General features: G+C 46.5%; 1 protein-coding gene across 1 annotated transcript; it reads left to right on the forward strand.

Annotated features, from left to right (window-relative positions):
* The first annotated feature begins 21,998 nt into the window (after positions 1-21,998).
* GABRA3 (gamma-aminobutyric acid type A receptor subunit alpha3) lies at positions 21,999-45,979 on the forward strand. The gene is made up of 9 exons (XM_035112062.2): positions 21,999-22,118; positions 27,919-27,986; positions 38,569-38,789; positions 39,662-39,744; positions 41,481-41,615; positions 42,687-42,839; positions 43,745-43,956; positions 45,632-45,769; positions 45,821-45,979. Exons 2-9 carry the CDS (start codon positions 27,984-27,986, stop codon positions 45,977-45,979), a joined length of 1,104 nt encoding a protein of 367 aa, XP_034967953.1. The 5' UTR covers positions 21,999-22,118; positions 27,919-27,983.
* Positions 45,980-71,764: the final 25,785 nt, after the last annotated feature.

Below are 71,764 nucleotides of genomic sequence, written 5' to 3' on the forward strand. Positions count from 1 at the left end.
CTCCCCCCCCAAAAGCTCAACAACTCTGGGCACTTTGTGATAAATAAGGGTTTTTTGGTTTGGTTAAATAATTAGTTTTTGGTTTATTAAATACAGTTATATATTACAATTATACATTTTTGTTATTTAAACTATAAATATCGCAAAATTATGGTTTTTTCCCTCAAAGTGACACACCACCCGAGTTATGCTCGGTTTTTTTGAGAACTTCAACACACCAAGCTCAAAAGGGTGCCCATCACTGTTTTATGCACTTCTACCAAGTTGACGTATAAAACTCTAAAACTGATTAAGATTGTGCCAGATTCCTCCATAGACTCCTGGCAGGTGTTTAAGCAACACAATCATGCCTATGATGCCAGGCACCTTTATCACTGTGGCTGCTGGTGGGGAAATGGAGCAGTCATGGAAATGTCTCTGGACTCCCTTCTTTCCGACAGCCCCTCTATACACAGTTACTTGTTTGGCCACATGTACGAACATGTGAAGAAATTTGTCAGGGTGACCTGGCTCTGAGAGAGCAAGCAGTTCAAGCTGTTTTCAAAAGGAATCCATACAAATAAGAAGGCAAGCGAAGGAAATGCCACGTGGGTGGCCGAAATCAGATGTCAGACCAGCCAGGAGCCTTTGTGTAGCAGAGAACTGCACTGAAGAATGTATCCCAAGTGATGCAGCCTTGATGAAAGGGCAAAGGCCGCCTTGTGTGTGGGAGGATGTTCAGCCAAAATCACGAATGCATGATTGTTAGTCACAAACAGGGGCAATGGCACCATGGAGCTTCAGAACCTGTATAGAGAGGACCTTTATATCATAGTCATACCCCCAAACCTAGTGGTGGGAACAGACAATGGACTAGTCCCTACCTCTTCCTACCTGTCATTACTCACTCTTTTCCTTACCTGCAATGGAGTATTATATCTGTAAACTCTCCTCCAGATTGCACATGCCATTTTGAACTGGACTACAGACTTTTATAAAATTTAAGAATTATTGCTTGCCTGATTTTCATGTTGAATTCTGGCAAGACTTTACTGATATGATGAACCTTTTTGTTTTCTTGTTTTACTTAAAGAGGCTGAGAGTGATTGCTTGGTCAAGAGGGAAACAAAAAGGGAGAAGATAATCCAAGTCTGCCTAATTCAACATGGGATATCCTCATTGTTCTAGAAGGCTATGCAAATTTGCCCTAATAGCTTCTAGAGATAAGCTGAGCATGGGTGGTGACTTTTGTGGGACATTATTGCAGTCAAACCAGCAATTCATGTTTTGCTAGATGCACACATGAAGGGGCAGAGTCTCATAGAGCTTTCCTGAAGAAGAAAAAAACAGCTGCTGGAGAGAACTCTGTGAGATCACTTCCTTTGTCTGCCTTGACAAGAAGTTGTAACACTACAGCCTTCCTTCCTTCCTTGCCCTCTCTCTCTTTCTTCATCATGCTTCCAAACTGACCACACATGGATGTATAAGCTCTGCAGCTCTGACATCATCTTTGAACGTTCATCTTGTTTTTTCATTTTTTCTTTTATTTCACAAAGTTTTTATTGTACTTTACCAGATCTTAACCTATTACAGTATTTGTGAGAATGGATTCCAAATATCATTGAATTTGTCCATGGCAAGTCTGCGTTTATGCACAAGTTGTTCGTATGTTGCAAGTTTGTACAAGTTTTCAATCCAATTGTAGAAGTGAGCCGCATTTTTCTTTTTCCAATTCATCAGGATCAGTCTTTTTGCTGTGGTAAGAGCACAAAGTGTCCACTCAAATTGTCCTTTTGTAAGGTTCTGTCTTGTACTTTTGTAACTTAGATCGTAGATTTAAACTTTCCTTCATTCTACTACTGTAATTATTGCTTCAAGACCTAGATTAGGTAAATTAACACTTCAGTGGTATCTTGGGTTACAGATGTTTCAGGTTACAGACGCTTCAGGTTACAGAATCCGCTAACCCAGAAATAGTACCTTGGGTTAAGAAATTTGCTTCAGGATGAGAACAGTAATCGTGCTCCGGTGGCCCGGCGGCAGCAGGAGGCCCCGTTAGCTAAAGTGGTACCTCAGGTTAAGAACAGTTTCAGGTTAAGAACGGACCTCCGGAACGAATTGAGTTCTTAACCAGAGGCACCACTGTACTTTTATTCCCAAAACAATGTGTGTGAGATTTTTTTTAAGGGGTAATACCAGGAAAATCCAGTCTGTCTTAAAGCATCCTGGATTATTGTTTGCAGAAGGTTAAATCAACCTTGTTTTAGCTTCCAAGTTTAAGCAGCAAAGGATGGTATTCTGCTGATCTCACAAACATGAGCAAGGAAGGATAATAACTAAGGAATATAACCTCTCCTAGTGTCTAAACCCATTCCTACAATTTTTACTCTGCTTAAATAGGTATTTGCATTCTCACACAAGTGAGAAGAGGAATGATAATTAATAAATAAAGTACAGTGGTGCCTTGCTAGACGAATTTAATTCATCCTGCGAGTCGCTTCGTATAGCGAAAAATTCGTTTTGCGAAGCGGCTCCCATAAGAACACATTGAAGTGTGGTTTCCCATAGGGTGCCTCGCAAGACGAAACTTGCGAGGCACCCTATGGGACGAAAAAAATTCATCTTGCGAAGCACACCATAGAAAACTTCGTCTTGCGAGTCTCCATTGAAATCGCAAAACACTTTCGTTTTGCGAGTTTTTTTTGTCTTGTGAGGCATTCATCTAGCGAGGTACCACTGTATCTTCTCTACTCAACCAAATCCATCCAACAAGGTGCAAGGCAGAGAGGCAGGGAGAAGATGGAAGAAGAAGAGGGAAAAGTGGGAGTGTGGACATTGGTGATAAAAGGATAGTCAAGTCCAGTCAAAGGTGACTTTGGGGTGTGGCACTCATCTCGCTTCAGGCTGAGAGAATTTGTCCACAGACAGCTTTCCGGGTCATGTGGCCAGCATGACAAAACTGCTTCTGGTGCAATGGAACACTGTGACAGAAGTCAGAATGCACGGAAACACTGTTTCTCTTCCAGCCGCAGCGGTACCTATTTATCTTCCACTGGTGTGCTTTCAAACTGCTAGGTTGACAGAAGCTGGGACAGAGCAATGGGAGCTCACCCTGTCACAGGGATTCGAACCACCAACCTTCTGTTTGGCAAGCCCAAGAGACTCAGTGGTTTCTCTGAACTTCAGCTGGTGCTAGAATCAGAGATGGAAGGAAGGACCCCCAAGGAGAGCTTGCCCAGCAATTCTGCTTATCCACCAAGATCAAACTACATGCAGAACAGAAAACAGAGGAGAGATCTGTCTATGGCTGCTAGACATGATGACTATGCTCTGCTCTCCACAGTTGGAAGCAGCAGGCAGCAATGGTTCTGAATAGCAGTTGCCTTAAACCACAGGACAGGTGAGTGCTCTTGTGCCCAGGTCCTGATTGCTGGTTTCCCACAGGTATCTGGCTGGCCACGGTGAGAACAGAATGCTGGACTAGATAGGCAATTGGCCTGATCCAGCAGGCTCTTCTTATGAGTGCCCCAAGCCAAGGGCAAGCTGGTGAATGAGGTTTACAGGATGCCCCATGAGTGAGGAGCCACCTTTGTGGCCTCCATGCCGGGGAAAAGCCAAACATGTTCTCCTGTGTTCTAACCAAAGTACAAGTCTCTGAACTGACCCAAATTTCCAGTACTTGGGTGTGAATGTTCTGAGAGGTTATTTTTAAAACAATCTGCTAATTACTTGCTGAATGCTGCTTAAGAAAAAGTAGTGAAAACAAGTCCAGACTGTGTGTCATATTGAGACCTGCTTATCTAAAAAAAGGTGTCAGTGACAGAAAGGCAAAAGGCACCTGCTGTGTCACATGTGAGTTTGCTCTTTTCTGTAGAGGTCCCAGGGCCAGCCCAGCCCCTGCTATGATTGTGTGATGGCAGACAGAGCCACTATGGGGAGGGCCATGTCCCAGATGATGCAGTCACAAGCAAGCCCATGGATTTCACTGGGAAGGGCCCCATAGCACTATCTGGAGTTCTGACATTATTTCATGGGTGGCTCTCACATGGTTTACAAATCTAACATTTGCCGCCTTCATGTATGTAGAACATTGTCCTTGACTCCGTAGTAGCAGCCAGCCAGCCAGCCAGCCAGCCAGCTGTGGAGTTCCGAGGATCTGTTCTACCCAGAAGAAGTGTCCATTGCCCACAACCCAGCCATGGCCCACAATCCAATAGGGTGCAAAGAGTAGGAAAGTCACTGGCACATTCCTGGGCCAAGGGGAACTAGGAGCACAACTTGCATCATCTACTGGCCTGGGACTCTGTCTTGTTTCCTCTCAATGGAAGGAGAAAACCTGAAGCAATTTTGTTAGATGATTTGGACAAGGTGCTTTACCTGTAGGCTTTCAGAGGAGCCCTGCATTGTGTGTGTGCACTGCTATTTTCCGTTCTGGGCCCTGCTAGTTTCTCACGGCCTATGGTAACTCCGGGAGACTTTTATCCTGCAGAAACCTGCACATGGCAAAGCTGACCTCAGAGGCTGATGCCTCCAAGAGGTTTTCCAGTGCTGCTGTGCTCGATCTCAGTAGCATCTATCTCCGGGCCCAGGGGAGAGCTTGACCCTTGCATCTGCACTGCTGGCCCCTTGGGGACTGGCACAGATGCTGTGATGAGTCTCCTGTGCCTTGCATCTGCCAAGGAAAGGCAATTATTTTGCAGTTGATTGGAGAGCCTTTCAGGGCAGGCAGCAGGAGTGCACCTAGGGACCATCTGTGGCAAAGACTACATTCAGCCAAGAGAGGGGTGTGCACGGCCAAGCATATTTAAAGTCCCCACTGCCGACACCTGGCAGGAAAGAAGGATAGGTGGCTAACAAAAGCCTTTGCTGTTTTTTGCATTCTCAGGAGTGGAGGGCTTTCCATACCCCCAAGATCCAAATACATTCCCACATGGGGTAGAGGAGGACATACTTCTACCCAAGCAGAGGACACTGGATGACAGACAGATAGAGGGATCTGGGTTGGTCAGTGAGGCCCATTTAACATTTTGGGGTCCCTAAACCAACTCTGATCTCCTTTTTTGCCATTATGTAGAGAAGTTGCAGTTTCTGTTCAATCTGACACTTAATCTGTTGTGGGTGGATGGAAATCCACTAGGTGCTCAAGGGACACAGCAGGTGGCCAGGCTAAAAAGTCCCCCTGTCCCAAAAGGTCACTGAGCACCATTCACTGCTCCCCTCTGTGACCATATTTATATTCAGGATGGATACCCCTAATGCTGTCATCACACCAAACACCCTGGGAAGACTCATATTGATCATCCTCCAGGAACCCAAGATAGAGTCTAGTTTTAATGCTGCACTTGATATTTTTATGACTGTGTGATTTCACATTTGAGTTATTTAAGGGCTCAACTCTTGAACAAATGTCAGTGATCCAGGCACCCATCTCTGCCTAGTTTGCGGATGCCTTGTTCTTTGCCATCTCCCTTCTTTGGTTCTGCTGAGGTGGGAAACCCAAGTGGGAATGACTGAGGTGTGGCTCAGCTCCTTCTGTGGAGAAGAAGCTGAGGCAGGAGAGGGGAACCTTTCTTTTTCTTTTTTGTTTCTTTTTTTTTTGGTTTTAAAATCCTTTATTGATGTATTCAATTAAAAAAACAACAACAAAAAGAACAAATTATATACTAGAACAGTCAAAACGATCTAAACAAAAACATCATTACATAAATAATGCCACGGAGCCGATATTGCTCCATGATTAGTTATCTGAATACCTGAATACCTAAGATAGAGATAAAACGAAGAAGAAGATTGAAGAAAGTAGTGAAAGAAAATAGGAAAGAAAGAAGAAAGAAGAAAGGGGAACCTTTCTTTCCCATCGGTATCAGCATTAACATAGGTCCACTTTCTTCATTCCCCCAACGTATTCTGTGTCCGACATGGTTAAGATATTTTCAGTTGTTGCTCTTTACAGCAAAGTCATTTGAAATTTCTTTCTTAGGCTGCCTTATTTCAGGTTCCATTAAGTTTTGCTGATTTCAGGAAAGAGCAATTAGGGTGGATGAGGCCTTAGTGCATGTCATGGTCAACTTGGTGCTGCTGTGAGCCCCTATTGGCAGCCCTTTTATATTTTTCCTTCTGCTTCTGCTCTGTTTTCAGCAGCCTCTCTCTAGCAATTCCAATGTTTGGAGTTAAACATGGCTGATGGGGCCATCTTCCCACCCATGTAAACATTGGCATCTAACAATGTGCTGACTGATGCCAAGCTCTGCCTATGATAAGCTCTGAAGCATCTCCTTTGGTTGGCTCTCACAACTCCCTAAGAACACAAGAAGAGCCATGAGTCAGATCAAAGGGGGTCCATTTAGTCCAACACCTGGTCCTCACACTAGTCAGCCATGTGTCCCAGTGTGAAGCCCATGAGGATATGAGCACAATTCTCCACTCCTGCTCTTGATCTTGCTCCCAGGCAACTGATATTGGGTGGCTACTATTGTTGGCTTTACCCTTCTCCATTGGTTGCCCATGTTCCATTGTTTTGAGAGAAGTAAGCTCTAAAATGCTGTTTTTGAGATTAGGCAACAAAGCACTGTATACCATCTTCCTCTGTATGATTTGCATGAAGGCCTTGGCCTTTCCTTGCATTGTATCCTCCTGTCAGCTCAGCCTTTCCAGTGGAAGCTGCTGCTTTTGCCCTAGCTTGGATCTTGGGGAGAGAGTGGCTGCTGCCCACAGATCTAGTGTGTGAACCTCCCTTGGGGGCATCTGGTCAACCACTGTGAGAACTTTAGCCTCATCCATCAGCCAGGCTCTTATGTTCTCACATACAGCCACAGTCACCCTGATCCTGCCCACCTGGGCAGTCCACAGACTCCTCCAGCCGTTCCTTTCCTCCCTGTGCTCCTGATTGCTCTTTCATCAGTCCACACCCTGCCTCTATCTGGCCCTGCTTTTAATAGCATTCATTTCTATTTATTCTGCTTCTGCACACACACCCATGTTCAAGGCAGATTTCCCCCATCTACCAGGCCTTTGGGCAACAAGTGGCATCTCCTTTATGGAAGATAAGGTGGTCTGTGGGGTCTGGCTGACACTTCAGGGTCTACTGGTGGACATTTTGAAACGGTGAAGGAACCTGTTGGAAGGACTGGCTCAGACACCCCTGCTGATCTCTCTTGTCTACTGAGGTCCCAGGTGGGCCATGCAGGACCCAACATTAGGCTAGCCGCCTGCCTCTAGCGGTGTGGGCAGAAAAGAGAGCGGTTGGAAATAAGATCCTCCCCATGCTTTGCATCTAGTCAGTAGATGGTGCGCCATTGATGCGCCTTTTCTGTTTGTTGCTTTTGGGGAAGACGGGAGGGAGATACAGTATTGCTAAACCCTCCTCCAAGGAGGAGGAGGGGAGGGAGGCGGCTGCCTTGCTTTCCTTCATATTGTCAGTCTCAGGGTAACAGCGAGCAGAGAGTCGCGATAGAAGGCTGATCTTGCAACCCTCTGGAAGACGGAGAGACCACGAGGCTCGCGCGTCAGCCGAAACACCCAAGGTTTAAATGCGTTCGTCTCCTCCCCTGGATCTGTCCACGGCTGGATCACCCGCTGCCACAGTCCGCTCCTCGTCACCCGAGACAGAAGCGCCAGACTCTCGGGGGCGCAAAGGCAGGACTGAGAGAGAGCAGCCGCGAGTGCCGCCCCAGTAGGTTTCTGGATCCAGCAGCTCCGCAGGAGGTAAGGACCTGGCCCTCGGTTGTTTGCTCCTCGGGGTTGGGAGGGGGCTGGCGTCGAGGGTCGCGGGGGATAAACCACCCGCTTGCAAGCAGCCGTCGGAGTTCTTCCTAGCCTCGCCACCGAGCGGGAGCGCCTTTATTTGCTCCTCCTCTGCGTGGGAGTGGGCTCGTGGGTTCCTCGGCAGAGCTAAGGGGTGGCCCTGAGAGAAGCGATCGAGTGCGGTGACTATCTGGCTCTCCCGGTCCCAAAGCCAAAAGGCGAGCAGAATCCTGGCTTGCAGGATTCTGCCGCTGTGCAGCGCGAGCAGCAAACGCCCAGCAAAGTTGCAAAGGAGAAGATCAATCTGGAAACTGGGGAGGGGTCGGGGAAAGAGAGATGTGTGTGGCAGGGGCGCGGGGAGACACACAAAGGCCGGCTGTTCTCCCGCTCCTGCGGGCGGCCCTGCAAATATTCTGGAGCTTGACGTGGCCCCAACGCAGCCTGTAAAACGCACATTGCCGGCCTCTTGCTAGAACGAGTTAGCCAAGAGGACAAAGGCGCGCGGCAGCCGCCTTATCCGTTCCTTTACTTGGTTGGAATATGAGGCGTAGCGCTACAAGCCTTGGATTTACCCGCGTCGGCTAGTCTGGGGGTCGAGCTGCTGAGGGTTTCTAGCAAAAAGCAGGGGCCCCGACAATTGTGCGAGGGAGACTGGGAGGGTCTCTGCGCATGTGGCGCGGCGCTGTCCACGGTCCTGAATGGGAGGCGCGTCTTTATCTTCCTGGCTGACGCTTTTTCCAAGGGCCCGGTGGACCTGCCTTTGCGCCCCCGAGCGTCTGGCGCTTCTGTCTCAGGTGGCGGGAAGCTGTCTGTGGCGGCAGTGGCTGATCCAGGCAGGATATGAACGCAGTGGGGCTCGCCCGCCCCCCCATTCCAAAGGCAGGCCCGCCGGCTGGTGAGAGGGACTGTCTGGATTGCCCAGGAGTGGAGCCCCCCTCCTGCCCGCCCTCAGCTTCCAGGACGCTCTGCGTCTCCCCAGCCGGACAGCCCTCTGGGTACGGCTGATTAATGTGTTGCTGCAAAGGACGGGGAGGGAGTGTTTCTCGGTTCTTCTCAGTCAGTATAGCCCTGGGCTGCATGGAGGAAGGAGCCGCCTCGCAGGGAGGACGACTCTGGAGGGCTACGCCGAACAGGCAAAGGCAGGAAGTGGATGACGCCACTGAGCCCACCGCCTGCCTTGGCGCTTTCCGCCCCCTCCCCAGTCCAGAAACGTTTCCTGTCTTGGGATTTGGAGACCGCTGAGATTTAGGGTGAGAACTGTGAGGGCCGCAGGCTCTCTGCCAGAGAAGGAACGGCTTAACCGTAGGTGTGATCTGTGGTGAGCAGAGGCTGAAGGGCAGGGGATGGTGGGTGGGCGAGGCTGGTTAGGATACAGGCAGAGTGGGTGGGAAAGGAAAAGAGCAAAAGCTCTGCAGGTGGGGGAGGGAGGGACAAGAGAGCCAGGCCTCTGGAGGCTGCGTTTGGGGGTGGGGCGGGAGGGACGGGAAGGGGTGTGTGTGAAAGTCCTGGGATGAATGTGCCCACGACCTCAAGCTCTAGCACAGATAGGTTCCAAGGGAATTAAAAATAGCTCTGGGACACCCAGGATGGAGTAGAGAACAGCAGCCGCCCAGACTTCACAGCTTCACACAGGTGACTGATGAGAGAGTTGGATGGCTGGGCTCTCAAGTGTGCCAGCTAAGGTTGCCCCTGCCGCCCCAGTAGCAAACTGGAAAAGGCTGAGCAGAAACAGATGAACTCTCCAACAGCATTTTGCTCCATTCAATTTTCTTATTGGGATTCTGGAGGCCTTGCATTCAGCAGCAAATGCAGAAGAGCCTAGTGACTTCAAGTGGTTCTGCATTGATGCCTGGGCAAAGGTCTGTATCACAGTGGAAGTTCCAAAGCCGGTGCAAATCTCAGGAAGTCCCAGGCCCCTTCTGGCTTTGCCATGGGAAGTGTGATAAATGAGCCAGCAACCCAGGATTCAATTGCCCTGTCCTCTGGCAGCTCCAGGGCCAAATGAGCAGCAAGAGCAGTGGTGTGTCCTGAGGTCTACTGAGAGTCCAGACTTTGGAGAGATGGGCACTGGGTGGTGGGCTGCTAGCCCATAGATAGTACAAGGAAGTACCTGATTCAGAAAGCAGGGGCTTGCCAGTGTGTTATTTGGTGATGAAATGAGCAAGGGGTTAACCAGAAAGTGATCAATTTGGACAATGACATTGATTTATCATCACAAATAGGATAGTAGGGGGGTCCCCCATGTGTGACTGCCTGTGCTCTCTCTCACATACACTCATTAACATACTGCTCTCACTTTGTGCCTTTGCATGAGGCCACTGCTCTTTGCAAAGGACACATTCTTTTCTTCCCCTCTTGCCATCGACTACCACAGGCACATCATGCCTGCCTGTCCTGGCCACGGGGGTGGGGTGGGGGTGGAGGTGGGGGTGGGGGCGGCTCTTGCTGCATCCAGCGCTTTCTGCTTTTTGTCTGCTTCTGCTGATGCGTTTCTTCCCTGAAGCTGCTCTTTCTGCTGCCTTTATTCACCTTCCCATTGCTGTGTGTTGGCTCCCTTTGCCTACCTTCCCATTCAATCATTTATCCAACTCACTCTCTCACACACACATAAACACACACACACACACACACACACACACACACACACACACACACACAGAGCTCTTTTCCTCCTGAGCCAGCTTCTCTCTCTCTCTCCCTCCCTCCCTCTCTCCATTCCACCCTGTATGCCCCTGGCTGTCCTCTTGAATCCCCTCAACCTCCTTTTGCTGTGTCTCTCCGGCAAGAAAACCCATCCTACTCCCTCTGTGGGTATATCCCTGCCAAATGTTTACAACAAGTAGTTCGATGTACAGACTGAATCCTGGCATAATTATACACACAGACGGAGACCGCATAGTAAATAAGCCAGCTGCTGAAGACGCCCACTTTCCTCCTCGCTTGCTTTCTTATTAGAGCTGTTGCTGCCACCGCTGCCACTCTCACCTCTTTTGCCTCTCTGCCAAACCCCATTTCCAGGGCACCGGTGAATGCTCTTCTGGAAAAGAGCTCCTGGACAACCCCCACATCTGAGGAATGAATCTGAACTGGGAGCAGAGCCCCAGTTCAAAGGGGTGCTTATCGTCTTGTCAAGCACCCACTTGCCTGGCTCAGCTTCAGGGAAGGTGCTTCACCCCCCCTGCCCCCCACAGAGCTGACAGAGGATCCCTGGAGTTGGAGAGGTGGGGGAGTTGGAGGCTATGGCTGCCCCTCCCCTCCCCACCACCCCACCCAACTGACCTGCTTATTTTACTGTTCAACCGCAAGAGGGGCAGGACTTTACCCACAAGTCCACCACATGCCCTTTCCCTTCCATTAAGCATCCTTCCTAAGGAAGGACAGTCAAGAGCAGAAATGGAGGGTCTGGGGGGGATGGGCAAAACATCTGGTAGCTCAGCACTATCTGTGAGCATGAACTATGACTGCTATGTGTGCAGCAGCATGGTGGTGAGTGGGGTGGTTTTTGGTCAGAGCTGCTTGTCTGCAGTGGCAGGGGTTGTGAGTCTGGCTGGCTGGCCTGTGTTTGCTCCCCCACCCAACCCCCTGGTGTCCTGGAGTAGCGGTTGCACTCTGGGACCTGTGCAGAGTGGCTGTTGCTTTGCTGTCAGTGGGCCCAAGCGGAGATTGATCCACTGACTTGGCGGGGAATCAATGTCCTCTCCTGGAGGAAGAAAAGGACACACACTGTTGTCTTATTTTTGTTTGGTGAAAATGCTGTTTGCTCAGCCTCTGGCTTGCACATCGGCCTCACCTTCAGGCAGGTGTCACCAGAGAAAGGCTCTGTTTGGGCATCCAGTTCCCGCTAACGTCATTAGAGTCACAATGCGCCTTGTCTGGGTTTTATTTTTGGGACCGGATTCCATGCTTGATGCGATGAAAAGATTTCAAGGTGCATGGTGGCTTCAGCATAGATACAGTTGCTACCTTTCTAGAGATGTTTTTGAGCTGGATGCAAGATAAAACAAAGCCAGATGGTTCTGATCTATTTCCATTTCTGCTCATGGGTGACTTTAAGTACCAGAAGCCCAGGGATATATCCAGTTGCTGGATGCTCTTTAATTTTTGTGCGGAACATCCCTTGGGGTCTGTGACAAGGGAAGGGAAGCTGCAGACTGCTTGGTCACCACCAGCAACTGCAGCTGGGGCGGCTCCATTCGGGCAGATAGGGCACTGCCTCACTACGGTAGTCTCAGTTAACCCTCCGGTCCAGAGGATTACACCTCTTCCACCTCCTCCTCTGTCTCAGGGTTACCCTTGTAGAACTCAGCAGGGAGGAAGAAAATGGAAACCAAACTAGATTTAAGACTTGTCCACACTTCTGCTTTTCCCATGCCCAGAAAGCATGAGTCTGAGCTGTTTCCCCCTTTACCTCACTGCTTTCCAAGGGAAAGCCCACTCTTTAGTGATAGAACAAATGGGAATCCTGGGGAAACCCGGATTTCTGTTTGCTCCAGAACAGTTTTCTTTGGGGAGAAAGCAGCAGGACAAAATGAAGTGTGGACAAACCCTTAGTTGACTCTGCTTGCCATTGGCTCTGGGTTGGTCTCCTTGCCTTCCACCACACCAGCCACCACTGCCTACATATAGAGTCAATAGGCACACCATCTCAAAGATAGCATGATGCTCCAGTATCTGGTTCTTCTTATTCTGCTTGGTCCAAAACTAAAACAAACTGAAATATGTAAGAGTGAGGAAGCATAGGAGAAAAGAACTGTTGTCATATTTCTTACTTGGTTGTATGACAAACAGCATCTGCTAAATGCACCCACATAGTCAGAGGTCTGCATTATGCCCAAACAGAAATAAACTCATTCATCTAATTGTGTTTGCCAAGGTAGCACATAATGGGAATAAACTGGGGACCTCACTCAGCTGGATTCCTGAGTCAGACAAAGCCCTCCTTCCCTTGATCAGGTGGCTATTAAGACTAATTACCATGAGTACCAAAACTCACTTTTCATGGAACATAAGGCTGTCATTGGCTGCTAGCCATGATGGCTCGGGTCTCTTCCACAATCAGAGGCAGTCATGCTTCTAGGCTTGGGTCCTGTTTGAGGGTTTCTCATGGGTGTCCACTGTGAGAACAGGATGCTGGACTAGGTGGCCTGATGCAGCAGGGCTCTTTTTGTGCTCTTTTGCATTCACTTGTCACAAATTCCATTTCCTACTAGAGAAAGGAATAAAGAGGGTAGCCTCATAATCTTCCCACTACAGGTGCTCCTCCCCAGCTTGCCTTACAGACTACCTTAAAGTGTGATGATGAGCCTTTGCAATTCATCACCTCTTGATACAGCTTTTCATCTGGCTCAGCTAACTAGATTTGTGGGTCTGTTAGACAAGAAAAGCCACTAATAGTGTGGGGTTTTTTTAATATTCAGGGGGGATGCAGAGGCGGATTTAGGGCAGCATGACCAGTTCCCCACACACAAGGCACCGAACAGAGAGGGCACCTTCTCACCTCCTTCCCAAAGCCTTGTAAGCACTTACTATGGGAAGGAGGTGTGAGGGCTCTGACAGGGTCCTAGAGTCCTCCTTCACCCTTCCTAAAGCATAGTTAATGCTTGCCCAGCTTTGGGAAGGATACAAGAAAGTTGGATGTGTTAAATGTTGGCCTTGTACAGGGCACCATATTACCAAAGTCGACCCCTGGGGAGTGGTTGGGACTTGTGGGGAAATAAAAAAATTATAGGGTGCAAATATTATCCACATGGGTGCATGATTTCGGCTTCCTCAGCATTTCTTAGCAGCATTCCCCACATTTTGTTCTACAGCTTTTCAGGGCTCAGCATAAACTACAAGTGTTGAGGTTCTTGGGGACCTGAATTACAGTATTTATGCTCTTCTGAATGGGCCAGTCCTGAGTGATATTCTTTGTGGAGGGTGTTCCTGTGCCGATGGCTGTCAAGAACACTGCAGCTTTGCATGCCAGTATTCCCCAAATTGCCTTTCCTGTGGTGTCCCTCCCTCCCCCCCATCACCAGAACTTATGCCCCCACCCACTCTCCAGCAGATGAGCTCTGTGCACCTGGGCTTCCAAATTCTGAGAATTTCAAAAGGTTGGGGTTGTCTTTTTATTGTTCATTTACTTTAGTGCGAGGTTATGAGACATGGTGAATTGGTATAAATTACCTCCTTAGAGATAGGCATGCTAAAGAGTCCCTTCAGGAGAATAACAGTGAGAAATCAGGTAGAGAAAAGGAAGGCAGAAATGAGAAGGAAGGTTTTTTAAAAATAAAAGCAGCACAGCTTATTTCCTTAAAAAACAAGAACAGCATTTGTCTCTCATATACCTGTCCCAGTTATGGGCATCATCTGTGATATGGGTGCACTCAATCATGGGTGAGATACTCTGTCCCTTTCCTTCTTCCAAAAGGCAGTCATGGCTTCCCCAGTTTGTCTTGGGAGGAGCTGCTGGTCCTTCTTGCTTAGGGACATCACTTCTTCCACCTAAGAACAATTGAGCTTGAGTGGATGGGTGGGAGAAAGTGGCCACATTTAATTTCCCCAGTCCTTTCCCTTCTAGGATCTCAATGCTGATATTTGTTTGGGCAAACTCAAATGCTTCCTTTCAGCTGACCACCCAAACCATATCAGTAACAAATTGTGGAGCACAGAGAGAACTATGTTTTCGCATTGCCACAGATTTGCAAGGGCTCTCTAATGGGACATGTGCGGGGTATAGGGTGGCATAGTGAAACACAGGCTTTACTGGTTTACTGTCATTAATCTGCAACCAGTTTTGTGAATACATCTAAAATTTGTTTTTATGATGCACTGCTGTTTCATATGTTGTATTCTCCTCCTCCTCTTTTTTCGGGACACTGCTTGAATAGTTTGACGTTCAGCTTACTAAAAATTTTGCACACTCAAAAAGGAAAAAAAGATCCCCAAAGGGATCAACTGAAATGCCACAAAAGCAGTTTATTTATTTGATTTATACCCAAGTTCCCAAGGGATGATGATAATGAGGGATGATGATAAGGGAAGCATAATTGAGGATGACTGTAAAACCCAAACATACGAAACAGCAGCAAAGCTCAGGACAGAGTTTAAGAGATGCATTTGCTGCACTCTCTAAGAGCTGTATAATGAAGGCGCCAGATTCAATACATCCCTCTGTGGGGAGGGAGTCCCACAACTTAGGGGCTGCTGCAGAGAAGGCTCTCTCTCCAGCCTACACACACAACTCAAGTTTCTGGCAGCAATGGAGAAACCAAGAGGGCCACTTCCCTTCCAGTTTTAGCCCCCAAGAGGGAAGAGGTGGCCTTTTAGGTATTTATACACAGACAATGTCTCACTGGCACCCGCAAGTGTTTCAGGGAGGTTGGTTAGCTGGACACAAGCTTGAGACACACATTTCATTATGGTGTGCACCCAGGGGATTTTTTTTAAAAAAGTTGAATATTTGTTGAATACTCGCTGACATTAAATCATAAATGACATTATTTTTATTCATCAAACGAAAGAAAATAAAACTTAACCTATCATATTGTTTTGAAAATTAACTTAATTTTACTTTAAAAATACAAATTTTAAAAATGAGGCAAAAAATACCTATTTTTTGCTTTAGTGATAACCAGAGGCCTGGTCAGCTCGGAGGCATGGTGGAAAAAGAGAGTGTCCTCACAGGCAGAAGGAAATACAAAGGATTGTCTCCTTTGTTACAGAGTTCTGGCCTGGAGGAGGCAAAGCAAGTGACCACACACAAAGGGTCCTCTCTAGGAAGTTCAAGAACTCTTCATTTACTAGCCCTGTTCTTGTCTACATTTTGGTTGCAAACCCCACAAAACAGGCTTAACTTGGCTGGATCTCACCTTTACAAACCAAAATACCACCCTGCACTTAAAGAGAGCTTATTCTTCATTTTATTTTTTAAAAAGAACTACTCAGTAGAAGGAAAGTTCTTCCTCAATATTTCCTAAAGGAGAAATTCAAATGAGCCAAAATGGTTTTAAAAAATGAAGTAAGTGTTGATGTATAGTCTCAGTCTTACCAGTGTGCTTCTATCCATTAATACTTGTCCCCATCAAATACTTTAGCTGGTTAATTTGCTATTGGAAGGTTGCATCCATAATATATTAGTCACATTATCCTACTTCTGCTCCCACTCCTCCCCTATTTCAGTTGGTTCAGTCCATCAAAACCTTCACAACTTGTCTTCCACTTTGCACTCACCCAGCAGCTTCTCCCTAACTTTCTTACCCACCTGCCTTATTCCATACAGCAACTGCACATCCCACTGCCCTCATTCACCACCATAATGACACACATAAAGACAGATGCAGGCGGAAACTGCAGATTGATTCCATAGTGCCAGTTGATTGGGAACACCTAGATCACAGACTGAGCAGTCACACAGTTCCCTGGATGTGTTGAATTTCTATTTAAATTACAGTAATGAAATATTTCTAAATTTGCACCTGCACATTTATGTCCTATTTTTATGGTTGTGGTGGTGCATTTCCTCTTTTTTTGGGAAATGGACAAGTAGCCCCCCCTGACCCCCAGGCAAAGCAGTCTTGCAAATGCTGCAGTATATGGCAAAGTCATGCCACATGGCCTGGTGCAGCCCGGTAGCAAAATGTTTACCAGCACAATACTGAATGAATTGTGGCCTTTTCACCAGCTGCATATTTACACACACAGGAAATAAAAATCCCCAAAACCCAACACTTCCTACCAAAACTAAACTGTGACCATCTACCATGGCAGCCCAGTTCCCTCCCTCTCTCGCCTTCGTTCCTTCCTCATAGTGGTTGCTGTCACTACTACCAGGAAAACCACATACCTTCTCACATGGCATGCTGACTATTTTCACTGACCAGGAGAGCAACAGCAGGAATGAACTGGACTAGAGCCACTGACTCTGAGCCCTTGACTGAAATGATCTCACAACGAAAGGAAGGGCCAGAATTTGCCTGGTTGTGAGGAGCTTCAGTATACAGTCACCACTTGGGCTGCACATGTTATGCAGACTCCTACCTGGAGAATGCAGTGGCAGTGTGCTAAAAGTATTGGGGTCATCATCCTGATGAGATGTGGCCTTTACTCTTATAAATACATGCATTTGCTTGTGTGGCATTTCAAAACCTCTGTGGTCACTGTGATGCCTGAGTCAAGGATGAGATGTCACAGATATTGTTTAAGGAAAGACCTCTTTCATTTCCTGATCTAGATCAAAAAAGGCAGGCACGTTTTCTACAGAGGCTCCAGTCGGCTGAGATCAGTAAGCCACACTTCCTATCACAGGTGGCCATGGTGAAACTGGCTAAGCCCCAGTAGGGTCCATCCAGGGCCACCTCTAGGGGTAGGGTCACAGGTGGCCATGGTGAAACTAGCTTGACTAGGCTAAGCCCCAGTAGGGTCCATCCAGGGCCAGCTCTCACGGAGCCGCGCGGCAGTCCACCAGCCACGGCAAGAAACGGGGCGGGGCTCCAGAGTGATCTCCGCACCACGGCGCCCGGGCGCCCACCATGCTTGAGACGGCCCTGGGTCCATCACCTCTTGGTGCTCTCCTTTCCCCTTGATGTTCTGAGCCTGCTGCAGCTATCGGCTGTTTAGTCAGAGGGCCTCCATCATCAGAGAGAGTGGCTGGTCCCCTTGACCATTTTCTTTTCTCTTCCTCCTTGGCAGGTGTGGACATTCTGCTGGCAAGCACTGCTGCACCCTGAAGCAATGGGATTGACAAGGGTCTGGGCCATACCCCCACTCTATGTGACTAGCCTTGGGATTCTACTGCTGGTTTATGCTCTCCCTGCAGAAGGGTAAGGTGGCAAGAGGCTGGGAGTTTATTATACAACACAGAGGGAGTGAGGAAGTGTCAGGGGCACTCCTTCTCCCTCACTGTACCTGCAACACCCAATTGCAGTGAGGGAGGCTGTAAGGCAGGCTTTGGGACCCTGGTTAGGTTTCACCTTCTGTCTCTCTAAGTCTTGGTCATGGCTCTTTGGAACCAGGAAAATCGCCAGCAAAGGCATGTAACAATAACCCCGTTTTGCCCCACACAGCCACTCTCCATGTCAGCTTTTCTCCTGACTGTGCTAGAGAATGGTTGATCTGAGTAATTTGCCAAGGCGATCTTCCCCATGCCATAATGGTCAGGACTTTTCCAGAGGCAGTAGAAGTGCCAGGGTCCAAAATGGAATCCTGCACACACTGTGGGCAGCTGCAGGCAACTGACCAACCAGGTACCTGGAAAGCTTCGAGGAGCAAACAAAAAGCAGCTGGCAACCATAGAGACAAAGAGCAGTGGTTTGAATCACCCGGAGTTGCAAGTGCCCCTCTTCTTCCATTTTGGGAGACCTGCCCAGAGAGTGTTTGCCTGAATTCCCTCCCCTCCCCTCCCCTTTTAAGGGGGAGGCAGAAGCTTTCTATTCCTGTCTAAGTGATGACATTGGGAGAGCCTTTGAGGAGCGGTAGTTCTGGCCTAGAGTGCCCCTAGGACAACAGTCTTCCCTATCCCCAACCTGATGTCTTCCAGCTGCCAACAGCCCCAGCCATCATGGATCCCTGGATGGTGCCAGGTCAGAGAAGACGGTATGGTACCTCTTTCACAAGGATTTTAGCTTCATATCTCATTCAGCAAAAACAAACAAACAAAAAGCGGACACGGAGCAGTGGAGCAGAAAGAAGATTCCACCTAAACATTAGGAAGAACTTCCTGACAGTAAGAGCTGTTCGACATTGGAACTTGCTGCCAAGGAGTGTGGTGGAGTCTCCTTCTTTGGAGGTCTTTAAGCAGAGGCTTGACAGCCATCTGTCAAGAATGCTTTGATGGTGTTTCCTGCTTGGCAGGGGCTTGGACTGGATGGCCCTTGTGGTCTCTCCCAACTCTATGATTCTATGAAAAAAAACCACACCAGCACCTCCAACCATGGTGGCCTGCACTGGACATCAAGTAGGCACCTTCTCTGTGCTCTCTTCAGCATCTGCTTAAAGCATGTGTAGATGTTGACCTTTTAAAATCTTTTTTTTACTGCTAATTTTAAATCTCTTTAAATGTTTTAAACTGTTTTTATTGCTGCTTTTCATTTTTCTAGTAAACCACTTAGATGTATATATTAAATAAAATGATTAAATAGTGTTCCCATGCTACTGGTGCCTGCATGAAGATGGTAGCACAAACGTTATTTCTTGAGTGCATTTCTGTGATACTTTTGTCTAAGAGAACAGATCCAAGTTGGGTTGCAAATGATAAAACCAGCTCATGATGTACCGGAACAGAACTCCTTCAAAACACACACACACACACACACAAATACAAAGTACAAGTTGTACTTGCCCATGAGCTAAGGTGAGCTAGTTTCTCTGGCAGCTGCCCTTAGATGGCATTGTCCTTTCTACTGTCATGGTAGGCAATGTACACAGAATTCTTAGGTTATTATTTTCCACCTAGAATCATAGAGTTGGAAGAGACCACAAGGGCCATCCAGTCCAATCCCCTGCCAAGCAAGAAACACCATCAAAGCATTCCTATAGAATCATAGAATCACCTGTTTGTTGATTTGATGGTTTGTTTATTTGAAATCAGTTTGTGTGATGATGGCATTTTAACACAGTAAGAAATGCAACTTCACAATTCTCAGTGAGACTTCTGTAAAGTAAACATGTAAAAAGGGTGCCATGTAACCCTACCACTCCTATCTCTGGGGAACAGCAAGTATGACAAATAAATAAATGAAAATCCACATGCCTGGATTTGGGGGGGGGGGACAGGACAGAAAGATGAGCATGTGAGGAGGCTGCAGACCAAGGCAAGAAATGGGTGTGACAAGCACTCTTCTCCTGTGCGAACTAACAGGTTTGGGCATCCTCTTCTGCCTAGAGAAGATTCCAGCATAAATGCAACACTGCACCTTCCTGCCTCTCTCTACCTGCACACTTGGAGCAAGCAGAGGCATCCAAGAGTGATGGGACACATTAGCATTGCTCAAGATACAACTGCAAGAGTTACGGTTATGTCAGCACTTTTGTAGGAAACTCAATCCTCTTCCCAGCTGGCCCAGCATAGCAAAGATTTGGCAGCTACAGCTCATAGCCTGGTAGCAATGATTTCATCTGCTTTTCCTTCCCATTTATCACAAATCTCCTAGTAACACTGAGCAGCAACCAATAAAATTCTGCAAACAGGAAGCTTTTGATTAAAGGCACAGTTTGCCCTTGGAAGCTTCAGTTGTTCTTTGCCAGTCCATGCAGGACAGGCAATTGCCACTGCCATTTATTGCAAATGATAGATTAGCCACCAATCAGGTGTAAACACAGGGTGGTATTCAAGTTTTATTTGGGATTGACCTGCTAAAATCAATGGACCCAACTCAGTTATGCTCATTCATTTCAATGGGTCTACACTAAGTAAATAACAGTCAGAAAATAGTTGAAGGCAATCATTTGACAAAGTGGTTGGTTGACAGATCTAACATCCAAATGAATTAATGAAAAGTGGTAGTGGTGGTGGTTTTGTTTACTGTTTATTAAATTTATATTCTGCCCTTCATCCAAAGATCACAGAGCAGATTACAGTATAAAAACACAAAACACACAACATAATATAACGTGCAATGTTCATCGATAGAGATTAATTTTTAACGTTTTAAACCCTAAGCAACTTGGGATCAACTTCCCAACCTATCCTTGCCTGGCAGCTGTGCTCCTCAAAAAGGGCCCCACTGACTGCATGCCCCAGATGTGGGCTTAACATGTACTAGAAATCAGGCTTTTAGTGTTGCAGCTTCAACCCTCCAGAATGATGAGACAGAACATGTACATTGCACGGGAGGGGGAGGGGGCGGGGGGATTGTTCTTTCTAAGCAAATTCAGGGCATGACCTCAGTTCCAAATAGGATCTGACTAGACCTTCCTCTACAAAAGCGAGCTAAGAAGTGGAAGTTCTTCCCTTTCAGAGCATCTGTAGCAACTGTCTGAATCAACAGCCACTAAAGGCACAATGAGAGCTTGTCTTGAAACCCAGGGTTGGTGTGTTGTTAGAAAAGAATTATAAACTCAGGCTAAAAAGCTGCCAGTCCTTGAAAGGTCACTGGTCAGCTTAGCCCTCTAAGCCCGGGGCAAATGTACTGGGCTGCTGACCTGGGTTTTGTACATCCAGTACATCATTTAAATGATAACTTCTTTTTTAAAAAAAAACAACAACAACCCACTGCTTATTGTATTTGATTAGTTTTACATTTGTGACCCACCCTGAGGACACAGCTCACAAACCAATTGAGCTGAACTTTAGGAGTATTCAGTGCCCAGGTTTGGGAGGAAAGAAGAATAGTTGGAAGTAAAAGATGGAGGAAGAGGACCAACAGCTGCTTGCTATGGTGAGGCAAGGGAGTTTGCTAGTTTGCCTCTTTTTCCTCTCCCTTCACCTCTGAGTTTGGCATTGCTCTTGAGAGCCTCAGCAGAAGACCCTGCAGAGTCCATGGCCTCCATCTCCCAGCCTCTGCCTCTGCTCACCTACCTTAACTAGATGCTGCTTCTAAGCCATTTATCTAGTTTTTGTTTTAGTTGATTGATCTGCCTGTGGCACCCCAATGATATCCTGGTGCCACTATGCCTTCCCAAAGCAAGCTCTAACCGTGGGCCCCTCCAGGCTATTGTTTTGTTGCCATAGGTATGGTCTCTGTCACATGCTCTTGGCACATTAGTGGCGAATTTATTCCGCCTTATCTGTTGCTCTGCAATGCTTGCTTGGTGCTAACACATTATTGGTGTCCAGAGGGACTATAGAGCAAGAAAAGCGAGAGGGAAAGAAACCAGAGCATTTGTTGTGTAAAAAAAGTTATAACAGGCACCCCCAAACTGCGGCCCTCCAGATGTTTTGGCCTACAACTCCCATGATCCCTAGCTAACGGGACCAGTGGTCAGGGATGATGGGAATTGTAGTCCAAAACATCTGGAGGGCCGAAGTTTGGGGATGCCTGAGTTATAAGGTTTCTGTTATGGGAAAGGCACTGACTGGAATATGAAGCAGTGTAAATGTGCAATTAAAAAGGATGCCTGGAGGGGCCTCTTGTGACTAACAGATACTCTGTGTCCAGTTGGAGTTAACATAAGGACACGTGGAGGCAGGACCATTAAAGGTAAAAAAGCAGAAAAATCTAGAGAAGGCCTAAAGTCAGCGCAGGCCAGGGATGGGATTTTGTGCGTGTGTGTTTGTGTGTGTGAGCGCGCACAGAGCATCATTGGAGAAGCGACAAACCTTAACCCTCCTGTTCTCCCTTGATATGGCAGACTGGCTCAAAAGCATGGCCCAGATATTATCGATGATGACAACAAAGACAACATCACCATCTTCACACGCATCCTGGACCGGCTGCTGGATGGATATGACAACCGACTGAGACCTGGGCTTGGAGGTCAGTCTACTTCAGCTAGTTGTCTGTGCAAGTTTGATGGCATTTCCTGATGTCACAGCAGGGGAAAAGGTGTGTGTGTGTGTGGGGTACAAACAAACAAACAAAAAATATATGCACCATCCCTCCAATCTAACTGCATTTCCACTTAAAGCTGCCTGCCCCCCGCTTCCTTGGACTGTTTGCATAAGGGAAGGGCTCCCCCAGTTTGGCAGAAGCAACTACTCCTTGGGGGTGGCTATTGATCCTAGGGCTCCCTGGAGTCTCTCTTCCTGGGGATTTGTGGTTTCTTGGGATCCCCTTCAGTCAATTAGTTAAAGTCCTTCCGCCCAACAGTTAAGATAATGAAATGTCAGTTTCTGATCCAACAGAGTTACAGGTAGGTAGCCATGTTGATGGCAGAAAGTGAGGAGGAATGAAAGAACCTTTTAATGAGGGTGAAAGAGGAGAGCGCAAAATATGGTCTGAAGCTCAACATCAAAAAAACCAAGATCATGGCCACTGGTCCCATCACCTCCTGGCAAATAGAAGGGGAAGAAATGGAGGCAGTGAGAGATTTTACTTTCTTGGGCTCCTTGATCACTGCAGATGGTGACAGCAGTCACGAAATTAAAAGACGCCTGCTTCTTGGGAGAAAAGCAATGACAAACCTAGACAGCATCTTAAAAAGCAGAGACATCACCTTGCCGACAAAGGTCCGTATAGTTAAAGCTATGGTTTTCCCAGTAGTGATGTATGGAAGTGAGAGCTGGACCATAAAGAAGGCTGATCGCCGAAGAATTGATGCTTTTGAATTATGGTGCTGGAGGAGACTCTTGAGAGTCCCATGGACTGCAAGAAGATCAAACCTATCCATTCTTAAGGAAATCAGCCCTGAGTGCTCCCTGGAAGGACAGATCGTGAAGCTCAGGCTCCAATACTTTGGCCACCTCATGAGAAGAGAAGAATCCTTGGAAAAGACCCTGATGTTGGGAAAGATTGAGGGCACTAGGAGAAGGGGACGACAGAGGACAAGATGGTTGGACAGTGTTCTCGAAGCTACGAACATGAGTTTGACCAAATTGCGGGAGGCAGTGCAAGACAGGAGTGCCTGGCGTGCTATGGTCCATGGGGTCACGAAGAGTCGGACACGACTAAACGTCTAAACAACAACAACAACAACAAGCCATGTTGGTCTGACGTAGTCGAAACAAATTTTTTTAAAAAAATTCCTTCCAGTAGCACCTTAGAGACCAACTAAGTTTGTCATTGGTATGAGCTTTCGCATGCACACGAAAGCTCATACCAATGACAAACTTAGTTGGTCTCTAAGGAAAAGGAAGGATTTTTTTAATTTTTTTGATCCAACAGAGGCTGTTTCATGTGGCTACCTCATCCTTACACTCACATTCATGCACACTCTGCTGGCTTGCTCTCCTTGCAGAGCCCTTGAATGGGGTAGGGGTGGGCTCTTCAGATTTCAGCAGTGCCCTGTGTGAGGCCAAAATTCAGCACCTCTGCCCCTTGCCTTCTGCTCTGCTCAATTTGGTACGTCATAGTTGCGACACCCTGCAACATCCCCTAGGCTTGGCACCCAGTGCAGTACAAGCAGTCACACTGCTCTAAATCTGCCTCTGAATGGGGGAAGGAGATAAAGGTATGAAAGAAGAGAGAGATGATCAGCCCTCCTGCAGCAAGACCAGAGATTTCAGTTCAGGCATTGGCATTTCTCTTCCTGCTCATAGGAGCATAGGAAGCTGCCTTGAACCAAGTCAGACAATTAGTCCATCTAGCTCAGTATTGTCTACAACAGTGATGGCGAACCTATGACACGCGTGTCAGACGTGACATGCAGAGCCCTCACTGCTGGCATGCGCCCCATCGGCCCATTCGCACTGTTGTTGTTGTTGTCCCCCCCCCCATTTGTTCTCCCGCTCCTCCTACAGCTTGTCTCTGCTAGAGCTTGTCTCCGCTGTTAAAACCCAGATCCTTTGTTGTTGTTGCTGGTAGCCAGAGATTGGTTTTTTAACCCTTTCTGTGCTGTTTTTCTGGCGCTTTGGCAGACGATGATTGGGTGTAACAGCGTTCATTTTTTAACCCATTCTGTGCTGGGTTTTTTGGTGCTTTAGCAGACTATATCGGTGCTGCGTGTTAGTTCCAGCGAAGGTATTATCCGCCATTTATTTCTGTTCTCTTTCCCTCCAAAAAAGCGCAGCAGCTTTGGGGCATCCCCCCCGAAAAGCAAAGCAACTTTTGCACCCCCCCCCAAAAACCCTCCAAAACTTTGGTCAGCAGCTCCCCCCCAAAAGCTCAACAACTCTGGGCACTTTGTAATAAATAAGGGGTTTTTGGTTTGGTTAAATAATTAGTTTTTGGTTTATTAAATACAGTTATATATTGCAACCATACATTTTTGTTATTTAAACTATAAATATCATGAAATTATGGTTTTTTTCTCGAAGTGACACACCACCTGAGTTATGCTCGTTTTTTTGGCAAATTTTGACACACCAAGCTCAAAAGGTTGCCCATCACTGGTCTACAATGACTGCCTGTACATCTGTCGTTTCAGACAGGGTCCCTCCTGCCCTACCTGGAGATTTCATTGTGGAATGAACCTGGGACCTTCTGCATGCAAAGCAGATACTCTGCCACTGAGCTTTAATTGTAGCCCATGCTCACTTGCTTAGGCAGACCAGGAAGATGCTCCTGTCTCCCCACCTCCAGTAGCAGGTGGCAGTAAGGTGTGGGTCCCACTGGAGGAGGAAGAGGAGTGCGGGGGGAGCACACCGCCCCCAGCAGCATGATCCTGGTAGGGTGCCATTGTGGCTGTCCGCCCACCCGTGCTGGGTGCCACGCCCCCACAGGTGGCGTGCCACGCCCCCAGGATCCGTGCCATGCCCCTGGGACGCGTGTCAGCCCCGCCCCTGCCTGCTCTCTGCCCCCCGGTGCTGAAGCATGAAGCTCCGCCACTGGTGGGTCCTTCAGGTAACTTGGAAGCAAGGTGCCACCTGCTACAAGTGACCTGTCAGCATCTCATTGCCACATCTAGCATCCGTGTGGGTTGGGTACTTCCTATCTGGTTTGTGCTGAGATGGGGATCAATGAGGATGTAAAACCAGCTATGGGCAAGAGTGTCTGTCCCATGTGCTCTTTGCATTCTGTGCCACATCAGCAGCAGCTAGACTGGGAATAAATGGCTTGGAGTGTGATGCTGGTCTCTAAACTCCTGAAATGAGCACTCGGAGCTCCCAAAAGACAAAATGCAAGTCTAGCAAATGACAATGCATGAGACACACTAGGGCATTACAGAACTGTGGCCAAGAGGAGCCCCCAGGGCCTCGTGGGAACCTATCACGAAATCACAGTATTGTAGAGTATGAAGAATCTTCCACAGTTTCTTTTCTGGATTGAACTAACTAACTAACTAACTAACTAACTAACTAACTAACTAACTAACTAACTAACTTTTTTTCAAGGGTATACAGTACTGGCACCTCTTTGTTTTTTTGGGTTAAAAAGTGACACTTTCTGTAACAACATGATGAGTACCAGCACCTATTTTTCTAGAAAAAAGCACTGCTCTCTCTCTCTCTCTCTCTCTCTCTCTCTCTCTCTCTCTCTCACACACACACACACACACACACACACGCACAAAGTTGTAGAGTTGGAAGGGACTGAGATGGTCATCTAGTCCAACCCCCTGCGATGCAGGAATCTCAATTAAAGCATCCACGACAGATGGCCACCCAACCTCTGCATAAACACCTCCAAGGAGGGAGAGTCCACAACCTCCTAGGGGAGTCTTTTCCACTGTTGGACAGCTCCTACTGTTATAAAGCCCTGTTTCACACAACATTTATAGGGAAGGCATCCAAGGATGAACCCTCATACTGGATAGTGCTGTGTATTTTCTTGTGGAAGGACATGATCACCTTGTGAAGATTAGGTGGGGATCCTATCATTGATTTATGTGAAGAGTCCTTTTCAGCTGATGAAGTCATAGGCCTTCATCAGGTCTATGAAGGCAATGTAGAAGGGGCATCTCTGCTCTTGGCATTTCTCCTGCAGCTGGGCAGTAAGAAGATCATGTTGACTGTTGACCTCATGGTAATACAGCATATTATATGTAAATCATCTATTCAATTTTTTTAAAAGTCTTCCTTTAGATTTGGTTCCTGGTTGTCTAGTGTTGGTTCTTCCACTTAGAGGTTGCAGTTTACATAAGTTTGCTTCCTGGGGCCCATAAGATCTATCTGCAGTACTAGTTCCCCACCTCTCTCTGTTCCCAGAGGTCTTCCAAAGCACCTGATTATGACAGTGCTGCAATTTTGATAGTGCTGCAATTCCTGCATTTCAGTGGATTGGAATATATGTTGCTTTGGTTCCTTCTAGCTCTACAGTTCTGTGATTTTATGCTCTCCTCTGCCCTCCTCACTATGTGCACTGACTTTCAGTTGTGCTTCCAGAAGCTCTGCTTGCTGCTCTTCAGCTCTGCATGCTTTGATTCTTCTTGATCCTCTGCACCTAGCCTTGATTTGTCCTTTCCTTAGCATGGGGTAAGTTAATTCCTAGGCAGGCAAGTAGCTTTTGAGAGGAGACAAGGCACTGATATAACAGCCCCTGACATCATAAAAGCATCATAAAAGCATCAGTACCCTGAGCAGAGAAGGGTGGTGCAGTGGGCCCCTAGACTCGTAATCTGGTGAACCGGGTTCGTGTCTCCGCTCGTCCACATGTAGCTGCTGGGTGACCTTGGGCTAATCACACTTCTTTGAAGTCTCTCAGCCCCACTCACCTCACAGAGTGTTGTTGTGGGGGAGGAAGGGAAAGGAGAATGTTAGCCACTTTGAGACTCCTTCGGGTAGTGATAAAGCGGGATATCAAATCCAAACTCTTCTTCTTCTCAGCTCTAAGTGGGATGTGCACCTGGAGACCCCTTTTCTTCATGATCTTCATGTTGTGCCACCTGTTCAGGCAGCTCAGTATTCTCACCCCACCCACCATGCAGGATGGTCATCCCTGTCCAGGAAGGTGCAACTTTAGCCACACAGACTCAGATGTTCCCAGTCTGAGCCCTCTCAGCTCCAGGCAGGCAGGCAGGCAGCCCTGACAGGGTTATGCGGCTTTGGTTATTTCAATTGAACTATGGCTTGGCAACAGATTAGCCCATGTCAACAAACAGCTCTAAGCCTTTAAATCAAGTGGTGCTAACTTCATTTCTCACTGGAGGGCTGGATGTTCGGGAGACTTCAAAACTCACTGGCGTTTTGAGATATCATGGGGCAAGAGGTGTCCTTTTCTGTGAATGAGAGCAACCAGAGGAGAGGAGGAGGGAGGGAGGCATCTGTTGGGAGGACCTGCCCATCAGGATTTGCAAATATGTGTACCTCACCTGAGAGAGAAGCCTGTGAAGAGAGCCACTACTTGCATTTACAAACAAATCCAAAGCATTAATAAAATCACTGTTTTGTGAATTGAGTGAGTGTTTCATTTAAATGCTTCTCCAAAGGCGCTGTGGAGCTCATGGAGTCTAAGCTCAAAATGACCCCATTTTTGCAGAAGGTATTATGTGCTGTTTAAAGGCACTTGGAAGAAGTCATCCCTGATGAAAGCCCTGATCAGAGGCCCATTTGTGTTTGTTTATGGAATTGGTCATTGTTCAGTGTCTACCACAGCTAAGCACAAGAGTGGATCATTCTACTGTAATCCAGGGAAGCAGCAAGCCTGGAGATTTCAAACAAAGTTAAGGCAGAAATTACACATGGAAGCATTCACCATGCAAATCACCCCTAATTGCTTTCTTCCTTTTTGCTTCTTCCAGATACAGTAACTGAAGTAAAGACCAACATTTATGTAACAAGTTTTGGGCCTGTCTCGGACACAGACATGGTAGGTGCTGTTGAGATGGATTTGGAAGGTAGGATAGGATCAATTATTTATTAATTAGCCTTCCTCTTACATGCTTGAGTAATATTAGCATCTAGTTTAGCAGAGTTAAAAAATCTCATCCTTCGCAGTATCAACACGGGAACTAGGGGGAAAAGACTGTGTAGCTTTCTATCAATATCCAGGATGTCTTGGGCAGACTGCATCTTCCCCTTTATTTATCCCTCTAAACAAAATAACAACATAAAAACCTGTAATTTAAGAATATAAAAATATTGTTTAGTTACAAAAAACGTTGCAGACTTGATTCAAGCAGAAAATAGCAGTGAAATAAGTCCGGAAAAATATACTCCTAGATTACAAAATACATGTTTTTAGGAGCACACAGACCCTGCATCCTATCCCTACAGTTGCATGATGAGAAAGAGAACGTTCTCCGAGCAGGAAGGAAGGAATAACTATCATATTGCCACTGCTACCTTTACTGCCTCTCCAAGCAGAGGATGTGACCTCACAGAGTGATCTCTAGGAGTTTACAGGGAACTCCATGTGCATTAGCCTTTAGGTCACCTAGCAATCATGGAATTTTATATTTTGACTGGAGCATCCTTTTGCCTCACTTGTGGAGGTAGAACATAGCAATCATGGCTAGTAGTCATTGATAGCCTTATCCTGCATGAATCCTTATCCTTCCAGACCTTTGCATCTGGTCGTGGCAGGCAAGGTCCCTTTGTGGGGGTGAATGGACATGTACCAGCTGCTGATGGCAAAGTGTAAGTATCAGCTCTTCCCAGGTCAGTGGGGCTGGTGTGTCCTCTCAGCCTCTCCAAATAGCCATCCTCACCCCTGTTCCCTCCCAAAGTGGGTAGCAAGGGAAATGAAGGACAAGCTGTCATGGGAGCTAAGCACCTTTTTATGCTTGGGCAGGTAGGCAGCTCCCAATTTCTCTACCAGGCATGCCCACTAGAAGAGCCACCTGTTTGCAGCTGATCCTTATTCCATTGGCAGCAAAGATGAAGAGGGCAGAAGGAGATTCAAAGTGTTTGCTATTATGAGGAAAATGTGAAGGGAGGGATGGCTGGAAGGTTGAGGGGACACAGCTGGCAGAACTCCTAAGGACTGAATGAGGCCTCTCTTCCCACAGCTGCATGCCTAATTGAAATAGCCTAAATCATTGTCAGAAAGCAGCACACAGAGTTGCTTCTGTGCCCAAAAATCCCAAACCACAAGGGGCCTATAAATGAAAATGCTGATGAAGAATTAGTTCTTCCTGGGATTCCCCAATTAATAAAGGATGATGCAAGCTTTGGGGGTGGGGACTCTCCTCGCCAGGAGAGGTGCTTTTTATGGGCTCCGTGCTTGACGGACACCTGTGCCCTGTTTTCCTTTTGTGTTCTAAATGTGACCATGATAGTCTGGAGGTCTCCAAGCACGTTGAACTGGGGGAGGGGGAGGGGAGAGACACTATAGGGAGTGGCTGTTCCTTCCTTGGCAACTGGATTTGTCTTCCACAGGAAGATCAAAACAGAGCCACCAGTCTATGCTGGTGAGACTTGTGCCTGATGGAGTCAGTCTAGACCATTCTTATGGTAGCCCAGTAGCAATGAGTGTCCTATTCTGCTTGTACTCTCCACAACCCATGTATATTGCCATTTAGGGCAAGGGATGCCATTTCCACAGCCCTTCTGGTGGGCTGCTCAGGAAGAGGAAGACAAGCAGCAGAATTCCAAGTCCCAGCTACTGATTTAAGACTATATAAAATAGGGAAAAGAGAGTGATAATGAGTATGCACAATCAAATTTAAGATAAAATGCTAAACCAGAATATTAAAGCTGGGCATATACTAAGGTAGCAAAACTTAGTCTCCATAGTCACCTTTGGCTTCTGATGTAAGCTTCAGGAGAGTCAACAAAATACCTGGACTCTTATCAACAAGAGGTATTTTGTGCCCAGGTGACTTTAAGTGACAGGTCACTAAGCCCGGCCAGTCGCAGGACAGCCACATACTACAGGGGTGATGTTGGAGAGAGAGTTTGGGAAGAGAGATTCTTACTCTCTTGTAACAGAGACAGCAGAATGGCAATTGCTCCAAAAACATTAAAACTTGATTAGGTTTACATCTGCCCTCAACCACCTTTAAACAAATGTTCCCCATGAAAATACTTAAGGCTAGAATAAAGACACTTGGCTTTGCAAATAAATGAAGTTTTTTATGCACAGTGTTTCAGGAGTTACAGCAAATAAGCCTCCATCCTTTGGTAGTAAAATAAAGAAGAATCTCCCCATGACTTAAAAATAAAGAGCTTGGTTTCCTTGCAAAAGGATCATGTAAGATGTAAGCAGTAAAAATCTCTTTGAGAGAGATTCTTTCATTTTTTCTACAGCTGTGGATATTCCTGGATCCTTTGCCATTGCTTGAGGTTCAGGTGGCCTCAGTGGCGTGGTGTGGCGTGCCTTCCATCAGCATCAGCTGGTGGCCCAGCTGTGCCCATATCTGGACAAGGGTAGTCTAACTTCTGTGGTCTATGCTTTGGCAATGTGTTATATGTGGGACTGCCTCTGAAGACAGTTTGGAAACTTCAGCTACTTCAGCAGCCAGATTGCTCAACAGGGCAAGACGGGTTGAGCATATAATGCCAATCCTGGCCCAACTGTACTGGCTGCCAATTAGTTTCCAGGCCCAATTCAATGTGCTGGTTTTGACCTATAAAACGCTAAACACAATACCTCAAGGACCACTTTGCCCCATATGAACCAACCTGGACCCTGTGATCATCATCTGTAGCCATTCATTGCATGCCCCCTCCATGGGAGGTCTGGAGGTTGGCAAGATAAGGACGTGTTTTTTTCTGCAGTAGATCCCTGCTTGTGGAATGCTCTACCCAGGGAGGCTCATCTCATGCCCTGCTTACATACCTTTTGGTGCGAGGTAAAAACATCCCTCTTCTCCCAGGCCTTAAGCTGATTAACCAATCTATGGGCTTTTAAATGGGGATGTTGTTTTTGTTTGTTACTATGGTATGTATTTAGTGTTTTTATATTGCAAACCACTCCATGATCCTTGGTATGAAAACTAACAACAACAACAAACTTTTTAGTTTAGAGAAAAGGCAAGTAAGATGCTACATGACAGAAGTTTCTGATATCAGGCATGGCATAGAGAGGAGTGGATAGAGAAGTTTTTCTTCCTCTTTCACAACACTGGAACTCTTAGATATCCCATGAAGTTGAATGTTGGAAGGTTCAGGATAGAATAAAGGAAGTCCTCCTACATATAGCATAGAGTTAAACTATGAAACTCCTTCCCCCAGGAGGCAGTGATTTCCCCCCAATTTGGTGGCTTTAGAAGAGGATTAGGCAAATTAATGGAGGATAAGACTACCAATGGTACTAGCCATGATGACTATGCTGCATCTTCAGATTTGGAGACAGTGATGCTTCTGAATACCAGTTGCTGGAAACTGCAGGAGGGGAGTGTTTTTGTGCTCAATAGGCAACTGTTTTGGTGACTCTGAGAAAAGGATTCTGGATGAGATGGGCCCACTTTGACCTCATACAGCAAGCTCTTCTTATAATCTTCCATGGTTATAGACTGTGAAGCTGCTCAGTCATGGGAGCTGGACTCCAAAGGATCAGGCAGAAATTGGAGTGACTGGCCCAGCAGGGCTGGGAAATAATGTATTATAATATCCCATTTTGAGGAGTTCCCCATCAATGGGCTCTTTCTGGCTTTGGAAGGCCCTCTTCCTCTGGGGAAAGGAGTTAATTCAGTGTTACTGGAGCTGCTACTTTCCCACTTGGTCTGGCTTCTGACTCTTTCTCTTTCTGTCACACTCACTTTTCTCTCTTCACACCAAAGCAAAGAGCCATAATATATTCAGTCATCCAAGCCTCAGGGAGTCTCTCATAATTACTTCTAAGGTGGAGCATATTTGAATAAGGGAGCTTGTATAATGAACTGTGGAGAACAGGGAAATGGGAGGTATTGAAGAACAGGGTCTCTCTCCCCCCCCCCCCCCCGGTCTGCTGTGTGATTTTCAAAAGAGGGCTCGGAACAAGGTGGGCTGGTAAAGAATAATATGGCCACATCCACACAAGCTTGTTTCGGTTCCACAGATGTCATCCATGCATGGGAAATGTGATGCCCCTTTGGGTATTATTTTTTGTGTGTGTGTGGGGGGGGTTGGCATCTGAATTGAAGAAATGCTGCTGACACTATTCCCTCTAGATAGAAGGGCACAGGGCTGACTCAAGGAGCCTGAGGAGGGGGCAGCAAATGCCCCTTCCCCAACCAAGATGCACAGAAGCAGTGCCTTGCAAGGCCAGTCAAGTTATTTTGCCACCTGAGAGCCGACAGATGCATTTTCCCTTCCCTGGCAGTCAACACCCAATAGTAAAAAGAGGGATAAGAATGTGATACCTTTTGATGACAACCCAAATCAGCTATGTGGGGCAGTCACATCACTCCATCCAATGGCATGGCTGGTCTCCCTCCTGCACACACAAACACCCACTCACACACCCCTTTAGTACAGGGATTATTGATCAGCTACCCTGGCCAAGCCATGAGGAAACTTTGCTTGTGCCTTGTTATTTTGGATGAACTGGACATGTTGTTGTTGTTGTGTGACAGAGAGAGAGAGAGAGAGAGAGAGAGAGAGAGAGAGAGAGAGAGAGAGAGAGAGAGTCAGAAGCCAGACCAAGTGGGAAAGTAGCAGCTCCACTAACACTGAATTAACCCTTCTAGGCTGCATCAACAGAAGTATAGTGTCCAAATCAAGGACAGTAATAGAACCAATTCTGGTTTCCACAGTTTAAGAAGGATGTTGACAAACTGGAACATGTGCATATGAAGGCAACCAAGATGATTAAGGGTCTGGAAGCTAACCCGTATGAGGAGTGCTTGAAGGAGCTGGGTGTGTTTAGCCTGGAACTGAGGAGACTGAGAGGAGATATGATAGCAATCTTCAAATATCTTAAAGGCTGTCACATGGAAGAGGGAACATGCTTGTTTTCTCCTGCTATGGAAGGTGGACTCAAACCCATGGCTTCAAGTTACAAGAATGGAAATTCCGACTAAGCATTCGGAAAAACTTTCTGACAGTAAGAGCTGTTCGACAGTGCAACAGTCTCCCTTGGGAGGTGGTGGACTCTCCTTCCTTGGAGGTGTTTAAGCAGAACTTGGATGGCCATCTGTCATGGGTGCTTTAGCTGAGATTCCTGCATTGCAGGGGGTTGGACTGGATGACCGTTGGGTCCCTTCCAGTTCTAAGATTGTATGATTCTATGATTTGTATAAGGACATCATGATAATGGCAGTTTTATTTTCAACCCCTCTCCTAACAATCCCCAGCATGGAATTTGCCTTATTCATGTCTGCCACACATTGGCTGACATCTTCATCAAGCTATCTACTATAACCCCAGGTTCTTGCTCCTGGTCCATCACCTCCTGTTTAGGAGGAGAGGGGAGGGAGAAGAACTGCTGGATATTGGTGTGACAGAGACGTTGAGTGGATGGGTGGGTGAGTGGGTGGCTGGAGCACTGGAGCAAGAAGGCTCAGATCCAGAAGTAGCACTGTCTTCCTTGGCTGGAGAACAGGGAGTCAGTCTGTCCATGACTCCTCACATGAAGCTGCTTGCCTTGGTCCTGAATGCTCCAATTGGGATCAGCAGGTCTTAAGTTACAGGAAGGAGGCTTCAAAAGCAGCTGTACTTGTTCAAGGCCCACCACAGCATCAGAGATGAAGAAGTTCTGACTTCTTGCTCATTGGGGTGTTTCCATTCTTCCAAGGGGGAAGGAACTGGGGGGGGGGGTTTGCAAATGCCCAGCATCTGTCAAGAGGAAGAGAAGGGCAGCCCTGGAATTTTTTTTGGGAGGGGGGAGGAAGCAGCAGCAGCAACAACAACTGGTCATGTCTTGGGTATCATCTGCACTTACCAGCCGCACCAGCGTTGCCACAGAAACTGCTGCTGAAGGTTCTGTTTTCCTGAACTTGTTGCTGGGTCCTTGGTGCCACTGATGAATCATTAGAGGGGGTGGGGGAGTGCTTGGAAAGAACTTTGCTGCCCTTCCTATTCAGTTTCAGTGTTTGTGTAACTGAGAGGAGGGGTAGGGCAAGAGTATGGAATTCAGAGGAGAGTTGGGACCAGCTCTCTCATGCTCACACATAGAATCATGGAATTGCCGAGCTGCAAGGACCCACAAGGCTCATCTAGTACAACCCCCTGCAATGCAGGAATCTTTTGCTCAGCATGGGGCTTGAACTCATGAATCTGTGATCAAGAGTCTCATGCTCTACCAACCTAAAACATTTTATTTGGGGGTATTTTTTTTTTAAAAAAATGTGCATTCTAATAATTAAAATAATTTGCACAAAAAAGAATGGTATTCAGTTAACTGCCTTTTGCAGGTCGTGGGGCCTTGATACAACTTTGCGTATACACATGTGTTACTAGATTACTGTATCCCAGGATCTTCTTTTGAGATACAAGCAGGCCACCAGGACCAAAGCTGGACGGCAGAGGGAAAGGGCATTGCCTATGTTTACAGTAGTTCTCTACAGTATATTCTTTTTGATTTGAGGAGATGTGAGAGGGAAAATACGATCATTTAAACTTTATCCAACCACTTTAATTCATATAAAAACACCTAAAATAAGTAAAATCATAGAATCATACAACTGTAGAGTTGGAAGGGACCTCAAGGGTCATCTAATCCAACCGCCTGCAATGCAGCAATATCAATTGATTATCCATGACTGATGGCCATCCAACCTCTGCTTAAAAACTTCAGTAGAAGGAGAATCCACAATCTCCCAATGGAGTCCAGTCAACTCTTACTGTCAGAAAGTTCTTCCTGATGTTTAGGCCAAATCTCCTTTCTTGTAACTTGAAGCCATTGGTTTGAATCCTTCAGAGCAGGAGAAAATAAGCTTGCTGCATCTTCCATGGGAAAGCTCTTTAGACATTTGAAGAGCGCTATCATATTTTCTCTCAGACTCCTCTTTTCCAGGCAAAACATGCCCAGCTCCCTCAACCATTCCTCATGAGACTTGGTTTCCAGATCCTTGATCATCTTGGTTACCCTCCTCTGCAAACTTTGTAGTTTATCCATATCTTTCTTAAATTGTGGCACTCAGAACTGGACTCAGTATTTCAGGTCTGGTCCAACCAAGGCAGAATAGACTGGTACTATTTCTTCCCTTGATCAACACTTCTTTTGATATAGCCTAGAATAGCATTAGCTCCCCCCCCCCCCGGCTGCATCACACTGTTGACTCATGTTACCCTTGGGGTCTAACTGAGACCCCTAGGTCCTTTTCACATGTACAACTGGCAAGCCTGGTTTCGTGCATCTTATATTTATGCAGCTTGTTCTTCCTGCCTATGTGTAGAACCTGACATTTGTACCAATTGAAATTCATTTTGTTAGTTTGGGCCCAGTTCTCTAATCTGTTAAGGTCATACTGAATCCCCTTTCTGTCTTCTGTGCCATTAGCTAGCCCTCCCAGTTTGGTGTCATCTGCAAAGTTGATGAGCATCCCCTCAATTCCTTCACCCAAGTCATTTATAAAGACGTTGAACTACTGTGGGCCCAGGTCAGAACCCTGCGATACCCCTCTTGTCACTTTTTTCCAGGATGATGAGGAAACAATAATGAACACTCTAGGGTTCTGTCAGTCAGCCTTTTACAAATCTACCTAACAGTTACCTGATCCAGTCCACATTTTATCAGCTTCTGTGCAAGAGTATCATGGGGAACTTCATCAAAAGCCTCACCGAAATTGAGATACCCTATGTCCACCACATAACCCAGATCCACTAAACTTGTAACTCGTATCAAAGAAAGAATGAGATTTCTTTTTGACAAACCCATGCTGAGTCTTAGTAATCACAACATCCTTTTCTAAGTGGTCACAGACTGACTGTTGAATTATCTGTTCTTGGACCTTTCCTGGAACTGATGTTAAGCTGACCTGTCAGTAGTTATCTGGGTCCTCTCCCCCCGCTTCCAAGTTGGAGACATTTGCCTGCCTCCAGTTTGCAAGGACCTCACTTGTTCTCCAATAATTCTCAAAGATTATAGACAGAGGCTCTGAGATTACATCTGCAAGCTCATCAGGTCCTGGAGATTCAAATTCATTTTAAGTAGCTGGGTGTTCCCTTACTTCCTATTTGGGTTGCAGCTCAAGAAGGCAATGCTTGTGGAATGTACAGTTCCAATTTCAGGGCCAATTTTATTATGATTCATCCACTTACTTCTCGTGTGTGTGTGTGTGTGTGTGTGTGTGTGTGTGTGTGTGTTTAAGCTGTGTGTTTTCCACTTTCAGCCATATCTGATTTGTCAGACATATTTGCCTATTAATCAGTGGTGCCCTGTCTGCGGAAACAACTCCAATCTTTATAGCAGGTGCTCTGGACCATAGTGTCAAACACCTTAATTCTAACTAAAGAGCTCATCCACACTTACCTTCTTGCCCATGCTTTCTAGGCATAGGTCCACACTTTCCTGGTCTGTGTCCGAGTGCTTGGATTTTTTGCTGCACCACTTCCCCCAGGAAAACCCACTCTTTAATGCTGGATCAGATCAAATGGCAATTCGGGTTCCCTGCAGATTTCTGTTTGCTCTGATTCAGCGGTAAAGAGTGGGTTTTCCTGGGGAAAGCACCATGACCCAAAAGAGAGAGAGAGAGCAGTAGGAAAGGGAGTTTTAAAGCACAGAAATGTGCTTAAAAATGAAGAGCACAGGCAAGTGCGGATGAGCCCTGACTTGAAAAGAGGAATTGCAATCACCCTTCCTCCTCTATATGTAGTGAGTGGCAGCTGTGTAAAAGGCAGATTCCTTGCTATGGTTCATTAGAAAAGGAACTGGAAATAAAACTGCAAATACCACAGCTCCATTTTGCATACCTATGGTGTGGCCACATTTAGAGTACTTTGCACTGTTCTGGTTGCTTTACCTCTAAAAGGATGTTACAGAGTTGGAAAAGATTCAGAAAAGGGCCACCAGAATGGTCAAGGGGATGGTGCAATTCCCTTAAGAAGTAAGAAGACTTTTTAGTTTAGGGAAAAGGCAAGTAAGAGGCAACATGATGGGAGTTTATAAAATGATGCAGGGCATGGAGAAAGTGCACAGAGAAAAATCTCTTTCTCTTGTAACGCTAGAACTCCTGGACATCCAATGAAACCGAAAATTAGAAGATTTAGGATGGATAAAAGAAAGTCCTTCACATAACTATGACACTCACTCTCACAGGAGGCAGTGATGGTCATTAACCTGGATGGCTTTAAAAAGATTAGACACATTCATGAAGGAGGAGAGAGCTATCAATGGCTACTTGCTATGATGGCTGTGCTTTTTTGGTCAGAGGCAGTAATGCTTCTGAATACCAGTTGCTGGAAACCACAGAGGGGAAGTGTGTTGCCCTTGTACTTGGCATCTGGGTGGCCACTGTGAGAACAGGATGCTGGACTTGATGGGCCATGGGCCTGATCCAGCAGGCTCTTCTTAAGTTATTATTGAGTCCACACCTGCCCTCAATAGATGATCCTTCTACAGTACTGTGCTGTGTCACTCTTAACTGCCACTATTTCCTCCAGAGGAGAATTGTCTTTTTGGACATCTGTGGCACCCCCTTCCCTCATCTGCAGTCCAGGCTCCTGGGTAGAGAGCAGGGCTGTGAAAGCAGCTTAATCTGTGGATCTGCTCTGGGGTGACTAAATTCTACTAGCAGATCTATGTCATCCTCCTGGAGGCAGGCTAGGGCATTGCTGAGAAGGCAAAAAAAGAAGAGCCAAGATTAGCAGCAGGGAGGAAAGGTGGCTGCCAGGAGCAGATTAGAGACAGACACAGCAGCAGGCAGGCAGGCAGGCAGGCAGGCAGGCAGAGCTTGGCAGTGTGGGAATGAGTGCATGTTGGAGGAGAGGTACAGAGGGGGGAAGACTATGGGGCAAATGGAAGAAAGAAAGGGCGGAAAAGAGGTCCCAAAGAAGTATTGGAAATGCTGAGGGCAGACCTCACTACACATCTGGTTCCCATGTCGGTGGGAAGAGGAGGATGTGAGCACATTGGTGGGCTCAGAATGCCAAGGACTATCCCAGTTCCCCTCCAGGCTCTCTGGCAGAAAGTGGCCCCACAACAATTATGCTGGAAAGGAATCTCTCTGTCTCTCTCTCTCTCCCTCTCTCCCTGGAAACCCCAGGCAGGGAGAGGGATCTTGTGCTTGGGTCCTGCTTGCATAATGGGCATCTGGTTGGTCACTGTGAGAACAGGATGCTGGACTAGGTGGATCCCCCCTTGGCCTGATCCAGAGTCTCATATTTTCATGTCCTTATATTCTTATATCTTTCACTAGTGGATCTAACTCTGCTGTGGGTAAGTATACAAGATAGGGAATTCCTCTGCCGCATAGATAGATGGAACAAGAATCTGCCTGGCTGAAAACATTCAAGACCAAAGTATTTTAACTTTGTGAAGTCCACTGGACTGAGGATTTATTTTATTTTTAGAACTATTTCTGCATATGTGAGCCATCTGCAGAATAACTATTTAAAATCTAAACCTGCATCTTCTCTTCTGGCAGGAGTACACAATTGATGTTTTCTTCCGGCAGTCCTGGCGAGATGAGAGGCTAAAGTTTGATGGCCCCATGAAGATCCTCCCCCTCAACAACCTGTTGGCCAGCAAGATCTGGACACCTGACACCTTTTTCCACAATGGCAAGAAATCGGTGGCTCACAACATGACCACACCCAACAAGCTTCTTCGACTGGTGGACAATGGTACCCTCCTTTACACCATGAGGTAGGTGGTGGTTTTGCTTCCCAAGGCATGTCTTCCTTACTCAGCACCCGCCATCACCTCCTGGAAGGGATTGAGCCTCTCATCTGAAATGGGCACCAGAGGGTTCCCCTTGGGCATCTTCCTCTGGCCTACCTGCAGCTTGACTAGCATCTCCTGCTGCCCAAGCATCTTCACAGCCCTACAACCAACCTGAGTGTGCCACAGACAGTGCAGGTTAGGCTCCATTGGGAAGAGTCAGCTGCCATGCAACTTTTCTGGAGACCACAGCTCAGGGGTAGTAGGAGGATATGATAAAGTATGCAGCCACTGGATCAATCCCGACAGCTTAGAGGAACCTGAGGCGCAGAATGGGGTGAGGGGGATCTCTGCCTTTCCCTGTCTGAGCTGTCAGCATAATCATATCACATGGGCCGTTGGCGTGACTTAGTAGGCACTTTCTCATTTTACTGACGGTCTTAATGATTTGCAGGATGTTGTTCAAAATCCCTGGTTCAGTCCATCTCCTCCCTTGGTTTATTCCTCACAAGCAATAAAGCTTCAGCAGAATATTCTTGGTATTTTTTTGCAGTTTAATGACTCCCAATCCTGCAATGCCTTTGTGTCCCTTTGTGCTGGGAGAAGCATGTGCTGCTTATGCAGCTTTAAGAGTATGCATTGCAATCCCTCATGGAAATGTGTGGACGTGAGCATCTGGATTACAGTGATCATTTCAGAAAGCAGTGGGCTACAGGAGCACAACTCGCTCTCAGGAAATGTCCATTTGGACAACAGTTTGCCTAGGAAACTCCTTGCTTGCAGTGGGAGAGCAGGGTTGGCAACAGGTGGGTTTAACACCTGGAGATTCCATTGGCAGTGGTCTTTGTGTCTTGTAGATTGACCATTCATGCGGAGTGTCCGATGCACCTGGAGGATTTCCCAATGGACGTGCATGCCTGTCCCCTGAAGTTTGGGAGCTGTAAGTACTTTCCTGACAGCACAAGCAAAGTGCCCTTGCATTCTTGGCTTGAAGGCAGCAGGTATGGATCCTTGGCAGGCTAGTTAGCAGGCGAGCAAGCACACCTGAAAGTGTGAGCTTAAGCGACATCCTGCATTGCTATGAACCTCTATTTTCAAACGCCTTCCAAAGTGTAATTTTTCCTCACAGATAAATGAACTTTGAGGTTTATACCTCCACCTTATACAGAATTGGGTGAAAATTGATTGTAGGACAGCAGTCTCTAGAAAAACCCCTTCCTGTGGAATACCATGCTCCCCTTAATTGTCTTAATTCTTTCTAATATTGTATTTTTGAATTATTGTAATCCACTCATCATCATCTAAAACAATTATTTTTACATGCAAAGTAAGGTAAAGGTAAATAACCCCTGGATGGTTAAGTCCAGGCAAAGGCGACTATGAGGTGCAGTGCTCATCTTGCTTCAGGCTGAGGGAGCTGGCGTTTGTCTGCAGACAGCTTTCTGGGTCATGTGGCCAGAATGACTAAACCACTTCTAGTACAACGGGACACTGTGATGGAAACACCATTTACCTTCCCGCCGCAGCGGTACCTATTTATCTACTTGCACTGGTGTGCTTTCGAACTGCTAGGTTGGCAGGAGCTGGGACAGAGCAATGGGAGCTCATCCCATCGCATGGATTCGAGTCGCCAACCTTCTGATCGGCAAGCCCAAGAGGCTCAGTGGTTTAGACCTCAGTGCCTCCCACTCCTTTCTATGCCCTGCAGTATAAGAAATCACAAGCTCACATGCATGCAGACCAGTCTAAAGGAAAGCACCAAATAACTGCAAATGTTGTGCTTTGTTTATCATCATCATCATTATTATATAATATATATTATATATATATTATATAATAATATAAATTAAAGTCCAATCAATATTTGATCAACCAGCTAGGGGAAGATTTCCTTGGCACATGATATGGAAATGGGATCAATGTTGCTTTGCCATACTGGATCTGAGAGCTCCTGGACCTAATGACCTCCCTGCTCCCCTCTGCTCAACCAGCTGGTACCCCACTACCAGCTTCACTGTGTGGTGTGTCGAGTCAAGAGTCTGGTTCCCACAGGTGTGGCCAGCCTGGCAAACATCTGGTATCTCTTTGACATGGAGCCTTTGATGCCCTCTCCTTGGGTCCCCACTGGCCACAGACTTTGCTGCTTTTGTGGCCTCTCTTTGTCTGCCATGAGCAGCCAGGTCTAATTGGAGCAATCCCTGAGCAGCACAACTGAACCTCCCAAGTCAGCATGTCCTTTCCAATTGCTGCTTCTGGGGCCCCACTGAGGTTGCCTTCTGGGACAAGCCTCTGAGTGTGGGCTTATTATTTTCCACCTGCTTTGGCTAACTTGAGTGCTCACTGATGCTTCAGCATGGGCTGCAGTCCAGAAATATCTCCAGTGGTCCAGTAGCCTGGTTATCTGAGAGGCCAATGGGAGCTGCTGGAACCACCACTAGTCTTTTGCAGGGTGTGGAAGATCCCAGGTGGCAGCCTCCTTTCCTCCCACACCTTGAGGGGCTGCAGGGTTTCAGTCAGGTGTCTCTGTGCCAGATACAGATTTCTAATGGGTGTCTCTTTTCCTGAAGTTGGGGTTGACCTTTGGAAGCCATTCTGGGCACCATTTTGGAGATGCTCCCCCTTCTGCTAGGGTGTAGCTAAACCTCCTCCATCCCATCCTTTCTGCTTTCTCCACAGATGCCTACACCAAGACAGAGGTGATCTACACCTGGACCCATGGGAAAGTGGAGGTGGCCGAAGAAGGCTCCCGCCTGAATCAGTATGACCTCCTTGGCCACAATGTGGGGAGAGACTCCATTGAATCCAGCACAGGTAATGGAGAGCCTCCTTGGATGGTTTCCTGCAGGGTGTCGGACTACATAACCCTTGGGCATCCCTCCCAACTCTACAATCCTATGATTCTTCATGATGAGCAGGAACCACAAAGGCGGGACTAAACATCTCACTTGTTTAACAAGTCTTACAATACTTAAAAGCCCTGGTAAAAGAGGAATGGGGTTTTGTTTTTTTGCCTAGTGCCTAAAGCTATGTAATGATGGCACCAGGCAATCCTCGCTGGAGATAGCATTACACAAGTGAGGGGGGCCTACAACTGAAAATGACCAATTCTTCTGTCCCTACCCTCTGGACCTCCCACAGATGGGGCACTCAGAGAATGGTCTCAGGTGAAAATTGCAGCGTCAGTTTTTATATGCATTGTTTTGCAGCACTTCCTATTCACAAATAGGCCACTATAGAGGTGGCACCGGTGAAGGTGCTGCCAAGGAGGAAGCATATCCAGCTTCCAAGGAGCATGCCACAGCCATTAGTGCCACAGTGGCAGAGGCAGTGGTGGTGGCGGCAGCAGCAGCAGTTGGTGATGCAATCCTTGGAGGTCGAATCTGCAGATCCCCTCAAGGTGGTCCCCTTACCTTGCCTCCTGGGTGGGCCAACGCTGAGGAGGGTGGCAGTGCAAGAATGGGCCTTTTCAGTGGTGGCTCCCTGCTTGTGCAATACCCTCCCCAGGGAGGCTTGCCTTCCTCCTTCCTTACAGATCTTCAGGCACCAGGCAAAAACTTTCCACTTCAATCAGGCCTTTGGCCTTTAACTATCTGTGGCCTTCTAAAAGTGGGTGGGATGCTTTAAATGTATTCCCTCCCATTGCTTTTAATGTATGTGGGGTTTAATCTATATGGAGTTTTTGTTGGTTGGTTGGTTGGTTGGCTGGCTGGCTGGCTGGTTGGCTGGTTGTAAGCTGCCTTGGGTTGCCCTGGGCAAGATAAAGTCACTGACAAATTTAATAAATCATATTTACTGGCAAGGATACAAAAAAAGAAAAGAAAAAAGGCAAATAAAAAAACCCTTGTATCCCTCTCTACCCCCCACCCCTCCATATCTCTGCAGGAACCTACATTGTGATGACCACTTACTTCCACCTTAAGCGTAAGATTGGGTATTTTGTGATCCAGACCTACTTACCCTGCATCATGACAGTCATCCTCTCCCAAGTCTCCTTCTGGCTCAACAGAGAGAGTGTTCCAGCACGGACAGTGTTTGGTGAGCTTCTGATGGAGGATGGACTGAGGGGTGACTGGAGGAAATAGGGAGACGGGGAGAGCATCAAGACTGGTGCTGGAGAGAAGCAGCAGCAGCAGCAGCAGCAGCAGCAGCAGCAGCAGCAGCAGCAGCAGGGACCTTCCTGCCTGTCAGCCACACTCCCTTCATGTTGATGACGGACATTTGCATAAGGCTTAAATTCTGAGGTTTCCCCCAGGAATATCTGCTAGCCATGGTGGCTATGTCCTACCTCCACTGTCAAAGGCAGTATTGCTTCTGATTATCAGTTGCTGTGAACTGCAGGTAGGGATCCAGTTGGCTGCTGTGACAACAAGATGCTGAACTAGCTCTTCTTTAAATCAGGGGTGGCTAACCGGTGGGTTCCCTTTAAATCAGGCATCCCCAAACTTCGGCCCTCCAGATGTTTTGGACTACATTTCGCATCTTCCCCAACCACTGGTCCTGTTAGCTAGGGATCATGGGAGTTGTAGGCCAAAACATCTGGAGGGCCGCAGTTTGGGGGTGCCTGCTTTAGATCCTGCTGCACTCCAACTCCCAGCAGCCAGAGTGGCTAATGGTCAGGGATAGTGATGATGATGGGATTTGTAGTCCAACATCACCTGGAGGGCCCCTACAGGTTCCCCATCGCCCTATTTTAAATGTCTCGCTAATTTAATCCTGCAGCATAATTGTATAATTTAGACACAGCTCCACTGGTGTTGACAATGGGACTGTGCTCAGGTGTGGCACCGGCTCCTTATACCTTTTCTTGGGGCATCTAGGGCAGTGGCTGCTGTGACAAAGCAGCCCAAGGAGGCTCAATGGATTCCCCCACTGCCCTCAAGAGGGAGAAAACCTCATGTGGCCTCATTTCAGCAGTGCCTTTTCTGGTTTTGTTCCCACAGGGGTCACCACCGTCCTGACCATGACCACCCTGAGCATCAGTGCAAGAAACTCCTTGCCCAAAGTGGCATACGCAACGGCCATGGACTGGTTCATGGCTGTCTGTTATGCCTTTGTGTTCTCTGCACTGATTGAGTTTGCCGCCGTCAACTACTTCACTAAACGCAGCTGGTCTTGGGATGGCAAGAAGGTTCTGGAGGCCCAAGAATTGAAGGTGAGAGAGGGAGTCATTGGTGGGGGCAGGAGAGAGGGAGAGGAATCAGAACCTGACGTGCAAGAAGAGGCATTGAAACCTTACTTTGGTAATAATAATAATAATAATAATAATAATAATAATAATAATAATAATAATATATTAGTTATACCCCGCCCATCTGGCTGGGTTTCCCCAGCCACTCTGGGCAGCTTCCAACCGAATATTAAAAACAGTACAGTATGGTTGATCCCAAAGTGAGTGGTAGCACACCCTGTGGGGGTGGGATTCCCTAGGGGGTAGCAGGGTGTGCAGGAGGAGTAAGTGACAATCAGATTTTGGAAAGCGGCTATCACCGGATCAAAGTTCATCAGTTTTGTTGAATTAATTAAACAAAAGGGTTTTAATTGGATTTTGAATAAATGTGCAATTAATTGCCACTGTTTTGACTTATATGGTGTTGTTATCTTCCTTAGTGAGTTAGAAAAGCTGCTATTTTGAATAGTGCTTTTGTAGGGTAGGGGGGCACTGGGGATGAGTTCATGGAACCAAGGGGGATTGGCCCCCAAAAGTTTGAGAACCTCTGCCTTACTCCAAACAGAGCTAAACATCAATGTTTTGCAGCCTAAAGAGGGGGGGAGGGAGGCAGGGAGGGGGGGAATGAGAGAAAGAGAGAAAGAGAGAAAGAGAAAGAGAGAAAGAGAGAAAGAGAGAAAGAGAGAAAGAGAGAAAGGGAGTCCATTGTTGCTGCTGCCCCTAATCCCCCCTTTTGCTTATCCTGTATGGCTTTTACGCATCACCAAAGGAGCTCTGAGAATAACTATAACCCAGAAGCATTTTTTCACCTGTGAAAGGCCAGTTGGCTTCCCACATCAGTGAAGATGATCTCAAGCCCTGCAATGTGTAAAATGTCACGTAGAATTACACAGATGACCTGCTGTGTAAAGGGATTTTGAGAAATCACATAGATACTGCTCTTGTTCTAAAAGGGGGGAGGGGGAGAGAAGAGCCCTACCTGCATATTCCCTCTGGTGTGAGGCAGCACACATACATGATTTGAGATTTCATTGGCCAAAAATTTCCTGTTGGAGATGCCATGTTTGGCAAGGATTTGTGGCATTTGCTGCTCACAGGCGTGGTTTACTCTAGGAACATTGGAAGCTGCTTTATACTAGTCAGACAGTTGGTTCATCTGACTCAGCATTGAATACACTGACAATACCTTTTAGTGTATCAGGCTAGGGATCTCTCCCATCCCTGCCTGGAGATGCCATTGGGGATTGAACCTGGGACCTTCTGCATGCAAAGCAGATGCTCTGTGTCGTTGAGCTACATTGACCCTTTCCCCCAAATGTTAGGATCACAAGAAGCTTCCATGTAATTAGTCAAACTTTAGTCCATCTAGCTCAGTATTGTCAACACTTCTGGCAGCAGTGGCTCTCCAGGGGTTCCAGCAGGGGGTCTCTCCCATCCCTGCCTGGAGATGCCATTGGACATTGAACCAGGTGCCTTCCACGTGCACAGCAGATGCTCCCCTTCCCCCTAATCCATGTTTGCTGCTTGACGGGGTGCATTTTTGAATTGCACCAAGTTCATCTGGTTGATTTTTTTGCAAGCCTTTTATTTCTGCAGTAGCGAGTGTTTCTGGGAGCTGTTTCTGGGCTGGTTTCCAAATACTTTTTTCATTCCTCCTCAGAAAAAAGAGCCCATCATGCTGGCAAAGAAGACCAACAACACCTACAACATTGTTGGCACAACGTATGCCCTCAACATCACCAAGGAGCCAGGCCTGCCCACCATTGCCAAGAGTGCATCAGCAACTACAGCCACACCTGTCACGGCTGCTGCTGCTGCTGCACCCCCAAAGGTGGCCCGGTTGGAAGAGAAGCCTCCTGAGAACAAGAAGACCTACAACAGTGTCAGCAAGGTAGACAAAATGTCCCGCATCGTCTTTCCGGTCTTGTTCACCATTTTCAACATGGTGTACTGGGCGACGTACGTCAACCGGGAGTCGGCTATCAAGGGCATGATCCCCAAGGAATGAAGCAAGCCCCTTGCCCCGCTTCCATCTGTCCATGTGGCCCAGGCAGAGGAGTCTCTGTGGGGGCTCCTTTGTCCCCCGGCTGGTTCTATATTAGTTTTATCTTCTTATTAATTTTATCAGCTGACTTCTTCCTTCTCCCCATGCAAATCAAACTGTGATTTTTTACAAGGATAACCCCAAGAACTTTTCATTTGTTACTTGTTTGGTCTCTTCTATTTCGTTGTTGTTGTGGAGGTGTGTGGAGGTATGTGTTGAGAGGACGTATAATAGAAAAGTGGTGCCTCCCGTGTGGTGAGCCTGACATCCTTCTCCCCAGAGTCCCCTGCTTGCCCCACGTCAATGGGAGCTGGCTTCATTCCCAGTTCATTTCATGCTAAATTCTGCTGAGGAATGCAGAGCAGTTTATTCTTCCCTTCTAGTGACCTCTGATGGTCTGCCCTGGTGTCTCCAGTGGTCACCTTTCTCATCCCTTGGTGAGTTTGTCTTGGTGGTTCCTCTTCTGCTCTGCTTCTTTCCTTCAATGATGGAGGCTGGAAATTGTGGCCCTTCAGATGTTGCTGAACTGCAAGTCCTATCAGCTCCAGCAAGCAGGGATGTTGGGAGTTTGGAAATATTGGATGGATTTGGAGGATAGGGGACATTGCACCCCATCCTCTGATGATGAGGCCTCCCAGAACCACACAGACTCCTCCTACCCTGGGTTTCTCCTTCCCTCTGCAGTTTTAAAGCAGGGAAAAGCAACCAGGCCCTCTTCCCTTTTCCACACCCCACACAAATGAGAGGTGACCCTGTTCTCTGTGCCTACCAGTGGGGAGGGGAGTGGTGGCAACCACAAATTGTGGCTAGTTAGCTGAGTCAAACTTTATAACCCTGGAACAAAAGTAAGCCTGTGGGATGTTAGATGGGTTTGGAGCATAGGATAGGATATTCTTCATTATTTATCCTTCCTCATGCTCACTTGTGTGAGTTTATCGTCTGGTTAGAAGAGTTTAAAATTACCATCCCTTTGTGGTATAAAATGTGGAAACTTCTGGGACAATGTTGCTTAACCTTAGTAATTATCCAGTGTGTTCTAGCTGACTGGACCTTCCCCCTTTTATCCCCATAAACGAAAGAATAACACAGAAGTCTGTCATGTAGGAATAATAATATTGTTTACTTTCATAATGTCTCAGACTCAATTCAGCAGTAAGCAGCAGTGAAATAAGACAGGCAGAATATATTTTTTCAATTACAAAATGAACGGTTGAGATAAAAAAAAAGGAATCTGTTCAGGAAAGCACAGAGAAGCATCCTCTCTTTAGTTACATGGTGAAGGAAAAAAACAACCTGAACTTTTGGGAGGGAGTAAATAGTAAGGATTATTTTCCTTTTGTTACTTTCCCCCGCTTAGGAAAGCAGGGGATATGACTTCACAGAATGCCCTATCTCCATGTGTCTTAACCCTTTGTTTGTCTAGCAACACATGAATTTTTATTTTGACTGCAATGCTATTTACCACAGACTCCTCATACCTGCTCACGGTAAAATATGCTCCTGTTCTGGAAAGCAATGCCATGGGGTGGTGATGGCCACCATGAGCAGCTGAAGGGAGGGATGCAAGGTGATGCAAACATGGCCTGCAAACAGCCAGGACAGCCATGGAGTTTGTGCAGGTTCTGTTCTCAGAAACTGACAAGTTTACATAACCTTGTTTAAGAGTGAGCCTGAGCTATAGGTGCTGACAGCAGTAGGCATAGGGTTATCTCACTCTCTGCACTGACTTGGCATCCCTTGGTTTCCTTGGAGATGCTTTCAAAACCTCTCTTTCCAAACAATGGATTTTGTAGTTCTGAACTGCCTGATTCAGAGGCACCAGTGTGTTAGTTATCTGCCATTGTGCTGGACTTGGATTTCTAGATTTTGTTTTAAAAGGGAGGTCGGGCAGAGTTGACTCTTCCTGCAGTTCTCATTCTTTCATCATTCCCCCCCCTCCCTCTTTGGTTGTGTTTGGGGTGATGTGCTGGGACAAATGTGCACACTGTACCCTAAAGGGTTTCTAGCCCCCTCAATGGTTTGTGTGAAGGAGTAGATTACCATCTGCATTTCTACTTTCATTCTTTGTGAATATAATGCGCCCTGTGGGTTGTTACAATATCTTGACATTTGGAGGCATGAGAAATGCTTCTTTTAAAATGTTGTGTTGGGATACTACTTCAACCACCTCATGAAAATGGGCCTGGTTTGGAGGAAGCCAAAAGGCAAGTCAGCCTCTTCCGTCTTGGCAGGCCGAGGATTGGGATGGGACGGAAATTTCTTAGCGGCTTGTCCCTCTAAGGAACTGAACTGTTGGACAAAGAGGAGAAACAAAAAGTCAGAATGCTGGTCTTTGCTTGGCAGCAATGGGCAAAGACACTGGGGGTGTTGTGCTTATTTGCATGTTCGTTCGGGGGGGGGGGATATAGGTAGGAAATGTAGATTTCTTGGATGCCATGATCCAAGTTTGGGGCTAGTACTCTTTGGTGAGAGAACCCCAGCAGAGATTTTAAAAACATAAATTATGCAGCAAAGTAAAGGTTGTAGACCTTTAACATATGCCCTTGTGAGTTCCAAAACTTCTCTCTTTCCCTAGCTTCTCACACATTTGAAAAGCTAAAAATGGTTTACTTACACACTCTCTAAAGTCACATTCATGTGCTTTTCCATAAGGTCCAGGAGACTTGGCTTAGTTACTAAATGGTAAAAGCTCCTAAATTAATCAAGAGTGGCTTGTAAGAGCCATGCAGTCTAAGCTGCAACAACCAGCTCAGATCTCCTCACATGTTGAGCTTCCCCGATAGACAGTTTACTCTATGGTCTTAACCCCTTCATGCAATAATTAGACTTAATCATGTTATATGAGGTTGGTTATCTCACATTGCGCATGTGTGTGTGCGCGCACACCCACACCCACACACCATTGGCCTCCACAAGACTTCATACATTCAGGAAGAGAGCAGCCACTCACTCACTCACATCCTTGCCATGATGGGTATCTGCTGCTGGGTGTCCTTTGTGGCATTCATGGAAGCAAGCCTCCTCTCCCCACCTAGGCCTGTGTGCCATTGTAGGTGGGATTCCTTAGAGAGAGAAAAATGGGAATGGACAGAAGAGAGCTGCACACGGCAAATTCCCAAATGATACTAGCACCTTCTTTACTGTCTCTGAGAGGAGCTGTTCAAGTTGACCAGAGTCTCTCGCTTCCCCTGGAAGCCCCAGCCCAATTTTGAGTAGAATGTGGAATTTCTCTCCTTATAAGAAAAATGTTGGTCTTGAAAATGGTTTTGTTTTTGTTTTGAATCAATATGCAATTCTCAGGGAAATCCTGGTGCTCTTCAGTTTCCCTTTTGTTGGGGCTTAAAATGTTCAGCTTGTCAAGTCTTGTGTGATATATTGTGGTGCAACTATTGAAAGTTTTCTTTGAAAATTTGAAAGGCCATTTTATTTTATTATTATTTTCTTTTTATACAAAATAGTATCAAGTCTTTAAAAAATCGTATCACTGTGAAAATCAGGACAAGGATGCTATTTTCTCCCCCCACCCCGTGTCAGTTTCCCCCCATTTCCCCCTGCTACTCAGAGTGGCCACAGAGCTTTGTGCAGCCCTGTCAAGCCTTGGCTTAACACCAGCCAAGGGCTCGTACTGGAGCATCAAAGCTGGGTAATTCTATAATCAGCATACATTTACCCAACTGCAGAGTGGCCATAATAACCATGTCCTGTCCCACAGGACAAGCACAAAGAAAGGCCTTCATTTTGCATAATTTACTGGTGTGACAGTAACTAGACTCGCCCTCTCCTTGCTACACTTATCTTTTCTTCCATGGCACTTTCCTTTCGGGTTCACATTGTCCTGCCAGAACTGCATGCTTGAACTGTGTTTTTAAAGAGACTCTAATCTTGAACCCACACCTCTCGATGTGCTGAACTTAATCAGATGTAGAGAGCAAAAAGGAATGTCAAGGAAGAGCATCTTGAAGCAGCAGGTTTAGCTGAGTTAAAAGAGCCTTAAAGTAGTTGTCCTTGGGAATGGCATAAATTCATAACTGATTTATTTTCAAAAGTGCACAGCTGATGCAGGCAGGGTGTGCGCCTGCCCAAGGCAATGACTGAGTAGGACAAAAGCTTGAGAGACCTTAACTGGACCTCTCATGGGAAGTTTTGGGTCTTAAAATATCTGGAAATAATGTTTGCCACAAACTCAGACTGGTGGCTTGCAGATAGATCAGCGTCTCCTTCATCCTGTGCAGAAAGCTCCATAGATGAAAGGTGTTCTCTACACCTGCAGTGGATTAGGAAGCACAGGTGTTAATCAGAGACACACTGGCACATTCTTTCAAGTGGTGGGAGTCCTGCTTCTCATCCACACTGCAATCATTATTTTCACCCTGAAATGTGCATCCACAATCTGGCACAAAATAGAATGGATTAGAATTTAGGACTGGTGCCAGCATACTTATTCTCCCTCTCCCTCTCTCTCCGATTGTAGAATGATTCATTTGGAGGGAGGCACATAGGATATGCATTCTATTTTAATATACCATCTAGATCAGGGTGGTCCAAAATGTGGCCATTAAGGGCTTTTTTTGGTGGCCCTCAGCAACATTTGACCCCTTCCCCCTCAGCCCTCCCACTGTCTTCCCAAAGTCAGGTAAGTGAGGTGAGGTCCTGGGCTTTGGGAAGGAGGCATGAAGGCTCTGACAGAGTCCTCCTCCTTTCTTCCAGAGCCTACTTAGCAATTTCCCAGTTTTGGGAAGAATAGAGCGCCATGCCTCCTCCCTAAAGCCCAGCACCTAAATTAGCCAGTTTTGGGAAGGCTTGTGGGTGTGTGTGTCAAATTTTGACTTCATTCCCCCCTCCCACACAAGGAGATGTTTGGCCTGCAGGTTCTGTGTTGAAGTATTTTTCATACCAGTTGGTATGAAAAGTTGGACCGCCCTGATCTAGATGGATATTGCTACCCATCCCCAAAGGAGGCTACTGGCTTCCAACTAAGTCCCGGTGAAAAGTCTATTTCATGAAAATACCGGGGAAATAGAGAACCAGTCCTTGGGGGGAAGTCTTCCTCTGTAGAAATGGGCTGTCCAGCCCAGCAAGGCTGGTTTGCATATACAAAACCCAATAAATATCATCCCATAAAAGCAACCCACCTTCAGAAACCTCATGGGAACAAAGAAACTGTAATGCAAAATGTAATCTCTGGGGAGAAGGCATTACATAAAGGAGTCTTAGATCACCGGCAACTTGCCTGGAGGGTTGACAAGCAACAGGTTCTGCTTGGATGCAGATGGACATCCTTGTGATCTGTTCTAAGGCAGGATATGTGAATTCCTGAGCCTCTTCACTCTCTTAGCCATGTTACTGCCACCTACAGATCTGACTGCCATCCATTTCCTTTGATGTCTGCTTAATGTATCACCCTTCTAAATTATTGCGCAAACATATGAGATAAACAACCAAAGGCATTCAGGAAATCTCATTAGGCATCACAGTGCATAAGCTGAAATGGCAAATGTGATCCTCAGGTTGGAGTTTTGCTTTACTTCAGAGGCCCAGTGAGTCAGCTGCTCAGCATCCAGTGTGGAGCTTAAAGTGTGGCGGGGGGACGGACGAAAAGCCCCAGTCTCTTCTGTCTCTTTGATACATCATCCCAGGGTACATTTTTGGGGCAGCTCCTGAGAGTGACAAGGAGAGGTTGGAGTCACTGAGAATGCTAAGCCTGAGGTGCCCCCTAAAGCCTTGCATATCTTCTTTTGTAACGGCAGTTCCTGGATTGTGCTTTGCTTTTTGGGGGGGGGGAGAGGACAGCTACTCAGATGATCCAGTTGGGTAGGATTGGCAAATGCTCTTTGGGGTTCTGGCTTTTTGAGAGCGATCCAGCAAAGACAGCAGCTCAGGCATCTGCTGCCTGGCCTGGCTTTCTTGGAGCAGTTTCTTTGCCTATCATGAAAGAGAGAGAAGTGGGAAGAGATGGAATGCTCCAGCCTGACTTCCATTTCTGCAGAGAGATTACTTCAGTAATCCACTTGACTTCCCTATGTTTGCTGCCCAATCAGTTCTCTGGCTGATGAAGGCGATCAGGCTATCTTTGTAAGAAGCATAAGAGGGAATGGAATGGAATGGAATGACAGGGAGGGGTATGATTGATGATATGGTCAGAAAAACAAGAAGACTTAGAAGAGCAGAGAGGGAGATGAGGATGACATAGAGTGAAGAAAGACAAAAAGGAAGCTGAGGTAACACCACAACACTTGGGTCATTCCAACATAAAGCAAGCCAAGTCTGAGGAGGAGCCATGGGTTGGTGTGCAGAGTGAGGAGGAGGTTCTCTGCTTCCTGCTACTTAACCTATTCCTGATCCACAAGAGGACCTCTCCTCTTATTCCTTATTCCTGTTATGAAGCTGTCAAGTCATTAAGAGAACTCTGGTTTACTCACATGAAGATGGAGTGTATATGTAAGAGGCCCATGAAAGAGAGCTCTGAGTGTAGAACGTGCCATAAATTTCAAGCCACTTCTTCATAAAAACAGCTAAAATTGAAGTTAAAGAGAGGGAGGGAGGACAGCTTATTTATAAGATGGCAAGAATTAGAAGTGAGGCTCTATTGTGATGTGGAAGCAACAGAAGGGCAGAGCGGTGGTGAAGGGGCAAGGGGCAAGAAAGAGGGCCAGGAATAGACTGTAGATCAAATGAAAAAGACAAAAAACAAGGGAGTCTAAAGAAAGGCATATGTAAATGTTGGAATCCTGGCAGCTAAGACTCAAGTTTGAGGCAAGTACTCTTTGGTGAGAGAACTCCAGCAGAGATTTAGCATTTCAAAACATGCAGCAAAGAAAACCATGGAAATATAGGCTGTAAAACCTTTTAAATGTGCTAATCCTGTGAACCCCCAAATCCTCCCCTTTTAAAAGTTTCAAAAGTCAGTTTTATGTGCTTTTCCATACAGCAGTCAGGAAAAGATGCACAGGCAGTAAAACATTGCATGGGCGGACTGATCTCTAGCAAAAGAGGCTGGTAAAAGACATGTTCTGGAGCAACCAGCTCAGACCTGGCAGCTTGCGGCCAGATTTCGCAGACAAGGATTGCTGGGGGAGACTGAAGAGTTTGTGAGTTTGTGTCTTCTGGAGCCTGAGGGGGTTTGTGGTTGATTGCTCTGTGGGGACACAGGATCTGACTGGGAGGAGTTACAGCTGAGAGAAAGCCAGGCTGTGGGAGGAATTAGCAACCAGCAGCAGTCAAACTTAGCTCAGTGCAGATCCTGGGAGCTTGTGACCAGAGCTTGCGACCAGACCTCGCAAAAAGGTCTGATATTCTCATGAGGTAAAATGTGTGTTGAACAAGGTAACTGTTAGGTGGATTTATAGCTGTTGACTAAATGAACCCAAAGAGGTTCCTCGGCATCCTGGAAAAATGGGACAAGTGGGGTGCTGCAGGGTTCTGTCCTGGGCCCGTTGATGTTCAATGTCTTTATAAACAAATGGTATGAAGGAGTTGAGGGGATGCTCATCAAATTCGCAAATGACACCAAACTGGGAGGGGTAGCTATTGCCATAGAAGACAGAATCAGAAATCAAAATGACCTTAACAGATTGGAGAACTGGGTACAAGCTAACAAAATGAATTTCAATAGGGATAATTGTAAGGTTATGCACTTAGGCAGGAAGAACCAGATGCACAGATATAGGATGGGGGACATCTGGCTTACTAGCAGTACATGTGAAAAAGATCTAGGGGTCTTGGTGGACCACAAGCTTAACATGAGTCAACAGTGTGATGCAGCAGCAAATAAAGCTGATGTAATACTAGGCTGCATCAACACAAGTATAGTGTCCAGATCAAGGAAAATAATAGTATCACTCTATTTTGCCTTAGTCAAACTACACTTGGAATACTGTGTCCAATTCTGGGCACCACAATTTAAGAAGGATGCTGACAAGCTGGAACATGTGCAGTGGAGAGCAACCAAGATGATCTGGAAACTAAGCCTTATGAGGAGTGCTTGAAGGAGTTGGGTATGTTTAGCCTGGAAAAGAGGAGACTGAGAGGAGCTATGATAGCCATCTTCAAATATCTTAAGGGCTGTCACATGGAGGAGGTGGCATACTTAGCTTGAATGGCCACCTGTCATGGGTGCTTTAGCTGAGATTCCTGCATTGCAGGGGGTTGGACTAGATGAGCCTTGGGGTCCCTTCCAACTCTAAGATTATATGATTCTATGACCTCTAGAACTGAATTCCAGAGAGAGAGAGAGAGAGAGAGAGAGAGAGAGAGAGAGAGAGAGAGAGAGAGAGAGCAACAGACTTGGTTAACTATTTCTTCCCAGGGTGAATGGAAATGTCATTGGTTAAGCCTGGCAGGACAGCTCACTCTATGGTTTTAACCCCTTCATGCACTAATTTGACTGGTTATATGAAGCTGGTTAGCCTACAGTAAAGAGTAGTCCACCTTCCAAAGCAAGTAAATTGTTGCTGGGGGCATCAGTCATAGCACCAGGCCACCTATACCCACTCAGCATAAAGACAAATAGTCCATGTTGAGGTGGCCTTTCTAGTGGCTGCTGCCTCTAAGGTAACAAAGATGTCTTAATTTTTGCCTCTGGCCTGGGGTGCTGGCAACAGCAGCAGCAACATTCATGAAAGCTTATACACCCGCTCTGTGAATGTGAAGCTAAATGGTGACAGGTGGTGTTCTGGAAGGAGGCCATGACTTGGTATGATATTGATAACTGCAAGGTATAAATATTTAATGTTTGACCTTGTTATTTCTCAGACAGCCAAATGCTACCAGCTGGCTTGGGGGTGGTGCAGGCAGGGGGAAAGAAAGTGCTTTGTCTTTGTGGCTGGGGAAATGTCAGGCTTTTTGGAATGCTTTCCCTGTGTGTTTGTGTAGTAAATCTGAAATTAGAATGGAGCAATGAGAGCACAGGGCCCTACTTTTGGCAGCAGGAAAAGCAGAGGAGAAAAGAACCATATTTGCAGTCATGGTTCAATAGCAGTTTGCTTCCTGGGCCGATGAAATGGTGGGGTAGAGTTGGGTGGGGCAGCTGGCTCCCCGTCAAGAAAATCTGGTGGCTGGGAGGGTCACCCTTTCCACTGATGCTGCCCTTTTACAAGTACCAGGCACAAGCCCTCTGGTAGTCCTAGCTAGGAACACAACCATGACTTTCAAAAAAAAACCCCCAAGGCACAGCAGAAATCCTAGCAGGTGAAAATTGCTGCCTAAGTATTCTACACTTCACATCTAAGAAGGGTAGGAAGTGGTTGTCTGGTCATAAAAAGGGTAGTCTCCCATTCCTCAAGCCTTCAAAATCTTACCTGGGCTGGTGGTTCAGAAACTTCAGCTGGTGCAGAATTCAGCAGTCAGGTTGCTCACTGGGGCAAGGCAGTTTGAGCATATAATGCCCATTCTGGCCCGACTGCACTGGCTGCCAATTAGTTTCCAGGCTCAATTCAAAGTTCTGGTTTTGACCTGTAAGGCCTTAAATGGCTCAGGACCACAATGCCTCCAGGACTGCCTCTCCCCATATGAACCAACACAGACCCTGTGACCATCATCTGAGGTCCTTCTTTGTGTGCCCCCTCCACAAGGTATCCAGAGGGCAGTAAGATGAGAGAGGGCCTTCTCTGCAGTGGCTCCCCGTTTGGGGAATGCTCTCGCCAGGGAGGCTTGCCTGGCACCCTCATTGCCTATCATTAGACACAGGGTAAACAAATGTTTCTCTAGAACTAGCTCTTCAGCTGATTAACAACTTATGGCCTTTTAAATGTGTTAGTCAGAGGGGAGTTATTGATTTGGTTTGGTTTCAATTCCATTTCTGTATTCTGTGTTCTTCTCTTGTATTTTTATGTTGTGAACCACCCTATGATTGTTGGATGAAGGGTGGTATACAGACTTAGCAAACTCTTCCCATAAAGTGCTACATTACAAGAAAATTCTGGAAACCAGTCTGATTTCTGAATTATTCTTACCCCAGCCTGTGTTCATCCCATACTTGTGGCATCCTCTGATTCAGGTGCAAGTGTGGTGAGTCCGTGGGGCAGTTCATAAAGATCATGTCTCATGGGGGGAAGCAGTGGGCTGGGCTAGACAACCTTCTTCAAATGTAGCCTTGTTTCTGTGTTCCTTTCTTTCTCTGATCAGAAGCTTTTCATGCTAGGATTCTCAGAGGATCTGCGTCTCACACCCCAAAATCCATGTCAAGTTTCTTCTCATCATGTGCCGAGGTTCATATCCTTCCTCTTTGGTTGTGTGCAGGGCCATCTTACCCATAGGCACTAGAGGTGCGGGGCACCCAGGCGCTGGGCTCTCAGGGGTGCCAGGCTGAGAGTCCGGGGCCCAAGAGTTGAGTCCAGGGAAGAGCTCATCCGCCGGGCTCTCAGGAGTGCCAGGCCGAGAGTCCAGGGCCCGAGAGTTGTGTCCAGGGAAGAGCCTGCCCGTCAGTCAGAGCACCACAGTGGGCTCTTCTTCTGTGGGCGGCTCTGCACTGCAAGTTTGGGGGTGACCAAGCCAGCGAGACGCTGAGGCGGCCAGCTGGCTCTGCCCTCCTGCGCGCCTGGTACTGGGCAACCCGGGGGGGGGGCACCGGGCGGATCTTTGCACCCTGGTGCCACATACGCTTAAGACAGCCCTGGTTGTGTGCTATGGAACACCCACCCACAGGAGGCAGGGATGGCCACCAACTTGGATGGCTGTAAAAGAGGATAAGAAGAATTCATGGAGGATGAGGCTATTAGTGGTTACTAGCTGTGCTCTGCCTTTCCAGTCTGAGGCAGTAATCCTTCTTACTACCAGTTGCTGGAAACTTCAGGAGGGGAGAGTTGTGTTGCAATCAGGCAGGGGCATTGTATTTCACCCCTTGCCATTACCTGGGAAGCAGAGGAGCTTCCCACTCAACCACCGTCAGAGAAGCAGCACTAGCAGCAGCAAAATTTCTGGTGAGTTCTTGCAATCATATTGTAGAGTTGGAAGGACCCATGAGTGTCATCAAGCCCAACTCCCTGCAATAGAGGAATCTTTTGCCCAACATGGGGCTCAAACCCACAACCCTGAGATTAAAAGTCTCAGCTATCCCAGAGTTGTTGCAAGATCTCACAATATTTTGGTGACATCTTGCCAGAAACCAGTGTCGCTACCAGTGCTGCTTCTCCACTGGTGGGAGGGACACCATTTATTCAGCTTCTGCTGCCCAAAGTGGCTGCTTCACCCATACCTCATGGGCTGGCTGGCTCTGTGCTCGTGTCCTGCTTGCAGATTTCTTATTGGCTGCTCATTGTGAGAACAGGATGCTGGACTAGATGGGGTCCCCTTTGGCCTGATCCAACAGGCTTACTTTATGTTTTTATATTCTAATCATCCTTGGAAGGCTCCCCTTGCAACATTCAGCTTCCTCCCTTTTATCATGTTCTGCTCCCATGATTCTGACCCGGCCAGCAATTTATGGAGCCCATAAAACTGATGGTGGGATGTATGCCTGGATGGAGCAGGCTCTGTTACTCTTCCTAGGGAGCATTTGATCTTCAGAACCCTGCCACCTTGAAATCAGTATTCTCCCTCAATAAGAATCTGCTTTTGGACCTGTCTTTGTCACTCTTTCCACCTCTTCTTAGGTTTTCTCTCACACTAATAATAATAATAATAATAATAATAATAATAATAATAATAATAATGGAAAATTTCAGTGCACTGACTGTGGGTTATATCTAGCATAACTCCTTCTTAGTGAAGGTGCATTCAAATCAATGGACTTTATTTAGCTATTCCCATCTACAGAGTAGTGGGTCTGAGTAGGAGTTAGTTGGATTCTCACAGTGTACTAGATTCTCACAGGTAGTCCTACCTTTTTTCTTTTATATGGAAGACAGGTGGTGTAACCTTGGACAATGCCAGCTTAAAAATAAAATAAATCCCTAAGTGAGCATGGAAGGTTACAAATTCAAAGTGCAGAGTCTGATCTTGTGAAAACCAGTTTTTAAAAAGAATATGTTAAGCGTCAGAAACAGATCAGGCCTTGGAGGTTGTGCTCAACCAAGGCTCTTACCTGAGCTAGCCAGTGGCAACTTACTCCTCGTCCTCACACTCTGTGACTCAAATTTTTCAAGAAAAGGGGGCAGAATCCAAGGGAGTGAGAAGGTATTGCAGGAGTGGACATTAGTAATATGGCACCTTGAGCAAGGACAAAATCCTCCCTCCCCATTTCTTATTTTCACAATAATTCCTTTTGGTGCAGTTGCTTTTTTATGGATCTTCTCAGTAGGTCCCTATATAAATATAGGCATTATTATTATTATTATTATTATTATTATTATTATTATTATTATTATTATTAACCTCCTCAGCTCGGCACCATATGCAGGGGAAACTGCCTGCACTGGCCTAAATCTGGCGCTGAGATCTTGGCATGCTGAATGCAACCCATGGGCCTTAAGCAACCCCCACCCCACCCTTGTATCCAGTGTAGTACAGTGGTACCTCGGTTTATGAACACAATTTGTTCCGGAAGTCTGTTCATAAACTGAAGCGTTCATAAACTGAAGCGAACTTTCCCATTGAAAGTAATGGAAAGTGAATTAATCCGTTCCAGACGGTCCGTGGAGTAAGCGTTCATAAACTGAAGCAAACTTTCCCATTGAAAGTAAGAGAAAGTGGATTAATCCGTTCCAGACGGGTCCGCGGAGTACTGAAACTGAAGCGTTCATAAACTGAAGCATGGGTGTAATTGGTTCCGGAAGTCTGTTCATAAACTGAAGCGTTCATAAACTGAAGCAAACTTTCCCATTGAAAGTAATGAAAAATGAATTAATCCGTTCCAGATGGGTCCGCGGCGTTCATAAACCGAAAATTAATAAACCGAGGTGTTCATAAACCGAGGTTCCACTGTATACTGGTGTTGGCAGTCCTTTAGCACAGCCTTCAGAGGAGGAATTATTGGGGAAAGAGGGGCCACCATTGCAGGCTCATCAGAGGCAATGCACAGTGCAGCCCTTTGCCAGCTGGTGAGCTGCTGTTCTGAAGGTGCCCAGCAAGGGAAACACCAAGGCAATCCATATCAACATGGCAGCCAGGACATCCTGGAGGTCCCGATGCAACTCTGCCTTATGTTGCACCTGCTCCCTTCTGGCCTCCTCTTGTTTCCTCTCTCATCTTATGGGACTGTCTTTCCTCAGCTAAGAGAGAGAAACGAGCCAGCAGCAGTTGAATGCATGACAATCCTCTGACAACTCCTCAGACCACATCTGTAAATAATTTGTGACTAGGGGAAAAAAGATATATTTCCTTTATTTTGTTGTATTTTCTTTACTGAACTGGCTGTTAGCTGCCATCTTAAGGGATGTACTCATGAAAACTGTGATTTCTTTCTCTCCTGTCTGAGATTGGTGTTCTGAGCACTTTTGGTGCCCACATTTAAATGCCTGTTTGTATTTATGAATTGTATTTTTCAGCATTTGCTGTTGACTTGTACAGTTGGTTTTAACTGGCAGGATTTGCAGTCTTGCATCCCCCCTCCCCACCAGCTACTAGCTTTTTCAATAAGTTAAAGCAATTAAAATGTAAAAAATAAAAATAAAAAGCCGGAGGGGATGAAAGACTACTGCTGCTAATGATGACAACCCAATGGAATGCTTGAGGTGAATCAGAAAAGGTGGATGAAGATCTTTCCAACTGGAGCCTTCTTCCCCTCACCCTCTGCTCTCCAAAGAACATGTGACTTCAAAGGATCGTGCAGCCCCTCCTTTGCCCAAAAACATCACTCTGGCACTCACTCCACACACACTCAAAACCCAACTGAAGCAAACAAATAAAATTCATATTTTAACAGAAAACCGACCTGTTGCTTTCTTTCTTGGACTGTACAGTACAGAATTTAAGAGTGAGTTCGCCTGGTAAGGAAGAGGGGTTGGACAAGGCAGCCAGAGCTGGAAGGACCTAATCCTTAGCAGGAAATAAATGTTGCCATTCCCAGCGGGCAGTAGCCCCCCAAAGAAATGAAAGCCAGCTGAAACCCTTGTGGTATTTTCTCCAGCCATTGTGGCATTGAGAAGTGGAAGCAGCATTTTAAAATGAGCATAGCTTACCTCTCTGGCTGGTTGTGGGAAGGGTGGGGGCCCATTTACTTGGCAAGGATAAAGGGCCAGGCTCAATCCCCAATGGCAACTTGGGGGGGATGGGAACACCCCCAGCTCCATATTGAGAACAGCTCAGTGGTGTCTCCTGCATGAATGTGTTGATGTTCAGGTCTCTACTTGGATTCCTGCTTCTTATCTGCCCATAACATTTCTTGGGTGTTTGGCATGAGGAATGAGCTCCATCAGGGCCTCTAAGGAGCCAGCGCCAGGGACAAGTCCCCCTGTGACTCAGTTTCAAGGTGGAACAGAGGAAGCTGCCTCAGTCAGACCACAGGTCCATCTAGCTCAGTACTGTCTACACCAGTGTTTCCCAAACTTGGGTCTGCAGCTGGTTTTGGACTGTAACTCCCATTATCCCTAGCTAGCAGGACCAGTGATCAGGGATGATGGGAATTGTAGTCCAAGAAAACACACATGGAGATCCAAATTTGGTAAACACTGGTCTACAATTACCAGTAGTGGCTCTCTGGGGTTTCAGGCAGGGTTTCTCTCACCCCTGCCAGGAGATTCTAGGGGTTGAGTTTCTTCATGTAAAGCAGGTGCTCTGTCACCTGAGCCATGGCACCATTCCTTTCCTTGGAGATTACATGCAGACAAATTCAATTAGTCTCTGCTCGCTGCTGGAGGTGTCAGGTCACAGCTAAGATTCTGGGGCACAGAAGTCATATCTGATCCCCATTTTTTTAGAACATTAAGTACAGCTTTTCCTAGAAGAGTCTCCAGTCTTAAAGGAAAAACGCAGACGTACCTCATTAGACAGCGATCAGAAGTAAAAAGAAATATATGGTTTAAGGGGGGAGGTTTCCCCACCTTCAATTTCTTGCTTATTGATGTCATTGAAACTTTTAAAGAGATCTTATAATTGGGAAAGTTCCATAGCTCAGCGGTAGATCGTATGGTATCTCCAGGTAGAATTGAGGAAGATTCTTGTCCCTGCAGAGATGGTGCTGTCCAGTGTAAAATAGACAATACTTGATGGATCAATGGTCTGGCTGAATACAAGTCAGCTTCCTATATTTCCTAAGCAGTTAAACAAATATGGGTTTTGGGGGGGAACAGCACTTTGGAGAAATTACTTGCTCCTTCTTTTGTATGCAGTTAAATAAATTTGGGAGTATGTAGTTAGTACATACAGAAGGACAATTCTCTTATAAACCACACACACACACACACACACACACACACACACACACACACACACACTATTCTGTCTAGAACAGCAGAGCTGCATGGAGGATAAAGCCATCTGTGGCCACTAGTCATGATGGCTATGCTCTACTTCCGCAATTGGCAGTAGTCATGTTTCTGAATACCAGTTGCTGGAAACCAAAGGAGAAGAGCGTTGCTCTTGTGCTCAGGTCCTGCTTGCTGGTTTCCTATTGGGACATCTGGTTGGTCACTGTGAATACAGGGTGCTGGACTAGATGGGCACCCTTTGACCTGACCCAGGAGGCTCTTTTTATGGAGAATGGGCATTATCTCTGTTTGTTTAACCTGCAATTAGCCACCTTAACGTGACTTTTGACACAACTAAGTTGGCACATCAGCAAGTGGTTCAAGCTGGTGGATCCATGCAGAAGATAGTGTTGTATCACCTTTCAGTAGCTTTTATAGCAAGGTAGTAGCTATGGGCTGAATTGCTGAGCAGATGGGAAATCATGGGTCTTCTTTACCAAACTACAAACCCAAGCTGCCTCCACCCAGCCCTGATGTTGCTTGGGTGATGGGCTCAATGCTGTCCCATTTATCCTGTCAGCTGGTTGGGTTGTGCACAACACCAAAATGCCTGGCATTTACTCTATTGTCATGTGTTGCTTTATATAACCAACCAACTAGGTTAACACAAAACTTTTAACATCATTAAAAATGAGATAAAAATCAAGGACTTTTCCTATAAGGCACCAGACATATTTTTATGTTGCAGATCACACACAGCTTGCTGTCCTTTACCTTATACTTTGGAACTCATCACCTTCAGATGTCATCCTTGCCAAGAGTATAAATGAATCAGTTCACAAAAGGCAAGAGTGGGCGCCTGAGGTTATTCATTAATGAGAGTGGCAGGTGCAATGCATGAAAACTAACCAGGCAGTCGTGCCTATGAAATGAAACACTTGAATTCACACACATGCAGTTTTAAATTTTCTGAAAATGCAAATTTTGGAAGACAAGGCCAGCTTATTCAGTCTCAGCAGTGAAATTCAGGTGAGTGAGACCCAGATTTGGGGGCTGAAGCCCAACAGAGTGCCTAACATTTTGCAAATGCAGTCATTGTGAGGCAGTTAAATCACCCACCCACATTCCACTCCAGGAACTTATTCCAGCTAGCAAGGAGGTCCCAGAAGCCATGAGCCCCAACTGGCCCCAACCAGAGCTCAGTTCATGTATGAAGTTAGTAGAAATAGGGCAAGTGATGGGTCACAACACACTGTGTTGTGTGTGTTGTGTAGATCTTCTGTTAAGTGAGGCGTACATGGTGCTGGATCCATTTTCATGTAAACTTTAGGGGTAATGTTACTGACAGCCTTTCTGATGTTGTGAGGTTAAGCATATTTCTACGTTTCCTTGATTATTGCCTTGCTCCATCTTCCTGACCTGCCACTTTCATCCACTCTATTCATGGCTGCTCTGTGGGGACAAAGCCTGCTCTTTGGTTAAGCTGAAGCCACTTGGTGATGTCATTTAAACATTGTTTGATCTGACTTGGTTTGTTGCCATGGTAACTTCCTTGGCAGGAAGGTGAAGCAGGAAGAGCACAGGTCAATGTCTGAAAGGACGCCACCCTTTCACCCTTCCGCAATGAGTAGAATTTCAAGAGCCTCTTCGCTGTTTCTGGTGGAGGAAAATGCTTCCTTTTATCAGGAGGAACAGATTGGAAGTGGGATCTGATTTTTGTGCTCAAGGGATCCAGAAAGCACTTCACAGTACTGCAAATGGAGTGAAGTGGGCACTTGCTGTGTGGACTCCTCAGCCCACATGAACAGCAGCCCCAAACAATAGTGTGCTTCAAATACCCTGACATCCGGAACAAAACAACTCTCTAGCTGGCAACTTAACTAAAGAGCTTTTTGTCATTTTTCATTCCTGAATGTTAATTTAAAGATGGTACAGCATGTCCTCTTTGTTATTCATTTTGAATATTTACACCCCAACACTGAAGCCAAGGTGGTGTTTACAATGCATAGTGTGATAAAATAGGCAAAATCTGAAAACCAAAATGGGCAAATATTTGGTGCAACTCTAGTGATGGCAATTCAACAAAAAGGGGAAATTACTGAAGAACCTTGTTCAGGAAATACCTAAAGAACATTCACTTGGGGATTAAGTAGAGAGTGGAGGAGGCAAGCCCCACAAAGCCAGTGTGAAATTACAGCACACCTTAGCCCTTGAAGAGGAAGTTTTCCCCCCACAAGAGGGGTAAATTTGTCACTTCTACTTCTTTTAGGTGTTAAGAGAGTTTCCTTTCAGGAATTCAGACTTCAGATTGCAAAGAGCTCATGCCCCAGGTAGTGGTTAAGACACCCACCCACACCCCTTTGAGGAGTTGAAGGATGACTGATGGCATGACAGCCTCCTGCAGTGTCAGCCCAGAAGCAGAGACAGTGTTATATTTAGAAGGGACGAGGGGATGGGCAAGGGAAGGATGCCTCTTGAAGGGGGATGTTGGGGGGGGGAGCAAACAGCACTGTAGCTGTTGTTTTGACTAGGAAGCTGCAGGGAAGATGAGAAGGAATTCTGGAAAATGTGGAAGTTCCCTCTCTGTGTGTGTGTTCCCATGCCCTCCATCCCACAAGCCGGGTTATTGGAGACAAACTTCTGAACAGCAGCCAACTTTATGAGCTTGTTCCTATTCCAGGGGCAGGGCAGAACAAGAATTGCCTGCCAGGCCCCTCTCTCTCCTTAAATACCAGCACTCCAGAGGCCTGGCTCAACAGTGGAACAAATTGATCACCTCGGTGTGGCACCAGTACTTTGCTAATTGCCAGGCTGTGATGAACCCCTCTGTGTATTGGCCAGGCCAAGTCAGGAGGCTCCGATAAATGTGCTGCTTGCATCCCACAACATCCCTTCCCCCTTGGAGCAGAGAGTGGCATCCTTCCAGTCTCACAGGCACCTGGAGAGACATGCAAGGTGGAGAGCAAGCCATTTGCTCAGAGAGGGAGACCCAGAACGTTTAAGAGCATAAAAAGAGGCTGCTGGAGTAGGTCAATAGTTCCGTCCTGTTCTCACAGTGGCCTACCAGATGCTTCTTCTAGGAAACCCTCAAGCTGGATTAAAGCACGAGAGCACTCTTCCCTCCAGTGGCTTCCAGCAACTGCTGCCTCCAACTATGATTTCATGACCAGGTGAGGATTTTGTGGGATAACCAGCCTCATATAACCAACATGCTTAAGTCTAATTAATTTATGAAGGGGTTAATGTCATAGAGTGTCCTGCCAGCTTAGCTAAGTTACTCCCCCTCATCTTGGGAGGAAGATAATCAAGCCTATTGTTCTCCTTCATTCAACCTGAGAAGCTGAGTGTGAAAAGAGGTCTGAGCTGGCTGCTCCAAGCTCCAAGCCATTCTGGTATTTATATAACAATAATTTAGAAACCTTCACCACTGTACCTAAGGTAAGTTGAACTGCCTGTGTTTTCTGACTGACGTATGGAAAAACACATGAAACTGATCTCTGAAGAACTTGTAAGTAAACCATTTTTCACTTACCCAACATGGCCTTTTTCTATGCTAGGGGAAGATGGAAGTTTTTGGAACTCACAAGGGCATATTTTAAAAGTCTAACAACCTATATTTCAATGCTTTACTTTGCTGCATGTTTTGTGACTTTAAACATCTGCGGGAGCTCTGACCAAAGAGTACTTGCTCCAAACCTGGATCTTGCCATCCAGGGAGTTCTACTTTTTATACCTATCATATTTTTTCCTAGTCAACCAACATATTTGAGCCTGGCATTTCTCACCCTACAAGCTGAGGGATGTTGCACACAAAGGCTGAGTGTGAAAAGTCTGGAGGGGAGTGAAAAGCGGGGATGCCAGACTCAAGGAGTCTCCACCACCACAAGCAAGTGGCTCCCCATAGCTTTGACATATTTACTAATCTCACTCATCTATACTTCTCCTCCTGTGCTGGAAATGGCAAATTCCTTTGAAACAGTCCCAGGGTCAGGACTTCATCACCAAAAGCCCTTCCCTTGGAGAATTAGTCCCCTCCCCACACTATTGGCTGCCTTCTTTGGACTAGTGGGGACCTGATGGTCCAGTTGGCTTGCTCCAATCAGCTGGGCTGCCAGCACACCCCCTCCCTGACCTCAAGGGCTCTCATCCTTCAGTGACAGCAAACCACTCCTTCATGAATGAAGTTGCCTGTTCCGCCTCCCCAGCCTCTTGACAAGCTAAGGAGGGAAGGCAGAGCACCACTGAGGAGTAGGAGCACCTCCGAAAGAGCTTCCTTTAGCACATGTTGTTTTTAGTAAAAGCAGTTCTCTGCCCTCTTCCCCATTCTGCTTGCACCCAATCCCTTGTTTTTTCCCTGGGGGTAAGGGGGCCCCATCCCCTGCTTCCCACAGGTTGGCAGTTCCATAGTAGGAGGGTGTGTGCATTTGTGGGTGGGGGGTATGGATTAGAAGTGAGTAACAACGTTGGGAAGCCAATGGAAATGCCACTTATATTTAGCATCTAGAGGAAGTTTCTGCATCAGATTATGACACCGTTAAGTAGGTCAGAGCAAAGACACACAGTCGCGGAGGCAGCACTAGAGTCCCCTTCAAAGACGCCCGTCCCTCACTTGTTATTCCTGTCACTTCCCGCCTCCTGAAAGCCCTGTTCCTTTTGTCGGCCTCAGAGTCCCTCCAGCCCAGAGCTTCCCACAACACTCCTTGGCCCTCAAGGGCTTCATTAGAGACACCCCAGTTTCTCTCCTTTCCCCAGGGCCTGGAAGCAGGCACCTCCACTATTATTATTACTATTACTATTAATTATTACTATTAATCACCATTACCATTTTCTGAGGGAGATGTGCAGTAGTGGTGGGGTGGGGAAGACAAAGGGGAATGGCCATAGTTTAGAGGTAGAGGATCTGTCTTGCAAGCAAAAGATCCCAGCTTCAATCCCTGGCTTGACAAGATCCCACTGCCAGATATCCCCAACAGCTTCTGCCAGTCAATGTAGACAATGCTGAGTTAGATAGAGCAATGATCTGACTCAGTATAAGGCAACTTCCTATGATCCATTCATCTTCAGGTTTCAAGTAGAAATGCTGGACAGGTAGGGGACCTTCCCTGCAAAGGAGGAGGAGGTGGCAGCTGCTGGCAGGACCACAACAGCCTCCTTTTCTACAAAATGATTTGGCAGGTGCTGCTTCAGCTTGGGGAAGCACGACACAGAACTCGCCCACCCTGGAGCTGGAAAGGGATGTGCTGCAGGCAAAACAGGGTGCCAGGAATCTGCTGGTTGCATGTCTGAGTGAGCAATGGACAAATTCCAGAGCTGAAGCAGACGACTGGTGAGCTGAAGGTGGCAGCATCAGCCTCTTGACAGCTGCAGGAGGGAGGGACACTGGCGGGTATCTCCTGTGAAGATGGCAGAAGAACAACTTACTGCACATGGGTTTATGTGCTCCCCCTTCCCAAATTTGTGGGAGCCTTTCATGAGGTCAGATGGATTGAGGAAGGGGGGCTCTAGAGATTTATAGGCCACTGTCCAGAGAGTCACATTAGAGTGACACCATTATGCAGGCAACTAAAATGTCAGAAAAAGACATGGCAAAGAAAGCAAAAGTGAGTTTGTGGGGGTAATCTGGCAAGTGCTGATTCAGCTTGGGGAAGCACAACAGTTGCAATGAGCTCTATGCCTATTGATGAAGCTGTCTCTGTCTGAATCTAATATGGACCGAGGGAGTCTTGAGGACTTGAAAGCTGGCACACAGTCTTGTGACAGGTTGGTTGCTCACATAAAAGTATTGCCGTAGTGCAGAATTATTAAATTTTATTTGTAGGACAACACACGTGCCTCTTGCTTTCTGTTCAAAGGCAGTTGCTGTTAAGAGCTGACTATGAGAACATAAGCACAGCCTGCTAGAACAAGATGAAGGGGCCCATCTAATCTAGCATCCTGTTCTCACAGTGGCAAACCAGATGCCCTCCAAGGAAGCCTGTTAGCAGGACATGAGTGTGAAAGCAAACTGGTATTCAAAGGTATACTGCTTCTGACAGTGGAAGCAGAGCATAGCTATCAAGGCTGGTAGCCATTGGTACGGTACTCTCCTCCTCCATGTATTTGTGTAACTTCTTTTAAAGCCAAGTTGGTGGCATCACTGCCTCCTAGAGGAGTGAGTTCTGTACTTTCACTCTGCACTGCATGAAGAAGTGATGTATTTTATCTGTCCTGAATCTTCCAACATTGAGCTTCACTGGATGCCCATGAGTTCTAGTGTTGGAGGAGGGGTGAACTGTTGTGGCTGCCTTGAGAAGGCGGCCAGCGACTTGAGGCAGAGATATGTGCTGTGTTGTGGATGTGTGGGGGTTATTTGCTTGCATAGCTCCCAGCCCAGCAAAAGAACCAGGAAGTGGAAGCTCGATTATCTCAGTTGCTGGATCTGAGGCAGCCTTGCTGGTTTTTGCACCAGCCCACACACAGCTATGTCATTAAACAGGTTTGCAAAGGCGCAGTAACAGACACACACTTCAGGCTACTTCTGCCAGCTGACACCAGACTCGACACCTCTAAAGACGCATTCTTTAGATATTTGTTTTCTCTCCCCCCCCCTTCTTGTCCATTGCTGAAAATTTCAATAAACAAACTTTTTGTTAAAAGAAAATATGCTGCTTCTTTTCTCATCTCTCTTTGGCAATTCTGCTACCCATGTTCCAACTGACTGGCACCCTCCATGCTGCAATTCTGGGAGTTTGGAGCATCATTCGCTCAGCAGGTTACACCAAGGTCCAAAGGGCTGGCTGCTATTTCGCTTTGCATAACTGATAGAGCGTCATTACCACAGCCGTCATGTCTGTGTAAAAAGTGCCCTAATACTCCACCTTCCCTTATTCCAGTCTGCCGTCAATTGCAAAGAATTGGGGGGGGGGCTGTCAGTTTCCAGCCCATTTCCTTGGAAAGTCCACAAAGTGTGTGTCAGGTTGTGGAAGAATCAGAGGGTTCTTGACATAATGCCTGCCTCTACAAGTCTCTGGGCAGGCCAGGATCCATGAGTCTGGGGGAAGCAGGCAGGCTCAAGTGGCAGCTATCACCACTAGGCAGGTCAGGAATCAGAGTCCATTTGCAAACACAGAAGGCAGGCCCACTCAGCTGTGCTGCAAAGTCTTCCACTTGTCAGATACTGTTAATTTTCCCAATGGTTCCCTTCTTGAAGCTGTCACTGCTATGAAAGAAGTGGGAGGAAGGAGAAGGGGCATGGGCACCACCTGGCCAGGGCTGCATTTGTTAAAGGAATTGTGAGTCCAGAAAGCTTGGGGCAATATCACTAGAGCTGAAGCCACACGATAACACCCAGCTCCTTCCCTGCTGCACAGACAGGCTCAGCATTGCTTCCTTTGGACTCAGGACAGCCCTTCTACTGCATGGGAAAAGAGAAGAATTGTGGTGGAGGTGGCAGCAAACTCTTCCCCATGCCAAGCAATATTGCAGAGGATGCCATCCTGCACCAATGCCAAGGGGAATTGCTGTGGAACAGACTCCCCATGAGTCATGTTCTGCAATGCCAAAGTTCTATACTAACTGTTCCAGGAAGGCAGGAAGAGTAATTCCCTTCAGTGAGCAAGAGCGGGAGCCTTTTTAGACTAACCTTCAGGTGTAGGAACTGTGAGATGGGCTTTAGTAGGTAGGAGAGGATATATTATTTACAATTTATTCCTCCAGTCTCCCATGTTTGAGGGTTTATACAAAGTTTTAAAATCCCATCCATGGCAGCAAAAATAGAAGCTTTGGGAAATTAGCTTGCAAAGCCTTCTGTTTTGAGCAATTGCAGCTTAGGAATTAAGCTGGTTTCGCCTTGGTTTCCCCACATAAAAAAGAATCAGGCAACGACGTGTAAAGTAAGCTTTAAAAAATATTGTTTACTTACTTAACAGTCTTGCATTGGTTCACAGCAAAGGTAGCAGTAAAACTATGCAGGTAAAATACTTATATTTACAGATTTACAGAATAACCACTATCAGGATTGTGCCTGAGCTAGATCAAGCATAGCCATGTGTGCATTCCTTGCTGGTTGAAGGAGAGAGAGAGAGAGAGAGAGAGAGAGAGAGAGAGAGAGGAGAAGAGTTTATATCTCTTGTTTCTTCCTGCCATTGGAAACGGGGGAATGACACCACACAGAGCTCTTTTTCCACCAATTACATTCCTATGGTCTGCCTACCTAGACTTACTCATCAACAAGAATACACATTTGTTGAATTTGACTGTAGTCTTCCACAGCACATACATGCATGTCCAGCTTACAGGCTTCTCTTTGGGGTTTCTGGTTGACCAGTGTAAGAAGATGCTCAACAAATCCTTTGTACAGTGTAAGAAGATGCTTAGTGCAAATCCTTTGTACTAATCCAGATGCATGGCTCTTCTTATGTTTTTAACTTCTCTGTGCTATCAAAGAGCAGCCCACTTACAAGGTTGCCAAGATGGGCTAGGTGCTCCGGGGATGTTGTCCAGAACTTAGACTGAACTTAGAGGAAGCGCTGTTTTGTCAGGGTTCATGCTAGGTGGTGGCTGAGCATTGGCCAAATTGATACCTCAACAAGGTAGGGCCTTTTCCTCCACACTCCACACAGAGCTCCACACTGAGAGCATCTATCCCTGACCAACCCTGTCCAGGCACTAGTGGACCTAGTAACAGAAGAGATTCAGAGTAGAGTCAACTCGTATGACACTAGCGTGAGAACTGGAGCTGAGACAATGATGCTTTTGACACAGAAGTGTGTTTCAAGTGAAATAATTATCATTACATAATAATGCATTATCTATAGCTTGCCGTCCTGTTAAATATAAAGTAGTGAGCCATAGAGGCCCCATTTGCCTGTTCTGAGGGGGACCCTGTTTGCCTGCTCCTGAGAGGGTTCTCTGCAAGGTTCTCCTTTACGTCCCTTTCATTCTCATTGTTTCTGCTTTTCATATTGCTGGGGCTTCCTGAGGCCTCCTTCCTTCCTCTCCTTGGAAGGGTTTTCCTCTTTGTGGTGCATCTCCCCTTCATCTCTTCTAAGCATCTCAGGCTGTGGGATATCAACCCTCATATAACTAACATGCCTGAGTCTAATTAGTGCATGAAGGGGTTAACACTACAGAGAAAGCTGTTCTGCCAGGTTTAGCTAGGTCACTTCCATCACCTTGGGAGGAAGGTAATCAAGCCTATTGTTCCCCTTCAGTCTACAACAAAAGCTCAACATGTGATGAGGTGTTGAGATGGTTGCTGCAGCTCAGACTGCATGGCTCTTACAAGCCGTTGTTTTGTTCCTATACAATAATTTAGGAACTTTCACCACTGTTAACTAAGCCAAGCTTTACTGCCTGTTTAATGTTTCTGGAGAGTTTGTAAGTAAATTGTTTTTAACTTACCATGCATGTGGTCCTTTTACTATGCTAGGGGAAGAGGGAAACTTTGATAGGAACTCACAAGGGCATATTTTAAAGATCTAACAGCATATATTTTTCACACTTGATCTTGCTGGATATTTTGTGATTTTAAATATCTGCAGGAGCTCTGACCAAAGAGTACTTGCTCCAAACTTGTTTTTTGCCATCCAGAGAGTTCTCTGTTATATGTTGAGTTTTTCTTTGCCATAAACAGATTTATCCTGGGTCTAACAGTGACAAACAAGATTAGGAAACAGTAGAGAAGACACCCAAGTGACACAGCAATTTGCAGTTGTTTGTGTGTCAAAAAGAGAGTGTGTATGTGTGATCATTTGTGCAAGGAGGTACACCACTACCGTGTTTCTCATATTATAAGACATGTCTTATATTTATTTTTTCCTCAAAAAAACACACTATGGCTTATTTTCAAGGGATGTCTTATTTTTTTCTTCCTCCTCCTGCCACAGCCAGCATTGCTGCTGTGCCTATCACTATGTCTTATTTTCGGGGTATGGCTTATATTTCTTGAATGCTTAAAAATCCTGCTATGGCTTATTTTATGGGTATGTCTTAAAATATGAGAAACAGGGTATTTGCATTCTGAGCATTAGGGTATGTGGGATTTTGGTGTAAACCACAATTTGCAGTACTAGCATTCCTATGTTTCAAAACCAAACTGAAATTCAGCAGAGAAGGAAGGACACACGCACACGCACACGCACACACACACACACACACACACAGAGAGAGAGAGAGAGAGAGAGAGAGAGAGAGAGAGAGAGAGAGAGAAATTAGCAAATCTGCACCACAAATAATAGGGTGTTGGCCCTAGTAATAACTCCTAGATATGCTGGGAAGAAACACTCAAACACCAATTTCTCAGCCACACCACAGGGAATTTCAAAGCCACCAGAGGATACATTTATTGACAACAGTGAAGGGAATGAGTTTTTAGGTGGAGCTCCATGTATGCTTTTGTTTAATCTCGCATGATGTCATCTGTTTCCTTATCTCTTTTCCACTTTGCCTGCTCTACTGGGAAATGGTTTTCTACACTGGGAGCAGGCCC

The sequence above is a fragment of the Zootoca vivipara genome, chromosome Z (assembly GCF_963506605.1).
Source record: "Zootoca vivipara chromosome Z, rZooViv1.1, whole genome shotgun sequence".
NCBI lineage: Eukaryota > Metazoa > Chordata > Lepidosauria > Squamata > Lacertidae > Zootoca > Zootoca vivipara.

Bases quoted from the DNA above. Each gene is read 5' to 3' on its own strand.
- GABRA3 (XM_035112062.2), top strand. The intron at 38,790-39,661 runs GTAGGTGGTGGT...TGTGTCTTGTAG, and splicing joins ACCCTCCTTTACACCATGAG to ATTGACCATTCATGCGGAGT. The intron at 39,745-41,480 runs GTAAGTACTTTC...CTTTCTCCACAG, and splicing joins TCCCCTGAAGTTTGGGAGCT to ATGCCTACACCAAGACAGAG.